We start from the raw sequence: 70,579 nt of genomic DNA on the forward strand, positions 1-70,579 counted from the left end.
GATGATACCGTAGCCCAAGAACACAGGACAAGCTTCAACGTTCCCCTTAGTACATTTACAACAGCATGCTGAGAGCACAGTGGTTGCTAAAGCATTTTATTCATTGAGACTCTTCCAGGCGAAAGGCGTCTTGATTCAGTAGAGATCAGTGGCACGTCTCAAAGAGCCGACTTTGCCACTCATAGAGCCCCACTCGCTGAATCGCCGGTACTGCCCTGGCCTCAGCAGGTATTGGCGGCCTCTGTAATTCGGCAATTCGTAAAGGATCCAGTACCCCTCCAGCACAGAACAAGAGAGCATCTCGGGGGAGCGTAGCTGGTCCATGACTTGCGGAGAGTCCTCGGTTAACTCTACCATGTTGCCTCTGTGATCCTCCTTCTCATAGATCTTTATCCTGTAGGTGCCCCTGTGCTGTGACAGAAAATGAGACAGGGTAATAGTGACTGCAGCAGGCTGGCTGCCTGTGATCCTGGGCCCTGAGTCAGCCCTGTGCACTGCTCCAGTGATGCAAAGGGCGCTTAAAGCTGCCTCTGGTCCCCAGAGGAGGGGAATCCTTGAATGCTGCAAAGGCAGCACATCCACCCATTTGAGTCGGACCTACACGAGCTGTGACTCCCACCCTTGGTGTAGGGAGCATGTCTGGGGTGGGGAGGAGGGAGCCCAACCAGACACAAGAGGGGACAGGGCTGATTTGTACAACGCTGGCCAATCCTCAGCCAGCACAGTGCTCTCATAGGCCAGGGGTTCTCAACCTTTTTCTTTCTGAGGCCCTGTGATGGAGCCTGCTTGCCCTGCACTGGTACTGCAAGGGTGAACTCTACTCTTTGGGCTGAGGAGGCCACGTACCCTCGGCCCTCCTGGGCATGCTCGAGCTGGAGACCAGGTATAAAAGGGAGCAGCCCAGCTCATTCAGGGCTGAATGCCAATGAGGGAGGACGCCCACTGCAGGCTCCAGCCCGGCAAGTGCTGAGGCCCCAGAAGGCAGAAGCCAGAGACGCCGAGACCCAGGACAACGCCCAAGCTCCTGCAGGCGCCCAAGGAGTGACAGAACTGCTGAGAGCCGCACAGGCTGAGGAGCCTATGGACTTTGGAGATGACAGGACCACTACACCAGGGACAGGATAGGAAGTTGCTCAGGGGGACTAGGCATTGTACTGAGTGGTGTCAGTGTGTTTTGGGTGGATTCCCCGCTGACCCAGTGGTCACTGTGAGGGCCCTGAGCTGGGATTTGGTGGAGCAGGGAGGGCACGGGTCAGGCCAATCTGCCCTACTGAAGAGGGCCATTATACTGACTCTGGGTATTGGGCCATGCAGCCCCTCTGGACAGGGCAGCCCTGCTGACTCAGGCCACAAGGAGACACAGCCCTGAGAGGGGGCAGCAATATTGACATTTATCTGTAGGTCAAGCTATCCCAAAACAAGGGGTGATTGTATAGATTCAGCCACAATGCCATAATGACCCTCACCCCATCCCAAGAGGGGACGGGGCGTGCTTGCCCCACAAAAGGCCCCCTAACATGCTGTAAAAACTCCACGGCCCCCTGTGCCACAATGACTGTTTTTCTGCATATAAAAACCAGGGCTGGCATTAGAGGGTAGCAAGCAGGGCAATTATCCGGGGCCCCGTGCCACAGGGGGCCCTGCAAAGCTAAGTTGCTCTGGCTTACGCTTCAGGCACGGGTAGGGTGACCAGACAGCAAATGTGAAAAATCGGGACAGGGGGTGAGGGGTAATAGGAGCTTATATAAGAAAAAGACCCCAAAATCGGTACTGTTCCTATAAAATCGGGACATCTGGTCACCCTAGGCACGGGTGGTGGGGCTCGGGGCGGTGGGGCTTTGGATTTCTGCCCTGGGCCCCAGTGAGTCTAATGCCGGCCCTGCTTGGAAGGCTCCTTGAAACCTGCTCGCGAACCCCTAGGGGCCTTGGATCCCTAGTTGAGAACTGCTGGCAGAGGCTACACTAAGTTCTGCTGGGGGGCGTTTCAGTTCTTCAGCAGCCCTAGAATCAAGTAAACAGAAAAGTGACTTTGTTCTAAAGAGTCACAGAAAATATTGGGCCCAATTCTCCCCTCACACTGGTGTAACTCTGTGGGCTTCAAGGAGTTACTCCTTATTTTACACCAGTGTGAGAGGATTGGGCCTAGTGTATCTCCAAATCCCCAGAAGTTACGGAAACATTTTCTCTTCTTAACTCAAAGTATGTCATCATTTACCATCCATAGACTTAAACACAGGACAGCTGTACCCACACCCTTAACAGGCAGTAGTAGTGGAAGGTTTCCTATCCTATCCCTGCAATGTCTCCCCAGCCATCCTGGAGGGACGACCACTAGGTGGAAGAAAGCAGTTCTTGTTTTCAGTCCTTGGTAGCTCAGCTGAAAATGATCAAGCAAGGGCCTTATGATGGTGGCTTGGGCAACGTCGCCATTTTTAAAAGCAAAATTGAACTCACAGGTGGGATCATCCGGCAGGACTTAATGGAGGTGCTGAAACCCTCAGACTGCATGTCAGGATAATCCCCCCGTTTCAGAAAGAACTGCTGTCCCTGGAAGTTGGGACGTTCATAGAGCATGAAGCAGCCACTTTCCACGCGGACGGAGTTACAGCGGCTGAGCTGACTTTGAAAATCCGGCCGGTCGCTGCTGCACTCAACGGAGCGGCCCTGGAAGTTTCTGTCCTCGAAAAGAGTGATCTAGTGCGACAAACAAATGGCAGAGTTTTCAGTAACATCCTATAGAGTGTGACTGCGTCCTGGTATTCCTATTTCTCTCCGTCCAGCACACTAAGCCTGAAGTGTCTGGGCCTTGCATTTTACTCACAGTGATGATAAATTGATATACTCCTGTGACTTCAGTGGGATTGATCCTCATTTACACAAGTGTAAGCGAAAGCAGAAACGGGCTCTGAGAGATTAATATACAGAGACTAATAGAGGCAGTAGGTCCCCTAGCTCTGCATTCTTGATTCTCCTCTCCTATTGGTATAGGCCAGGAGTAACTACTTTGAAATCAACAGACTAACTCTGATGTAAATGAGAGGAGAATCAGGTCCCTGGCTTCAGACTGACATACCAAACAATCCAGTCCAGACAGGTTTCTCTTACCTTTTCCATCGTAGCTGGATTCAGGCTGCAAGCCATAGTATTCCAGCCGGGCAACTGCCTTTTTATACCTCACAACCAGTGCTAAGTGTGCACACGTTAACAAAAGTCTTTTCTCTGTTCATAGAGCCAACTCATGACTCTGGAGGCTCATTCACGCTTTGTACTAGTGTCCATAGGTTTTGTGTAGTGGGGAACAGGTTTTATTCCTATTGTTACCAGTGAGTAGTTCTGGGCCCTGGATCTGTCAGCACAGCCATTTTTACATTGAAGACAACATAGTTCAGGAAAAGGGAGAAACTTCTGGCCGAGTGACAGAGCGGACTGGATGTGATGGCATCAACAATCCTTCTCTATAGAGTCTCTGCAGTTACATTGTTATTAGTGATGCAGAAGTGCACTGTACAATAAAGACGGAAGAGAGTTCAAACGACAAAATAGAAAGTAGGGAGATAAAAACTGAAATGTGTATGTCAAAAGAAAAAAAAAAAGTCAAAAGGGCTTAGGTAGACCTCACGCGTGTTTTTGCCATTTAGTAGCTTTGGGGTCAGCAGTATGGAGTCTGGAACAGCCTCCTGAGAGACCAGCATGAGATGAGCCGTAGGTGTGCAGCGTCCATCCCCATCCACAGAGGGCTTTTCTGAGTCCCCAGGTGTGATCATTACCCACACACCTCACCACCCCACATCTGAGTTGGTTGAACTTGTATATGGTGGCCAGACAGCAAGTGTGAAAAATCGGGACAGTGTGTGTGTGTGTGTGTGTTTGTGTGTGTGTGTGGGGGGGGGTAATAGGAGCCTATATAAGAAAAAGACCCAAAACTCAGGACGGTCCCTATAAAATCGGGATATCTGTTCACCCTAAGCTTGTACCACAGATAACGTAGGAGCCTGAAGGTCTCCCATCAGGCTGAGTGATGAGAGCGTAATTTAGATAGGAGCAGCTCGTTCCCATTCTGCTCGCCAAAGTGTCACAGCGTCCACCGTGGAGCAGTTGAGTAAGGGTATGTCTACATTGGAAACTTCAAAGCGCTCCCGCGGGAACGCTCCCGCGGGAGCACTTTGAAGTGTGAGTGTGGTCACACGCGAGCTCTCTCAGCGCTCCTGGTAATCCACCTCCACGAGGGGATGAGCTCCGGGCGCTGGGAGTGCGGCTCCCAGCACTCTGAGCCTGTCCACACAAGCGCTTTAAAGCGCTCAGAATTGCTGCGCTCAGGGGGGTGATTTTTCACTCCCCTGAGCCAGCAAGTTAGAGCGCTAAAAAATGTAAGTGTAGACAAGCCCTAACATAGTGCAGATAGGCGTTCTAATGATAAGTTAGTGGTTAGGCACTGCCTATGTATGTATCTTTGAAAAGTGGCCCTGGTGGTTATCTCTGGATTGTGTCAAGGAGGTTCTTTGCTGCAATATTATGCCTGATGTTAGAGGAAAGGATATTAGAGAGGACAGGGAGCCAATCAGTGTTTGTTGGTCCTGTAGTCCCTGTTATTCTCATCATTTGATTCAATAGCACAACAACTAGCATGGTGTGGCAAGAGTTTAACCACACAGGAGCACAGTATTGCCCAAGTGAGTAGCAGAAAGTTAGGGCTGAACTGCGCAGTGCTTGCACATTAGCTCCTCAACTTGAGCCCGCAAGCTTCTTTAAGAGGCCATTTCTGCTATTAATTTTCTGAGCTCTCCTGGTGGTTTGGTTGTTATGGGTAAGAGTGCAAGCTAGAGTGACTCCTAGATATGCTGGCTTTGGGTCATGAGCCAGTCATTCTCCATTCAAGAACATGTTGAGTTCTTGTGAAGCATTAGCTTGATTAAGATGAAACCATGACAACACTGTCTTTGACATACTGGGATTAAGTCTCCATTTCTTGCAGTCCTCAGGGTTGTCTGCCATAACTTGGTTCAGGTTGTCCCCAGTCTTTTTGAAGTTTTTCTCTTGACATTAGACAGATGTCATCTGCACACTTGAATGGCCTTGAGGTAGTTGCAGACAGATCATTTGAAAACATATTGGAAATAAGTAGGGGCAAGAACAGATCTCCGAGGGATCCTGTTCTTCTGGATCCTCCATGCACTCAGTTTATTTCCTAACATGGTTTGGAATTGTCTGTTTCGAAGCATCACTTCTATAGTCATAACAACCCATCAAGGTGACATCTTGACCAGCAAGCCAGTGTGCCAGGTGGCATCATATGCTGCTTTTGAGTCAAGAAGTACAGCCCTGGACATCATGGGGCACTGGGATCGAGGTGTCCAAAATGCCCTCCAGCTCTGCTGCTGCTTATCCAAATCTAAAAGTATGGAAAAAACAGAGGAGAGCTGCCTCCATACTTATCCAAACAAATGGTACCTGAGCCTCATGGGACAGGGTTGATAACTGTAACAGCAAAGGTTGTCTCTCAGACTGCTGAAATGAAATCAACAGTTTCCATCCGACAGATCACCATGACCGAGACTGTGTGCACTGCAAGCTCTAGCCAGACAGACTGGTGAAGCAGAACAGACTTTCTGAAGCGGAAGATGATTTTAAAGAGAACAAATAACAGGTTATCAAGAACTGTAATGATATCAAGACCAAACTAATTGAGGGAACAGATAAAGGCAAAACTTCTGAATTTGTCTCTAAATTGCTAAATTGTAGGATTTTCTAGTTGCTTTTTATTTTCATATAAAATGGGCATACCGGACCCTTGTCCCCCAGCCAGCTCTCGGCGGTTTCCTTAGAGCGTTTGATTATGAAGCTCCACCACTAAGAAGCTTATACTGCAAAAATCCAGAGAGAGACATGGTTTGGTTATGGGAAGAACCAGCAATTAAAATACTGCTCTCTCAAGATTATACCATGATGTAGTTGGAATGAGGGCAGCTTTTAACCAAGTGAAACAATTGGCTAGGAAGTTTATTAAATACCTGGTTAAGCTCTATATTAAGAATGGGGATAGTATCATGCAGTTCCCCTCAGGAGGCAGAAAAATACCTCCAAATTCTGCAAACTCCCCTTTGCAAGACAAGACATCTATGGAATGATCAGAGCGTATGGAATTTTTATATTGCTCTCTGAAATCTGACATGATTGCTGTAAACAAGTTGGGCGCTTATTGATATGTTAGTTTCTTTTCTCTTTTTTTTCTCTCTCATTAGGGCTGAAGGGTTAAAAAGTTATTAACAATTTACTTCCTATTGCCTTAAATCATGGGAAAGGAGCATCAATGTAAAATCTATCTATCATCATTGCTTTATTAGATGGTGCTTCCTGATGGACTAAGGTTTATGAAGGTTCTATTGGTAATAGATGACTACTATCATTGTAATGTTCAGAGCCCCAGGGGCTGTGAGGATCTCCAAGTTTCACCTGATCTGGCTGCCCCCTCTGGTTAAAAAACAGTACTGTAAGTAAACATACCATTACAATCATCTTCCTGACAGTCCCTATGATCCAAGTGCTACTGCATTAACCGCAGACTGACTCTATTGCAGTGGCATTCCTACAGGCGTATTGCTTCCTGAATAGATTGTGGTTAGGCAATCAGCATTACCAGCTTTGTTATAATCAGACTGCATCAATGTAGCAGTTATTCAAAATTTCAGAGGGCCTTGAGAGAGAGCTACTGTCCTTAGAAGTCAGGATAAGTCAATTGTTGCTAGCTACACTTAGTATTTTTGATTGCAGCGAGATCCTCCTATCAACAGTACCAGTCTTACCAGAATAATGGGACTTGCTTTCTTCTTGACACATAGAGAAAGAGGAGACTTTTGAAAAGGGACTCACCCAGAATGAGTTGCTTTGGGGGCTGACACGTCTGTGGTATGACTAAAAAACATATGGCCCCATCCACCATGTACCATGAGGGAAATCTCCATCTTATGCTCAAATTTTGTCACTTGTGTTTGGCCCTTCATGATTGTTTCTGAACCACTTCAGCTGATACTTGGTCATTCACACAATTGCGAGTGCGCTGGTGAACTCTTTGGTCATTCATGGTATTTAAGAAAACACAATACAATTCTCGGGACGATGAGGGTCATGGTGAATTGCTATGAATAAATCAAATAGAGAAAAGGGCATCCAAAAGTACAACCTGTACCTTTCTTATGACACTCATACTTCGGCTACTCATTCATACGGATTCTCAATAATCCAGGTGGCCATGATGTTCCCAGAGAAGTCCCAGGTGATGAGATATAGTACGGTGTTTAACCAGAGTTCATCAGAACAACAAACAAAAGGGAGTTCTAGCACTTTGCATGTGTCAGCAGCAACTGCTGGATTGTGTCTGTGTTTTATTCATTTTAATTGCAGCAAAGCAATTTCATAGACAGGGCAGGTGCTGCATGTAGATACTTGCCAGAAAACCCAAGGCCCAGCAGGAGGAGCGTGGATTGGAAGTTGTCTGCTCCAGGTCTGGCTCTATCAAAACAAAAAAACCAGAGGGGGCGCTCTAAGGGTCCCTTCTGACTGGAGATTCACAGCGACATTCCAGGTTAAGACCGAAGGGCCGAGTCTTAGGGTATGTCTACACTACAGGATTAATCCGAATTTATATAATTTGAATTTTGGAAACAGATTGGATAAAGTCGAATGTATGCGGCCACACTAAGCACATTAATTCAGCGGTGTACGTCCATGTACCGGGGCTAGCATCGATTTCCGGAGCGTTGCACTGTGGGTAGCTATCCCATAGCTATCCCATAGTTCCCGCAGTCTCCTCCGCCCATTGGAATTCTGGGTTGAGATCCCAATGCCTGATGGGGCCAAAAACATTGTCACGGGTCGTTCTGGGTACATCCTCCCCCCTGTCCAGGGAAGCAACGGCAGACAACCGTTTCGCGTCTTTTTCCTGGGTGAACAGTGCAGACGCCATACCACGGCAAGCATGGAGCCCGCTCAGCTCAAGACAGCAGTCATGAACATTGTAAACACCTCGCGCATTATCGTGCAGTTTATGCTGAACCAGAACCTGCAAAACCAGGCGGCGAGGAGTAGGCTACGGCAGCGCGGCGGCGAGATTGATGAGGAAATGGACATGGAATTCTATCAAACCGCGGGCCCCGGTGCTTTGGAGATCATGCTGTTAATGGGGCAGGTTATAGCCGTGGAACGCCGATTCTGGGCCCGGGAAACAAGCACAGACTGGTGGGACCGCATAGTGTTGCAGGTGTGGGACGATTCCCAGTGGCTGCAAAACTTTCGCTTGCGTAAGGGCACTTCCATGGAACTTTGTGACTTGCTTTCCCCTGCCCTGAAGCGCCAGAATACCAAGATGAGAGCAGCCCTCACAGTTGAGAAGCGAGTGGCGATAGCCCTGTGGAAGCTTGCAACGCCAGACAGCTACCGGTCAGTCGGGAATCAATTTGGAGTGGGCAAATCTACTGTGGGGGCAGCTGTGATGCAAGTAGCCAAAGCAATCACTGAGCTGCTGCTATGAAAGGTAGTGACTCTGGGAAATGTGCAGGTCATAGTGGATGGCTTTGCTGCAATGGGATTCCCTAGCTGTGGTGGGGCGATAGATGGAACCCATATCCCTATCTTGGCACCGGAGCACCAGGATACCCAGTACATAAACCGCAAGGGGTACTTTTCAATGGTGCTGCAAGCACTTGTGGATCACAAGGGACGTTTCACCAACATCAACGTGGGCTGGCCGGGAAGGGTTCATGACGCTCGCGTCTTCAGGAACACTACTCTGTTTAAACGGCTGCAGCAAGGGACTTACTTCCCGGACCAGAAAATAACCGTTGGGGATGTTGAAATGCCTATAGTTATCCTTGGGGACCCAGCCTACCCTTTAATGCCATGGCTCATGAAGCCATACACAGGCAGCCTGGACAGGAGTCAGGAGCTGTTCAACTACAGGCTGAGCAAGTACAGAATGGTGGTAGAATGTGCATTTGGCCGTTTAAAAGGTCGCTGGCACTCGTTACTGACTCGGTCAGACCTCAGCCAAACCAATATCCCCATTGTTATTGCTGCTTGCTGTGTGCTCCACAATCTCTGTGAGAGTAAGGGGGAGACCTTTATGGCGGGGTAGGAGGCTGAGGCAAATCGCCTAGCTGCTGATTATGCACAGCCAGACACCAGGGCGATTAGAAGATCACACCAGGAAGCGCTGCGCATCAGAGAAGCTTTGAAAACCAGTTTCATGACTGGCCAGGCTACGGTGTGAAAGTTCTGTTTGTTGAAAACCCGCCCCCTTGATTGACTCATTCCCTGTAAGCAAACCACCCTCCCCCCTTAAATCACAGCTTGCTTTTAAACTAAATAGTCACTATCGTTAAAAATCATGTATTCTTTATTAATTGATTATAAACATAGGGAGAGAACCGACAAGGTAACCCGGATGAGGTTTGGGAGGAGGATAGGAGGGAAGTAAAAGGCCACTGAAAAAATTCAATATGATGACAGCCTTTTGGTTGGGCTGTCCACTGGGGTGGAGTCGGAGGGTGCACGGAGCCTCCCCCCCCCGCGTTCTTACACATCTGGGTGAGGAGGATATGGAACATGGTGAGGGGGGAGGGAGGTTATACAGCGGCTGCAGCAGCACTCTGTTATCCTGCTGCCGTTCCTGAAGCTCCACCAGACGCCGGAGCATGTCTGTTTGATCACGCAGCAGCCCCAGCGTTGCAGCCTGCCACCTCTCATCTCGAGCGTCCCTCATGACCTCACGTTCACTGGCATCTTTCCTGTACTTAGATACCATGTCCTTCCACTCATTCAAATGAGCTCTTTCATTGCGGGTGCATTCCATTATTTCCGAGAACATCTCGTCTTGCGTCCTCTTTCTCCGCCGCCTTATCTGAGATAGCCTTCGGGATGGAGGAGGGAGGCTTGAAAAATTTGCAGCTGCTGGAAGGATGGAAAAAAGGAGAGAAGTTTTTAAAAAGATACATTTTACAGAACAATGCTTATACTCTTTCACAGTGAAAAACACTATTCACATTACATAGCACATGTGATTTCAGTACAAAGTCGCATTTTCCATCTTAATATTGAGTGCCTGTGGCTTTGGTGTTAGAGATCACAGACGCAGGTCCGGGCAACAGAATTCGGCTTGCATGCGGCCATGGTAAGCCATTGTCTTTCGGCTTCTGCGCCCTCCTTTCCCACATACCAAGCAAAGCCCGTTGACTGCTGCGGTTTTCCTGTTAACCTTCAGCAGCAGAAAACAAACTAACACCCCCCCCCATCCAGTTCTCTGGGATGATCGCTTTATCCCTCCCCCCACCGCGTGGCTGGTATCAGGGAAGATTCCTGCAGAAACCAAACTAACCCCCCGCCCCCCTCACCCGCCATGAATTATCTGGGATGATCGCTGTACCCCTCCCCCCACCACGTGGCTGGTATCAGGGAAGATCCCTGCTAGCCAAAGGCGAAAAGCTCAGCGCCAATTCCCCCCCCCCCCCCCCCCCCGCGCTTGGCTAACTGCAGGGAAGGATTTCTTTTCAGCCACAGGCAAACAGCCCAGTAGGAATGACCACCTCTGTCCCCTTAATTAAATTCCCGTATTTCAACCAGGTTACCATGAGCGATATCACTCTCCTGAGGATTACACAGCAAGATAAAGAACCGATGCTGCTGGAATGCCAGCAAACACCGGGACCATACGCTGCCAGGCTTTGTCATGCAATGATATCAGATTACTTGCTACTAGCATGGCGTGGTCAAGTGTCCTACCATGGAGGACGGAATAAGGCTGCACTGCCCAGAAACCTTCTGCAAAGGCTTTTGGAGTACCTCCAGGAGAGCTTCATGGAGATGTCCCTGGAGAATTTCCGCTCCATCCCCAGACACGTTAACAGACTTTTCCAGTAGCTGTACTGGCCGCGAATGCATCCCAAGTCCTCAGGGCAAATTAATCATTAAAAAACGCTTGCTTTTAAACCATGTTTTATATTTTAAAAGGTAAACTCACCTGAGGTCCCTTCCATGGGGTCATGGTCTTGGGTACAGGCTTGGGAGGCTTGGGAGGGTACTTCAGTCAGGCTGAGAAAAAGATCCTGGCTGTTGGGGAGAACGGAGTGCTGGGTGCTCTCTGCAAGCTCGTCCTCCTCCTCCTCCTCTTCCCCGTCCGCAGAATCCTCAGGTGTGGCTGATGAGATTACCCCCGCCTCGGAATCCATGGTCAGAGGTGGGGTAGTGGTGGCGGCCCCCCCTAGAATTGCATGCAGCTCAACGTAGAAGCAGCATGTCTGCGGCTCTGACCCGGAGCGACCGTTTGCCTCCTTTGTTTTCTGATAAGCTTGTCTGAGCTCCTTGACTTTCACGCGGCACTGCTCTGAGTCCCTATTGTGGCCTCTCTCCATCATGCCCTTGGAGATTTTTTCAAAAGTTTTGGCATTTCGTCTTTTCGAACGAAGTTCTGCTAGCACTGAATCCTCTCCCCATATAGCGATGAGATCCAGTACCTCCCGTACGGTCCATGCTGGTGCTCTTTTTCGATTATCGGCCTGCATGGTTATCTGTGCTGATGAGCTCTCTGTGGTCACCTGTGCTCTCCACGCTGGGCAAACAGGAAATGAAATTCAAATGTTCGCAGGGCTTTTCCTGTCTACCTGGCCAGTGCATCCGAGTTCAGATTGCTGTCCAGAGCGGTCACAATGGTGCACTGTGGGATAGCTCCCGGAGGCCAATACCATCGAATTGCGGCCACACTAACCCTAATTCGAAATGACAATATCGATTTTGGCGCTACTCCGCTCGTTGGGGAGGAGTACAGAAATCGATTTTAAGAGCCCTGTATTTCGAAATAAATGGCTTCGTTGTGTGGACGGGTGCAGGGTTAATTCGATTTAACGCTGCTAAATTCGAATTAAACTCATAGTGTAGACCAGGCCTAAGTGGCTTTATATTTTAACAATGATGGCTCTGAGAACTAAATGTGTGTCCTGAAATATAAAGGGTTACAGTAACCCTATTCAAAGAAAAAGTATATTCAATGCTTAGAGAATGCTGCCATTGCTATGCCCCCGGAGACACATCTGACAAACTTGAAGTTTGTAAACTGAATAGAGATGGGGTGGGCCTCTCAGTTTGTAGTTGCTTTAAATTCTTAAGTGAGGGGTATTGCTTTACTAATACCTCACAGGTCTATGAAGTTATATGGAGAGGTTAAGTGGAGCCAACCCTAAATATGGACTGGACCACTTTGCCTTTGGGAAAGGCTTGCAGGGAGCCTGAATCTGGATGATGACTTTAGATCCACTTGGTGGTCAGTCAGGTCACCTTTGGCATCAAACCATGCCTGGGTCTTTTACACTTTCCTGTCCTTTCTTCCACCACCACACTCCTCTGTAGCTGGAGACTCTCCATCTGCAAGTTCTGTATCCAGGCTTCTGTAGCCAGATAGACTGGAACCGACTTAATTATATCCTTCCACACATTCATCGGTCTTCCCGTCAGGCCTCATTGGGGGAAAAGGCTGTGGAGTTGCATCCCTAGCTCTGTTACGCGTTGGTACCAGCGGTAACGCTTCATCCCAATTGCTGCCTTTTTTTTTTTTTTTGGATGGTCCTATTTATTTGCTCAACCTGTCCTGCTACTGGCTGGCTGACAGGGAAGGGGAACCTTTTGTTCTATGTCCAGCTGGGTGCACACTTCTTTGACAACTGACCCCACAAATCCGCTCCCATTGTCTGAGTCAATAACCTTAGGCCCTCCCCACATCTGCAGAACACATTGCTCACCAATTGTTTCACTCTCATTAGGGCAGTCACATATTTAGTGTGGATGTCCATCTCCTCCCAATGTGGGAAAGCATTGACAACAACTAGCACATACTTGTTACCCCTTGGTGCTAAGGGCAACTCCCCAGTACAGTTGATTTGATCTCCTTTCCATGGACCTCTGGGGACCCATCTCAGAAGAGCATTTTTACTTTCTGTGATAGCTGGATTGTGTCTGGCACAGATAAGGAGCATCTACAGATCCCTTTCCCATTGTTTACAACCTGTCTTTGGCCTCTGCCTGTTTGGGGTGGGCCCATGCACCCATTATAGCAGATCTGTTTGCATATTTTGTGGTGCCACCCATAGTAAACCATTTTTTGATTTTACACAAAGGAGTTATTACTTTATTACTAAATTTTGACCTACATTTATGTTTTGGCTGGAGGCTTGTTCCCAAAGGGGTCCTAACTTCACATCCTGTTTTTGAATGTTTTGCAGCCACTCCGCTTTTTGCCTTATTGCGATTTGTTGCTGGCCTCAAGTGAAATCTGTTACAGAGATAGTTTTCCAAATGGTATCCCATGGCCAGGGTGGGCCTGTGTCTGCTGCATTATTGACTGCTAGGTCAACTGCCACATAGTACTGAATTTGATTTCCCTGTTATTGGTAACCCGATATTTGTTCTGAGCCCATTATGCCAGCATGAACACAGCTCCTCTGAATACATAATTCAAGTCCAGAACAACGGTAAAATTAGAGTGAGATTTTTTTTATCAGTACACTGATAACTTCGGCTAATTTTGTATATACAGCTGACTTACTTTTCTGATTGTACTGTAAAGTGTTTGACCATTTTGTTTTTTACTTTGATCGCTCCTAATCTTTTTTGGTTTGTGTATGTGGCTACTGTCACCTGTATTTCTAATACTTTTTAAAAAATTTGCTGGCATGATTTTTTTTAAAGATTGGATGCCAGGTGCTAGAGGGGCTGTTTTTACATTTAGGCAGAATGTCTGTGTGCCTGGGTTCCCCTACCAGCCAGTGACAAGTGGCACAGGATTGTGGGAGACACCAACCGGACAGCTGGTTTGGAGAGACTTTGATACCCCGGAAGTGGGGACTATACGGTGATCTAGCCAGAGGGCCAAGCAGGATGAGGGAGCACCCTGAGTCATAAAGAGAGAAAGAAGAGTCACAGCCTGAGTAACGGACGGAAGGGGGTGCCAGAGTGGGTGAGTGCTGATCCCCAGATGTACCCACAAAGAGGTATCCCCAGCGTTGAGTGAACCCCATGACAGGCTGTTTAATACAAGCTCCAATACAGCACAGCACTTAAGCACATACGTAACTTCGTCAACGGGACTATTCACGAGCTTCAATTAAGCACACGCTTAAGTGTTTTGCTGGATCAGGCCTCACGCTGTCCCCCAGAGGCCATGCCGATTGCTTCCAGAATGCCAACAGGTTTTGGGCAGTCTGTCTAGAGATTTCTATTGAAATAGGGCAGGTCTACACTAAAAATTCTGCACAGTTCAGCTGTGCCGCTGTAGGGTTGTAATACAGGTGCTCCTACACCAACAGTAAAGTGTTCTCCCGTCAGTGTAGTTAATCCATCTCCCTGAGAGCCAGTAGCTATGTCAATGGGGGAAGCTCTTCCGCTGACTTAGCGCTGTCTGCACGAGGGGTTAGGTGGGTATAACTGTCGCTCAGAGGTGTGGATTTTTCATACCCCTGAGTGATGTAGTTATACTGATGTAGGTCTGTCGTGTAGACCCGACCTTAGTCAACCATATGACTATGCAATGTACTGGCAACAGGCTATTGGTGATAATACTGTGTAGCTCTTATTACAAGCACCTTGCTACAATGCTGGGCTTCTCCCATAGAAAAAAGCTTGCATCGTTGATCTAAGTGCAAATCTCAACTTGGCCTGACCCATGGAGTCCCCATGAAGGGACTGTACTGTAGCCTGAGGGGTCAGGCTAAAACTGAATGTCTTGTTGCCTTTGCTCTTGTTTTCTGTATTTAATCTTGTCCCTGGTACACCGATAACTGTACGTACAGAAAACCTTGTAGTTTTATAGACCAGATTACAGTCTTTCTAAAACTGTGAACTCGCACCACTGTCCATGCAGAGAGTCAGGGATCAGGACTCATCTTACTGTATGTAACAGTCTTTTCGGATTCAAAGTACATCTGCTGCTGGTAAGGCTGGGGAGCGCTGCCTGGCTCCCCCTCCGTTAGCCCGGCGAAAGCTCTGTATGATTCTCCACCAAAAGAGACAGGAACAGAAGTATGGGGCCCTTCCCTCCCCAAGGAGTGGGAGCAAGGGCCCTCCAAACTCATGGAGAACAGGGTCCTTTGTCCCTCCGACCCTAAGATGAAGGGATAGGAGTAGGGTAGCTTCCAGGCCTCACCCTTGAGCCTGGGTGTATCTGCTTGGGTGGGTGGACTGGGCCAGCAGCATTCTTCTTCTCTTACCTCCCACAGTCCTCTGCTGGGCTGGTGTTGGTGGCTGCTACAGTTAACCTCACACTGAGGTGCATGGGGCTGTTCAGTCCTCTCAATTGTTTCAGGCTGGCTGCAGACTTGGGCAGACATCTCTGAATTAGTTCCAGCTGGGTCATATTTTCAAACTCAGATAGAAACCAGACCTTTCGTTACACACTGGAAGTGCCAGTGTATTCAGACGATTCCAGGAGCTGGGGCCCTGGACCCAGGCCTGTGGTGCCTATGGCTAGTTAATCCTGCCCTGCCCTGGATCAGTGCTCAGGTAACTCTGGCCCGAGGCACGGTCCCTGGCTGGGGGGAGAGCTGTGACTGGCACTGACTCTCGGTTGGGAGGGGGATGTGGCTGATTCCTGCCATCAGGTGGGTGCCCAGCTCTGCCTGCTCCATGCCTGGTGGCTGAGGGGGCTCTGGCTGCTGCTCCCTGGTGATGCTCCCAGTGCCATCTGGCGAAGAAGCGAGGGCGGGAGCTCAGCCCAGAGCCACTCTAGTGCTAGCTCCAAATCTCTGGCCAGCGGTGGGCTGGAGGATTATGATCTAAAGTACATCTCTGCAATTGTCATCCTCTCTATGGCCCGAGTCCTGTATGTTTCGGTTTCTTGGTCAGCCTCCTGCACTGCATTCTGGGTAAGGTGCCCCTGTACTTCCTTGTGTGGCTGCCTAGCCCGGAGCCCTGTGTTTGGCTTTGGGCACTTTGTGCTGGAAGTAGCTATGCAATGCTGGGGGAGGGCAGGGAAAGATGAGGGACAACTTTTGGTTCAGAAGATGATACCGTAGCCCAAGAACACAGGACAAGCCTCGACGTTCCCCTTAGTACACTTACAACAGCACGCTGAGAGCACAATGGTTGCTAAAGCATTTTATTCACTGAGGCTCTTCCAGACGAAAGGCGTCTTGATTCAGTAGAGATCAGTGGCACGTCTCAAGGAGCCGACTTTGCCACTCATAGAGCCCCACTCGCTGAATCTCCTGTACTCCCCTGGCCTCAGCAGGTACTGGCGGCCTCTGAAATTTGGCAATTCGTAAAAGATCCAGTGCCCGTCCAGCACAGAACAAGAGAGCATCTCGGGGGAGCGTAGCTGGTCCATGACTTGTGGAGAGTCCTCGGTTAACTCTACCATGTTGCCTCTGTGATCCTCCTTCTCATAGATCTTTATCCTGTAGGTGCCCCTGTGCTGTGACAGAAAATGAGACAGGGTAATAGTGACTGCAGCAGGCTGGCTGCCTGTGATCCTGGGCCCTGAGTCAGCCCTGTGCACTGCTCCAGTGATGCAAAGGGCACTTAAAGCTGCCTCTGGTCCCCAGAGGAGGGGAATCCTTGAATGCTGCAAAGGCAGCACATCCACCCATTTGAGTCGGACCTATGCCAGCCGTGACTCCCACCCTTGGTGCAGAGACTATGTCTGGGGTGGGGAGGGAGCCCAACCAGACACAAGAGGGGACAGGGCTGCAGTGTACAACGCTGGCCAATCCTCAGCCAGCACAGTGCTCCCATAGGCCAGGGATTCTCAATCTTTCTTTTTCCGAGGCCCTGTGATGGAGTATGCTTACCCTGTGCTGGTACCGCAAGGGTTAACTCTACTCTTTGGGCTGAGGAGGCCACGTACCCTCGGCCCTGCTGGGCATGCTCCAGCTGGAGACCAGGTATAAAAGGGAGCAGCCCAGCTCATTCAGGGCTGACTGCCGAGGAGGGAGGACGCCCGCTGCAGGCTCCAGCCCGGCAAGTGCTGAGGCCCCAGAAGGAAGAAGTCGGAGACACCGAGACCCAGGACAATGCCCAAGCACCTGCAGATGCCCAAGGAGTGACGGAGCTGCTGAGAGCCGCACAGACTGAGGAGCTACGGACATCGGAGATTCCAGGACGACTCCACCAGGAACAGGGTAGGAAGTAGCTCACAGGGACTAGGCATTGTACTGAGTGGTGTCCGTGCGTTTTGGGTGGATTCCCCGCTGACTCAGTGGCCAGCATACTTGCCACTGTTAAGGCCCTGAGTTGGGACCTGGTGGAGCAGGGAGGGCACGGGCTCAGTCTCCTGAGCGGTTGCCAGTCCAAACAGCTCTACTGAAGAGGGCCATTATATTGACTCTGGCTATTGGGCCATGCAGCCCCTCTGAACAGGGCAGCCCTGCTGACTCGGGCCACAAGGACACCCAGCCCTGAGAGAGGGAAACCATATTGACTTTTATCCATAGGCCAAGCTATCCCAAAACAAGGGATGATCGTATAGATTAAGCTGCAGGGCCATAATTACCCTCAACCCATCCCAAGAAGGGACGGGGCACGCTTGCCCCACAAGAGGCCCCCTAACATGCTGTGTAAACTCCACGGCCCCCTGTGCCACAATGACTGTTTTTCTGCATATAAAATCCAGGGTGGGCATTAGAGGGTAGCAAGCAGGGCAATTATCCGGGGCCCCGTGCCACAGAGGGCCCTGCGAAGCTAAGCTGCTCAGGCTTCAGCTTCAGGCACAGGTGGTGGGGCTCGGGGCAGTGGGGCTTTGGCTTCCTGCCCTGGGCCCCAGTGAGTCTAATGCCGGCCCTGCTTGGAGGACTCCCTGAAAGTTGCTCAGAGCTCTAGTTGAGAACTGCTGGCAGAGGCTACACTAAGTTCTGCTGGGGGGCGTTTCAGGCTTCAGAAGCCCCAGAATCAAGGAAGCAGAAAAGTGACTTTGTTCTAAGGAGTACGCAGCATCGACGGGGGAGCCTTCCTGCCGCGTCTGGACCGCGGTAACTTCGGACTAAGGTACTTCGAATTCAGCTACGTTATTAACGTAGCTGAATTTGCGTACCTTAGTCCGAAGTGGGGGGGTTAGTGTAGACCAGGCCAAAGGAAATATTGTGCCCAGTTCTCCCCTCACACTGGTATAACTCTCTGGGCTTCAGGGAGTTACTCCTTATTTTACACCAGTGTGAGGGGACTGGGCCCAGTGTATCTCCAAATCCCCAGAAGTTACGGAAACATTTTCTCTTCTTAACTCAAAGTATGTTCTCGGTCACTGTCCATATTCTTAACCACGGAACAGCTGCACCCACGCCCAGAACAGGCAGTAGCAGGGGAAACTTTCCTATCCTATCCCTATAATGTCCCTCCAGCCATCCTGGAGGGACGACGACAAGGAGGAAGAAAACAGTTCTTGTTTTCAGTCCTTGGTAGCTAAGCTGAAAATGATCAAGCAAGTGCCTTATGATGGTGGCTTGAGCAACGTTGCCATTTTTTAAAAGCAAAATTGAACTCACAGGTGGGATCATCCGGCAGGATTTAATGGAGGTGCTGAAACCCTCAGACTGCATGTCAGGATAATCCCCCCGTTTCAGAAAGAACTGCTGTCCCTGGAAGTTGGGACGTTCATAGAGCATGAAGCAGCCACTTTCCACGCGGACGGAGTTACAGCGGCTGAGCTGACTTTGAAAATCCGGCCGGTCGCTGCTGCACTCAACGGAGCGGCCCTGGAAGTTTCTGTCCTCGAAAAGGGTGATCTAGTGCCAGAAAGAAATGGCAGAGTTTTCAGTAACATCCTATACATCCGAAGAAGTGGGCTGTAGCCCACGAAAGCTTATGCTCTAATAAATTTGTTAGTCTCTAAGGTGCCACAAGTACTCCTATCCTATACAGTGTGACTGCGTCCTGGTATTTCTGTTTCTCTCCGTCCAGCACACTAGCCTGAAGTGTCTGGGCCTTGCATTTTACTGACTCTGGTGATAAATTGATTTACCCCTGTGACTTCAGTGGAATTGATCCTCATTTACACAGGAGTAAGCGAAAGCAGAATTGGGCTCTGAGAGATTAATATACAGGGACTAATAGAGGCAGTAGGTCCCCTAGCTCTGCATTCTTGATTCTCCTCTCCTATTGGTATAGGCCAGGAGTATAAGAGACTAACTCTGATGTAAATGAGAGGAGAATCAGGTCCCTGGCTTCAGACTGACCTAGCAAACAATCCAGTCCAGACAGGTTTCTCTTACCTTTCCCATCGTAGCTGGATTCAGGCTGCAAGCCTTAGTACTCCAGCTGGGTAACTGCCTTTTTATACCTCACAACCAGTGCTAAGTGTGCACACGTTAACAAAAGTCTTTTCTCTGTTCATAGAGCCAGCTCATGACTCTGGGGGATCATTCACTCTTTGTACTAGTGTCCATAGGTTTTGTGTAGTGGGGAACTGGTTTTATTCCTATTGTTACTAGTGACCAGTTCCGGGTCCTAGATCTGTCAGCACAGCCATTTTTACATTGAAGACAACACAGTTCAGGAAAAGGGAGAAACTTCTGGCCGAGTGACAGAGGGGACTGGATGTTGATGCCATCACAATCCTTTTCTATAGAGTCTCTGCAGTTGCATTTTTACTAGTGAATACAGAAGTGGTACAATAAAGACAGAAGAGGGTTCAGATGCCAAAATACAAAGTAGGGAGATAAAACTGAAATGTGTATGTCAAAAAAAATGTCAAAAGGGCTTAGGCAGTCATCACGCGTGTTTTACCCATTCAGTAGCTCTGGGTTCAAGCAGGAGTCTGGAATGTCCTCCTGAGAGACCAGCATGAGATGAGCAGCTGTTCAGTAGGTGTGCAGCGTCCATCTCCACCCGCAGCCACACAGGGCTGTTCTGAGTCCCCACATGTGGTCATTGTATGGTACTAATGTATATTTCTCTCTCCACTATCTTTTTCTGGTTTTTTCCCCACTCTATTTAATCCCTCTTTCTGTCTCCATGCTGGGAATTTCCTCCCCATGCCTGTAGAATATGTACTGGGCAGCTACTCTCTATCCCTGGATTATCATAACTTTGGCTGCTTAGATATTCAAAAGCTGTTTACTGCACAGGAAAATTTTCAGTGTCTCATTTATTCACTAAGCGACTTTATATTTTAACAGTGATGGCTCTGAGAACTAAATGTGTGTCCTGAAATATAAAGGGTTTCAGTAACCGTATTCAAAGCTAAAATATATTCAATGCTTAAAGAGAATGCTGCCATTGCCATGCTCCCGGAGACACATCCGACAAACTTGAAGTTTGTAAACTGAATAGAGATGGGGTGGGCCTCTCAGTTTCTAGTTGCTTTAAATTCTTAAGTGAGTGGTATTGCTTTACTAATACCTCACAGGACTAAGAAGTATACGGCGGGGTCAAGTGGAGCCAATCTTAAGCCCAGACTGTACCGCTTTACCTTTGGGAAAGGCTTGCAGGGAGCCTGATCCTGGATGATGACGTTAGATCCCACTTGGTGCTCAGTCAGGTCTCCTTTGGCATCAAACCATGCCTTGGTCTTTTACACTTTCCTGTCCTTTCTTCCACCACCACACTCCTCTGTAGCTGGAGAATCTCCATCTGCAAGTCTTGTATCCTGGCTTCTGACAGGGCCTCTGTAGCCAGATAGACTGGAACTGGGTTGATTATATCCTTCCACAGTCTCACTGGTCTTCCCATCAGGCCTCATTGGGGTAAAAGTAGGGTTGCCAGGAGTCTGGTTTTTGACAGGAACATCCGGTTGAAAAGGGACTCTGGCAGCTCCGGTGAGCACCACTGACTGACCCGGTAAAAGTCTGGTCGGCGGCGCAACGGGGCTAAGGGAGGCTCTCTGCCTGCCCTGGGTCCGCGCTGCTCCCAGAAGCGGCCGGCATATCCCTGTGGACTCTAGGCACAGGTGCGATTAGGGAAGCTCCACGCAGGAACCAAAGCCAATGGGAGCTCCGGGGATGGCACCTGCGGGCACAGGTAGCACGTACCGTGCAGAGCCACTTGGCTGCACCTCCGCCTAGGGGCTGGACATGCCGGCCACTTCCAGGAGCAGCGCAGAGCCAGGGAGGCAGGAAACCTGCCTTAGCCCCGCTGCACCGCCAACCAGGAGCCGTCTGATGTAAGCGCCACCTGGACAAAGCCCGTACCCTGAACCTCCTCCTGCACCCCAACCCCATGCCCCAAGTTGGAACCCCTTCCCGCACCCTAACTCCCTCCCAGACCCTGCACCCCTGTCCCAGGTCGGAACCCCCTCCCACATCCTAACTCTCTCCCAGCCCCCCCCACCCATACCCACACCCCAGCCCTGAGCCCCCTCCTGCACCCAAACTCCCTCCTGGAGCCTGCACCCTGAACTCCCTCCCGCACCCCAACCCCTTGCCCCAGCTCTGACCACCCTCCCAGAGACCGCACCCCCTCCCACACCCCAACCCAGCCCTGAGCCCATTCCCGCAATCCAACCCCCTTCACCCCAGCCCGGAGCCTCCTCCTTCACTCCAAACCCTTCATCCCCAGCCCCACCCCAGAGCCTGCACCCCTAGCCGGAGCCCTCACCCCCTCCAGCACCCCAACCCCCTGCCCCAGCCCAGAGCCCCCTCCCTCACCCTGAACCCCTCATTTCTGGCCCCACCCTGGAGCCCAAACCCACAGCTGGAGTCCTCACCCCCTCTGACACTCCAGCCCCCTGCCCCAGCCCAGTGAAAGTGAATGAGGGTAGGGGAGAGTGAGCAACTGAGGGAGGGGGGCTGGAATGAGTGGGGGTGGTGCCTCAGAGAAGCAGTGGAGCATGGGCGTGGCTTCAGGGTGGGAGATGGGGTAAGGGTGTTCGGTTTTGTGCAATTAGAAATTTGGCAACCCTAAGTAAAAGCCTGTGGATTTGCATCCCTAGCTCTCATGCGTTAGTGCCATCGGTAACACTTCATCCCAATTGCTGTCTGCTGCAGTGCCCCCCCCCCCCTTTTTTTTTTAAGCTTAGATTTGATGGTCCTGGTTATTCAGTCAACCTGTCCTGCTGCTGGCTGGGTGACAGGGAAGGGGAACCTTTTGATCTACGTCCAGCCAGGTGCACACTTCTTTGACAACTGACCCCACAAATCCGCTCCCATTGTCTGAGTCAATAACCTTAGCTGCCGCCCCGCCCCCCCCCCCCCCCCCGCAGAACACGTTGCCCACCAATTGTTCCGCTCTCATTAGGGCAGTCACATATTTAATGTGGAAGGCCCCCTCCTCCCAATGTGAGAAAGCATTGACAACAACTAGCACATACTTGTTACCCCTTGGTGCTAACGGCAGCTCCCCAGTACAGTAGATTTGATCTTTCCATGAACCTCTAGGGACCCATCTCAGAAGAGCTTTTTTACTTTCTGTGATAGCTGGATTGTGTCTGGCACAGATAAGGAGCATCTATAGATCCCTTTCCCATTGTTGACAACCTGTCTTTGTCCTCTGCCTGTTTGCGGTGGGCCCATGCACCCACAAGAGCAGATCTGTTTGCATATTTTGTAGTGCCACCCATAGTAAACCATTTTTTGATTTTACACGGAGGAGTTCTTGCTTTATTTCTAAGTTTTGACCTACATTCATGTTTTGGCTGGAGGCTTGTTCCCAAAGGGGTCCTAACTTCACATCCTGTTGTTGAATGCTTTGCAGCCGCTCCGCTTTTTGCCTTATTGCGATTTGTTGCTGGCCTCAAGTGAAATCTGTTACAGGGATAGTTTTCCAAATGGTATCCCATGGCTAGGGCGGGCCTGTGCCTGCTGCATTATTGATTGCTAGGATAAGTGTCTGGGTTTGTTTGTTTTTTTCTGTTAACTAGGGACACTTTTTGTGTGTGTGCCTTAATTTTAACCATGTCCACTTTGTTAAACTGTTTGGCAAGATTATTTAGCATTTTCCACATAGTACTGAATTTGATTTCCCTGTTATTGGTAACCTGATATTTGTTCTGTGCCCATTATGCCAGCATGTACACAGCTCCTCTGAATACATAATTCAAGTCCAGAACAACGGTAAGCTTAGAGTGAGATTCTTTTTCTCAGTACACTGATAACTTCTGCTAATTTTCCATACACAGCTGACTTACTTTTCTGGCTGTACTGTAAAGTGTTTGAGCATTTTGTTTTTTACTTTGATTGCTGCTAACCTTTTCTGGTTTGAGTATATGGTGGCTACTGTCATCTGTATACTTAATACTTTTTAGAAAGTATTTGCAGGCATGCATTTTTTAAAGATTGGATGCCAGGTGCTAGAGGGGCTGTTTTTACATTAGGCAGTATTTCTGTGTGCCTGGGTTCCCCCTACCAGCCAGTGGCAAGTGGCACAGGCCTGTGGGAGACCACCACCGGTCAGCTGGTCTGGAGAGACTTTGATACCCTGGAAGTGGGGACTATATGGTGACCTAGCCAAAGGGCCAAGCATGAAGGGGGAGCACCCTGAGTCATCAAGACAGAAAGAAGGGTAAATGATCTAAAAAATAAAAAGGAGTCATATAAAAAATGGAAACTAGGACGGATTACAAAGGATGAATATAGGCAAACAACACAGGAATGCAGGGGCAAGATTAGAAAGGCAAAGGCACAAAATGAGCTCAAACTAGCTACGGGAATAAAGGGAAACAAGAAGACTTTTTATCAATACATTAGAAGCAAGAGGAAGACCAAAGACAGGGTAGGCTCACTGCTCAGTGAAGAGGGAGAAACAGTAACAGGAAACTTGGAAATGGCAGAGATGCTTAATGACTTCTTTGTTTCGGTCTTCACCGAGAAGTCTGAAAGAATGCCTAACATAGTGAATGCTAATGGGAAGGGGGTAGGTTTAGCAGATAAAATAAAAAAAGGACAAGTTAAAAATCACTTAGAAAAGTTAGATGCCTGCAAGTCACCAGGGCCTGATGAAATGCATCCTAGAATACTCAAGGAGCTAATAGAGGAGGTATCTGAGCCTCTAGCTGTTATCTTTGGAAAATCATGGGAGACGGGAGAGATTCCAGAAGACTGGAAAAGGGCAAATATAGTGCCCATCTATAAAAAGGGAAATAAAAACAACCCAGGAAACTACAGACCAGTTAGTTTAACTTCTGTGCCAGGGAAGATAATGGAGCAAGTAATTAAGGAAATCATTTGCAAACACTTGGAAGGTGGTAAGGTGATAGGGAACAGCCAGCATGGATTTGTAAAGAACAAATTGTGTCAAACCAATCTGATAGCTTTTTTTGATAGGATAACAAGTCTTGTGGATAAGGGAGAAGCTGTGGATGTGGTATACCTAGACTTTAGTAAGGCATTTGACACGGTCTCGCATGATATTCTTATCGATAAACTAGGCAAATACAATTTAGATGGGGCTACTATAAGGTGGGTGCATAACTGGCTGGATAACCGTACTCAGAGAGTTGTTGTTAATGGTTCCCAATCCTGCTGGAAAGGCATAACAAGTGGGGTTCCGCAGGGGTCTGTTTTGGGACCGGCTCTGTTCAATATCTTCATTAACGACTTAGATATTGGCATAGAAAGTACGCTTATTAAGTTTGCGGATGATACCAAACTGGGAGGGATTGCAACTGCTTTGGAGGACAGGGTCATAATTCAAAATGATCTGGACAAATTGGAGAAATGGTCTGAGGTAAACAGGATGAAGTTTAACAAAGACAAATGCAAAGTGCTCCACTTAGGAAGGAAAAATCAGTTTCACACATACAGAATGGGAAGAGACTGTCTAGGAAGGAGTACAGCAGAAAGGGATCTAGGGGTTATAGTGGACCACAAGCTAAATATGAGTCAACAGTGTGATGCTTTTGCAAAAAAAGCAAACGTGATTCTGGGATGTATTAACAGGTGTGTTGTGAGCAAGACATGAGAAGTCATTCTTCCGCTCTACTCTGCGCTGGTTAGGCCTCATCTGGAGTATTGTGTCCAGTTCTGGGCACCACATTTCAAGAAAGATGTGGAGAAATTGGAGAGGGTCCAGAGAAGAGCAACAAGAATGATTAAAGGTCTTGAGAACATGACCTATGAAGGAAGGCTGAAAGAATTGGGTTTGTTTAGTTTGGAAAAGAGAAGACTGAGAGGGGACATGATAGCAGTTTTCAGGTATCTAAAAGGGTGTCATAAGGAGGAGGGAGAAAACTTGTTCACCTTAGCCTCTAAGGATAGAACAAGAAGCAATGGGCTTAAACTGCAGCAAGGGAGGTCTAGGTTGGACATTAGGAAAAAGTTCCTGTCAGGGTGGTTAAACACTGGAATAAATTGCCTAGGGAGGTTGTGGAATCTCCATCTCTGGAGATATTTAAGAGTAGGTTAGATAAATGTCTATCAGGGATGGTCTAGACAGTATTTGGTCCTGCCATGCGGGCAGGGGACTGGACTCGATGACCTCTCGAGGTCCCTTCTAGTCCTAGAATCTATGAATCTATGATGGAAGGGGGTGCCAGACCGGGTGAGTGCTGATCCCCAGATGTACCCACAAAGAGGTACCCCCAGTGCTGAGTGAACCCTATGACAGGCTGTTTAACACAAGCTCCAATACAGCACAGCACTTAAGCACATATGTAATTTTGTTAATGGGACTCTTCAGGCGCTTCAGTTAAGCACAGGCTTAAGTGTTTTGCTGGATCAGGGCCTCACGCTGTCCCCCAGAGGCAATGCCGATTGCTTCCAGAATGCCAACAGGTTTTGGGCAGTCTGTCTAGAGATTTCTATTGAAATAGGGTAAGTCTACAATAAAAATTCTGGTGCTCCTACACCAACAGTAAAGTGTTCTCCCGTCGGTGTAGTTAATCTACCTCCCTGAGAGACAGTAGCTATGTCAAGGGGAGAAGCTCTCCCGCCGACGTAGCGCTGTCTGCACGAGGGGTTAGGTGGATATAACGGTGTCGCTCAGCGGTGAGAATTTTTCACACTAGTGCATGGGGCTGTTCAATCTTCTCAGAGCTATTGTTTCAGGCTGGCTGCAGACTTGGGCAGACGTGTCTTCGCTGGTTTCACCTGGGTCATATTTTCAGCTTTGCTTTACACGCCCCGGGACAGAAACCTCAGGTTTCGTTATACCCTGGAAGTGCCAGTATAATCAGATAATTCCAGGAACGAGGGCCCTCGACCCAGGCCTGTAGTGCCTATGGCTAGTTAATTCAGCACTGCCCTGGATCGGTGCTCAGGTAACTGGCTGGAGACTCGGCCCCTGGCTGGTGAGAGATCTGTGGCAGGCACTGTCCCTCAGCTGAGAGAGGGATGTGGCTGATTCCTGCCATCACCTGGGTGCCCAGCTCTGTGGCTGAGGGGGCTCTGGCTTCTGCTCGCTGGTGATGCTCCCAGGGCCCTCTGGCCAGGGAGTGAAGGCTGGAGCTCAGCCCAGGGCCTCTCTAGTTCTAGCTCCAAATCTCTTGCCAGAGGTGGGCTGGAGGATTATGATCTAAATTACGTATCTGTGGTTGTCATCCTCTCTATGGATGTTTCAGTTTCTTGCTCGGCCCTCTGCACTGCATTCTGGGTGAGGCCTGCACAGCCCTGGAGGTGCCCCTGTACTCCCTTGTGTGGCTGCCTAGGCCGGAGCCCTGTGTTTGGCGTTGGGCACTTTGTGCTGGAAGTAGCTATGCAATGCTGGGGAGGGCAGGGAAAGATGAGGGGCAGCTTTTGGTTCAGAAGATGATACCGTAGCCCAAGAACACAGGACAAGCTTCAACGTTCCCCTCAGTACACTTACAACAGCACGCTGAGAGCACAATGGTTGCTAAAGCATTTTATTCATTGAGACCCTTCCAGGCGAAAGGCATCTTGATTCAGTAGAGATCAGTGGCACGTCTCAAAGAGCCGACTCTGCCACTCATAGAGCCCCACTCGCTGAATCGCCGGTACTGCCCTGGCCTCAGCAGGTATTGGCGGCCTCTGTAATTCGGCAATTCGTAAAGGATCCAGTACCCCTCCAGCACAGAACAAGAGAGCATCTCGGGGGAGCGTAGTTGGTCCATGACTTGCGGAGAGTCCTCAGTTAACTCTACCATGTTGCCTCTGTGATCCTCCTTCTCATAGATCTTTATCCTGTAGGTGCCCCTGTGCTGTGACAGAAAATGAGACAGGGTAATAGTGACTGCAGCAGGCTGGCTGCCTGTGATCCTGGGCCCTGAGTCAGCCCTGTGCACTGCTCCAGTGATGCAAAGCACATCCACCCATTTGACTCAGACCTACGCCAGCCATGACTCCCATCCTTGGTGCAGGGAGTATGTCTGGGGCGGGGAGGAGGGAGCCCATCCAGGTGCAAGAGGGTAGATGGGTACAACTCTGGCCAATCCTTAGCCAGCACAGTGCTCCCATAGCTACAGTAGGTTCAGACTGTTTCAGGCTTCAGCGGCCCGAGGATCAAGAAAACAGAAAAGCAACTTTGTTCTAAAGCGTTACAGAAAATATTGGGCCCAATTCTCCCCTCATACTGGTGTAACTGTGGGCATCAGTGAGTTACTCCTTATTTTACACCAGTGTGAGGGGAGTGGGCTCAGTGTATCTATAAACTGAGCTAAGGAAGGAAAATGTATCTTGCCATTTCCTGCCTATAGGCTTAACCACAGAATAGCAGCATGCCTTGAACAGGCAGTAGTAGTGGAAGCTTTCCTATCCTATCCCTGCAATGTCTCCCAGCCATCCTGGAGGGAGGACCACTAGGAGGAAGAAAGCAGGTCTTGTTTTTAGTCCTCAGTAGCTAAGTTGAAAATGATCAAGCAAGTGCCTTATGACAGTGGTTTGGGCAACGTTGCCATTTTTTAAAAGCAAAATTGAACTCACAGGTGGGATCATCCGGCAGGACTTAATGGAGGTGCTGAAACCCTCAGACTGCATGTCAGGATAATCCCCCCGTTTCAGAAAGAATTGCTGTCCCTGGAAGTTGGGACGTTCATAGAGCATGAAGCAGCCACTTTCCACGCGGACGGAGTTACAGCGGCTGAGCTGACTTTGAAAATCCGGCCGGTCGCTGCTGCAGTCAATGGAGCGGCCCTGGAAGTTTCTGTCCTCGAAAAGGATGATCTAGTGCGAGAAACAAACGGCAGAGTTTTCAGTAACATCCTATACAGTGTGACTGCGTCCTGGTATTCCTATTTCTCTCCATCCAGCACACTAAGCCTGAAGTGTCTGGGCCTTGCATTTTACTCACAGTGATGATAAATTGATATACCCCTGTGACTTCAGTGGGATTGATCCTCATTTACATGACTGTAAGTGAGAGCACAGTCAGGTTCTGAGTGTTTAATATACAGGGATTAATACAGATGCTAATTCCCCTACCTCTGCATTCTTGAATTTCCTCTCCTACAGGTATAGCTCAGGAGTAACTCCTTTGATATTAACAGACTAAAGGTTGGTCTACATTACTGCGATAAATGCACAAGTTCAGTTAGGTGAACAACATAACTGATTTCGACAAAGTTAGATCCACTTACCACAGTGGTTACACTGCGCTGTGTCTTCCCTTACACTTCTCTGGGAAGTGGAGTACACAAATCGATGGGAGAGTGCTCTCCCATCGATTTAGCATGTCTTCAACAGACCTGCTAAATCGACAGTCACTGCATCGATTGCAGCAGTGCCGATCTATCGGTAAGTGTAGACATGCCCTAAGGTTATGTCTACAGTATAGCTCATGTCAGTTGTGAATATTCCACCCCCCCGAGTGACATAACTTACAAAGACATAAGTGTTTGTGTGCACAGCACTGTCTCACCAAGAGAGCTTATGCCGCTCACGGAGGTGGTTCGCTCCCCCGTCGGCATGCAGCGTCTGTACCAGATGCACTGCAGTGGCGCAGCCATATTGGTACAGCTGCACCGCTGTTACCGTTAGACATACCCTAACTCTGGTGTAACTGAGAGAATCAGGTCCCTGGCATCAGACTTGCATACTGAACAATCCAATCCAGACAAGTTTCTCTTACCTTTCCCATCGTAGCTGGATTCAGGCTGCAAGCCACAGTATTCCAGCTGGGTAACTGCCTTTTTATACCTCACAACCAGTGCTAAGTGTGCACACGTTAACAAAAGTCTTTTCTCTGTTCATAGAGCCAACTCATGACACTGGGGGCTCATTCACTCTTTGTACTAGTGTCCATAGGTTTTGTGTAGTGGGGAACAGGTTATATTCCAGTTGTTACCAGTGACCAGTTCCGGACCCTGGATCTGTCAGCACAGCCATTTTTACATTGAAGACAACATAGTTCAGGAAAAGGGAGAAACTTCTGGCCGAGTGACAGAGGGGACTGGATGTCGATGCCATCACGATCCTTTTCTATAGAGTCTCTGCAGTTGCATTGTTATTAGTGAATGCAGAAGTGGTACAATAAAGATGGAAGAGGGTTCAAACGACAACATAGGGAGATAAAAACAGAAATGTGTATGGCAATAAAAACATGTCAAAAGGGCTTAGGTAGACATCACGCATGTTTTAGCCATTCAGTAGCTTTGGGGTCAGCAGTATGGAGTCTGGAACATCCTCCTGAGAGACCAGCATGAGATGAGCAGCTGTTCAGTAGGTGTGCAGCATCCACCCCCACCCGCAGCCACATAGGGCTGTTCTGAGTCCCCAGGGGTGGTCATTTCCAGCACCTCATCACTCCACATTTGAAATGGTTGAGCTTGTATTACAGATAGCATAGTAGGCTGAAGCCTGGCAGTCTCCCATCAGGCTGTGATGAGTAAAAAGTTTCTTAGAGAGTGAGTAGCTCATTCCCATTTTGCTCACTGGTGTGACAACGTCCACCATGGAGCTGGTCAGTAATCTCGTCCAAATTGATCATCTGCTGATGAGTCAGTGTCGAGGCACCTCCCATTTATCTTTGAAAAGTGGCACTAGTGGTTATCTTCTGGATTGTGTCAAGGGTTTTTTTTACTGAAATATAATGCCTGGGTGTTACGAAGCAGGATATTAGAGAGGACTCACAGACACTTGGAGTTTATTGGTCTCATAGTCCCTGTTATTCTCATCATTCGATTCAATTGCACATCAGCTAGTTTTGTCTGGGGAGAGTTTAACCACACAGGAGCACAGTATTCTCCAACTGAATAGCAGAGAGTTAGTGCCAAGCTGTGCCTGTTTGTGCGTTAGCTCCTCAACTTGAGCTCGGCCTCTTAAAGATGTTTGTATTTCTGCTGTTAATTTTCTGAGCTATCTTGGTGATGTGGTCCTTATAGGTAAGTGTGCAAGCTAAAGTGACTCCTAGATATACTGGTTTTTGGTCATGTGCCAGCCATTCTCCATTCAAGAAGATGTCGTGTTCTTGTGAAGTGCAAACATGACAACATTGTCTTTGATGTAATGGGCTTAAGTCTCCACTTCTTACAGTCACCACTGATGGCTGCCATATCTTGGATCAGGTTGTCCTTAATCTTTTTGAAATCTTTGTCTCTTGAGGCTAGGCAGATGTTGTCTGCATACTTGAATGGCCTGGAGATTGTTGGAGACAGGTCATTTGAAAACATGTTAGAAAATAGTTAGGGCAAGAACAGATCCCTGAGGGAGCTAGTTCTTCTGGATCCTCCAGGTGCTCAGTTTATTTCCTAGCAGTGCTTGGAACTGTCTGTTTTGAAGCCTCATTTCTGTAGCCATAACAATCCACCAAAGTAACATCTTTGACATCTTGACCAGCAAGCCAATGTGCCAGACTGTATCATATGCTGTCATCAAGTCAGGAGAAACAGCCACTGTCTTTTCATTCTTTAGGAAACCATTTTCTACATAGGTGGCAAGAGCAAGAACTTTGTTCACAAGTATTCCTATTAAGTCGGAAAATGTCTTGGTCAGACAGTAGCTAGGTGGAAGGCAATAGTTCTTTCCTGATTTTGGTGTAGCTAGCACCCAAGCTTTCCGCCATATCTTAGGCATCTTGTTCTCTTGGATGACATTAAATACGAAAATTGACAGTCATTGCATGATCATCTTACCAAGATGGAATAGCATTTCTGGTTTTTCCTGCTTTCATATAGCTCAGTGCCTGTATGAATATAGATATTCAGGCCTGCCTGTAAAGGCCTATACTTTAAGAACTTAGGTGTATTTTTATCACTTAGCTAGCTACACGGGTATAAAAACAAAGAATCAAAATCACAGTCTGCCTGTGTTTCGGCCTCCTCTCACTAGGATAGTCTGAGGCCTTGTTCTTAGGCTAAGGCCTTTGGCTAAGCAGCAGGGGCAGCCATAAGCTGGAAAGCGAACAGTCACATCCTCACATCCCAAACCAGTCACACTGAAATAAGGTGGTATTGGGCTGTTAGGAAGACGATCCTGTCCTGATAGTGTCCATCACCACCCGATAAAGAAACAGATCTTAAGATGGTTAAAAAAAAATTCGTTTGATAGCATCCTGTCTGGCAAGAAATCACTTATCAATGGTTGTGGCTGTGAAACCTTCATTTCTGTATTGTTTTATCTATATGGCCCTGTGATGGTATTGACATGAACTGGGACCGTATAGATCACTGTTGCAACCAAGGTCCTGTAGTGGCACCAAATCTTGTATAATGGGGTCAAATTAGGTGTATAAAACAAGGTTATGGTTATAATTATGCTATCTGTATGCATGTATCATTTTTGTATTTAAAGTTATAAGTATTGGCTCTATACTGTCTGTATTTCAAACTTGTGCTATGCTTCTAGGTGACACCCCAGACAATTTGGCGTCAGCACTGCCTAGCCTGCTCGATGGCCCATTAAGGACCATCAGCTATACAACTGACCCATTGAGAGAAGGCAGTTACACCTTGTGATTCAGCAAGGCATGCAGGGACATGCCTATGGACAGAACTATACGGTTTTTTCATGCCATGTGCTGGATAGCTTATCTTTGGAAGAAAGAAAGAGCGGCCACATGGCAAGAGTCTATAAAAGGTTGCTGCTGCTCCTCCATCTTGACTTCAATCCTGCTTCTTACCTCTGGAGGAACCTTGCTACAAACTGAAGCTCTGAACAAAGGACTGAGTGACCCATCCCAGCCGTGGATGTTCCAGAGACTTGATTTGAACCTGCAGTTTATTCCATCACGGCTACAAGCCTGAACCAAGAACTTTGCCATTACTGTATGTAATTGAGTCCATTTAACCAATTCTAGCTCTCACCTATATCTTTTTCCTTTTATGAATAAACCTTTAGATTTTAAATTCTAAAGGACTGGCAACAGCGTGCTTTGTGGGTAAGATCTGATTTGTATATTGACCTGGGTCTGGGGCTTGGTCCTTTGGGATTGGGAGAACCTTTTTTCTTTTACTGGGGTATTGGTTTCCATAACCATTTGTCCCCATAATGAGTGGCAATGGTGGTGATACTGGGAAACTGGAGTGTCTAAGGGAATTGCTTGTATGACTTCTGGATAGCCAGTGGGGTAAAACCGAAGTCTAATCTGTTTGGCTGGTTTGGTTTGCCTTGGTGTGCAAAGGAACCCCAGCCTTGGGCTGTAACTGCCCTGCTCTCAGCAATTTGTCCTGAATTGGTACTCTCAGTTGTGTCCCGCCAGAGGCAGCATCGTTACAGGCCCGCACTTTTCTATTGTTAATCTGTCTGGTTCTCTAATTGTTTCTGTCTGCTGTATAATTATTTTTGCTAGGTGTAAGTTAATTAGGGTACAGGGATATAATTGGTTAGAAAATTATGTTACAATATGTTAGGATTGGTTAGTTAAATTTCAGTAAAATGATTGGTTAAGGTATAGCTGAGAATATTACTATATAAACTCGGGTCAAACAGGAAGTGGAGGAAGGGAAATTGGAATCATGTTTGCTAAGAGGGGGGAATGGGAAACAGGGACACAGGCAAGGCTCTGTGGCATCAGAGCTGGGAAGGGGGACACGGGGTAAATGCTCTGCAGCATCAGAGCTGGAAAGGGGGAAATGGGGTAAATGCTCTGTGGTGTCAGAACTGGAAAAGGGGAAATGGGGTAAACACTCTGCGGCATCAGAGCTGGGAAGGGGTAAATGGGGTAAATGTTCTGCGGCATGAGAGCTGGGAAGGGGGACGCGGGGTAAAGGCTCTGCGGCATCAGAGCTGGGAAGGGGGAAATGGAGTAAATGCTCTGTGGTGTCAGCTGGGAAGGGGGACACGGGGTAAACGCTCTGCAGCGTGAGAGCTGGAAGGGGGACACGGGGTAAACGCTCTGCAGCGTGAGAGCTGGGAAGGGGGACACGGGGTAAACGCTCTGCGGCGTCAGAGCTGGGAAGGGGGACGCGGGGTAAACGCTCTGCGGCGTGAGAGCTGGGAAGAGGGACGCAGGGTAAACACTCTGCGGCGTGAGAGCTGGAAGGGGGACGCAGGGTAAACGCTCTACGGAGTCAGAGCTGGGAAGGGGGATGCGGGGTAAACGCTCTACGGCGTGAGAGCTGGAAGGGGAACACGGGGTAAACGCTCTGTGGCATCAGAGCTGGAAAGGGGACACGGGGTAAACACTCTGCCGTGTCAGAGCTGGAAAGGGGACACTGGGGAACAGACTCGATCAGCCTACAGAGATAAGCCCGACTGGTGTGAAGGGCTTCGGAATATGCTTGCTTGAAAACTAACCCCAATAAACATCGCTTTGTTTGCACTTCAGACTTCTGGTCTTCTGCTTTCTGTCTACGTGAGAAGAACCAGGGGAGAGGGTGAAGGGAAAGCCCTCTAACAGTGCTCTCTCTACCTCCTCAATGGAGAAAGGCTGGAAGATGTCTTCCTCACATCGAGTGGGCCAGGCTGTATCAGTATCATTCACATTTTACTCATTCCTCAAAGGGCTCATCCCTGTCAACTTTTGCCATGTTCATTGAGTAGGTGGTGATGCTATTCGGGCACACTTTATGCTGCTGTATGCTTGGTGATTTCAGTGTTACATTATTTGTGCTGTATGAAAGTTGGTTTCATTTGCCATTGGATATGTTAATGTCAAGCATGTCAGAAGCCCTGCAAAGGTTCTGCTTACCCTGTTCAGTTTGGTTTTGTGAGACATTGTGGCAACATGTTGTTCCTTGGGAAAATCAGAATATAAAATATTACTCTAGATACAGAAATAATTTTACAGCTATTGTGGCATAATATTTGTTTTATTATGCTGGCTCGTGGGCCCAGTTTGATTTCATGGACTTAGGTGTTGCCTACATTGTGGTTGTTTCTGCACTGCTGCAATGTGTTGACCTTTGTGTTGGAACAATTACATTGATATAGTTACACTGGTGCAAACTTTCCTAATCTAGATAAGCCCATAATGTCAAGGTCTGAATTGTCTTGAAATTGGTAACTAGTTAATACTAATAATGCCAATTTCTTACATAGCGCTTTTCATCAATAGATCTCAAAGTGCTTCAGTCTTTAATGTAGTTAGCCTCACAACACCCTTCAGAGGTAGGGGAGTGCTATTATTCCCATTTTACAGATGGGTACAGAGAAGCTAAGTGACTTGCCTTGATCACACAGGAAGTCCATGGCCATGTAGGGAATTGAACACGGGTCTCCTATAGTCTAAGGCAGTGCCCTAATTGCTGGACCATCCTCCTTCTAACACACTAAGGCTTGGTCCACACTGGGGCGGGGGATCGATCTAGGAAACGCAACTTCAGCTACGAGAATAGCGTAGCTGAAGTCGACGTTTCCTAGATCGAACTAAATTTACTTACTGCGGGTCCACGCGGCGCAGGCAAGCTCCCCCGTCGACAGCGCTTCCTCCTCTCGGCGAGCAGGAGTTCCGCAGTCGACGGGGGAGCGCTTCTGGGATCGATTTATCGCGTCCAGATGAATCAGGCGGGTAGTGTGGACCTAGCCTTAGATACACCTGTATCTTCTCTGTCTCTCACTTCTGCGCTGCTAAATCCTACTCTCCTCTCTGCTGCCAGATTCACGCCCTCAGTGGCCTCTTCTGTGTACTCTCAGCTTTGACACAGCAGTGAGGCATCCACTCACAAGAGACTTTCTTCCAATCAGCAAGTGAGAGGATAAGGTCAAGATTTTCAACCGTGGGTGCCTAAAGTTAGGCACCTGAAAAATTAGCCAAATTTTTCCAAGATGCTGAGCACCCCCAGTTCTGATTGACTTGTTAGGGGCCTGATTGAAAATGTTTGCTGAAAAGCCTTGCACACCTATGATAATTAAATAAGTTAATAAATGGGTACATTTCTCAACAAGGGTAAGAGATATCAACTGTGTTTGCTCCTAGAATCAGGGCTGAGGCCTACTGCATGTCATCTGCCATACCTTGGGATCAGAAGACAATGTAACAAACAGTGAACACTTCTGGGGTATATTTCCTCTGATAACCTCAGCAACCCCACTAGAATATGAAATGGGAGCCTGAAGATGCTAACTGAGGCCCTGATCCTGTAGTATGTTCCTCACTGGCAGACCACTGTGGTTGTGCAGAGCCCTATTGACTTCAGCATGGAGAGCATTTCAGGATGGAGACTTTAGATGTAAAGAGGTTCAACACAGATGGAAAAGGGGTGGGGAGGAAAGCAGGAAAATGAACTGCAACACATCTGGAACACGGATATCAAAGAGGAAAAGAATCAGTGGGTGAAGGTCTGTGACGTTTGTTCAGCAGGAGATCAGACGAGATGATCAATTGTCCCTTCTGGCCTCAAAGACAATGAATTAAAACTATTTGTAAAAAATGTGCATGTTAGCACAGTAGGGCAAAACTTTTCCTCTTCAGCACGTGCCATTTGATTTGCTCAGGGGCTGCATACAGCACAGTTTTATTTATCATCAGCAGCAAGTTTTAGCCAATGAAAACTAAAGACATGGCAATAATTTGATAAAGAGAGTGCTAGAATAATGCAGATAAATCACCCATTTGTTTAAGTTTCACCATAGTGCACTGTTCCTTTTTATCTCAGGTCAGTTCACAGAAAGCAGTCATCGTATACTAATCTGTCCCAAGTAAAGCCCTTGAATATATTCCTCTCTGCATTGTTCTAGCTTTCACGTGACTAGGGACAGGCGATTGTGTGTGGTGTTGGTGTTTTTTTTAATTGTAATGAATTCATTCAAAGGGAATCTTTCTCTTTGCTTTGGCTTTCAAGGGGTTAGCTCAAAGCATTTCAATTTTTGGTTAATTATAGAAAAGTCCTTACATTGTTACTTTTGGGTAAAATCAGTCTTAAGTATTGGAATAACAACATAGGCCTCCGTTCAGCACAACCCCTAAGCCTGTGCTTAACTTTAAGTAAGTGCTTAAGTCCATCTCTTTTCAGCAGAGCACTTATGCACATCAGATGTTTTGCTGAATCCAGGCCATCAAGTTCAATACCTTGCTTCCACCAGTGGTAAATACATGGGGTGAAATCCTGGCTCCTTTCAAGTTAATGGTAAAACTTCCGCTGACTTCAATTGGGACAAGATTTTACGTCTGGTTCAAGAGAGAGCAAGGAAAAGCAAACAAAACACCAGTAAGTCACTTCGTCCGTTGCGTCAGTTTTTTTCTACCTCCGGTTCAAAATATAGTGTAGTTTTTGCAGTTCTACACTCGTCTTCAGCTTGTCTCAGATTGGAGAGAGATGTGGTGTCACTTTTTAAAATGTAGCATGAACAGGCAAAGATGATCACATAGCATGTGTAGTGCAGGGATGAAGGATGATTTTGTGGTTAAGGCATTGGACTGGGATTCAGGAGATCTGGATCCAGTTCCCAGGTCTACCACCAACTTCCTGGGTGATCATGGGCAAGTCATTTCATCCCTGTGGGAATGGAGACTGCAGGAGTGAGCGTCCCAGCCTGAGTCCACAGACTTGGGCTGGCAGGGCTTGCACTAGGGCTCTAAAAACAGCTGTGCTGACAGCACTTTAAAGCCCCCACCCCTAGGCTTGAGAGCCTGAGTTGCAGCTATTTCAAGTGCAAGCCCCACTAGTAGGAGTCTGTGGATTCTGCCTGGAAGGGTCACTCCTGATGCAGTGTAGACATAGCCTACGTGCTTAAAACAAAGATGCGAGTTGTACCTGGTTTCATTCTGGAACTCTTGCAAAACTGCCCTTGCAATCCATACACAAAACACAATGCATTTGAACCAATGGGCAATACAAAAAAAACCCATGTTGTTTTAAAGGTTTTATTTTCTTTTGCATACATAAAGTTAGTATACAATACCATGCCTGGGGCATGTATTAATGCAACTGTACGACACACCAGCATAGCTAGGCACTTCTGAGACAATTGTCTGTACTGACGGATATCCTCTGGCTATGCTTAGTTGTTTGTTTTTAACCCTATAGCCTTTTAATGTGCAAGATAAAACATAAAGAATAACTATATCACTCTGTCCATAGCATCAGAAACGTCCCTTATCAATGAGAATTTCTACTCAGATTGGGCCTAATACAACTCATATTAAAGTTAATTGAAAACCTCTCCTTGCCTTCAATAGGAACTGGGTCAGACCCTGTGGCCCTGATTGAGCAAGGCATCCTGATTCTGCAAAGCACGGAGGCCCCATTGACTTAATGGGACTTAAGCACTTGCTTTGCTGAACAGAGATGGTCTTGTTAGCATGCTAAAGGTCTTTGCTGAATCAGGGCCTACATCAGCATGGGAGTGAGCTATTAAAGATACAGAAAAGGGATGGAGAAATGCTAAGCGACAATGTGAAAGCTGTGTTGAAAACTAGGGGTACAACTGCTAGCTTTAGCTCACCCCTTCAAGAAATCAAGTGGCAACTAATATGGAAAGGAACAGTAACACTTAAAGATGAACATGAGGATAATGTGCTCCACCTTGAGGTAGGCAGCCTGTTTCCATAACCGAGCCAAGGGGGCGAAAACAGCCATTCAAATACAAAAGTAGCACACCCGCCTCACCAAAATCTAGGGCCTAACCCTCCCCCACTCTCAAAAATGAATTGCACACCACTGTCTTGGGTAAGAGTCATGAGACTAGGGTGACCAGATGTCCCGATTTTATAGGGACAGTCCCGATATTTGAGACTTTTTCTTATATAGAAGCCTATTAGCCCCCCCACCCCCATCCCGATTTTTCACACTTGCTGTCTGATCACCCTACATGAGACTTGGCTTCTTGTTACATCTCTGCTTCCTTTCCATTCTTCGGTGCAAGGTCCTCTGGAAAGATTCCTTGCTTAAGCTGTTTTCTAGGCCCCTGCAGGACACAAACAAACATTGAGCTGTTAAGCACACGTACAGTGTGGCACTGGGCCACTGGCAACAAGTTCATCAGCTTGTCTACCCAGCAGATACAAGGGAAGCAACAGAGCTGGGCAAATAGTGTAAAAATAATAGAGGGCCTGATTCACCCCTGCATTTGTCCAGTTTTCCATGAGTGGGAACCCACGGATTTCTTAAGGGAGGTAAGTGTTCAGATTTTTAAACAAACTATCTTTGACCAGTTTTGTGCCCTGCAGCTAATTCCAGCGAATGACTTTTGCTGGCAGGAATATTTGCCGAAACAATGAATTTCAAGTGAATATTACAGAATTTTACTGGAAAGCAAATTTCAAATTCATAATCAGGGAAGTATCGGCTTTTCATTGACCTAAAGAAATCAAATACAATTAATGCTATATAGATCATTAATTCCAGTGCTCCTGGAAATTGATTGAAATAGACTGCAAAATCTTCCATTCTGCAGCACTCCAGGAAAGGCTCTGTGAACTATGGATGGTCCAACAGGCACAATTTGATGTATGATGGTATATCCTATTGCTGCTGAAATGGTTTGACCTGGTTTGTATTTTTAGACTTACTTTGTTGTCTGGCTGTTTTGCTGTTGATGGAGATTCTGATCGCTTGCCGTCCTTATTTGTTCTAGTTGAATTGGTGGTGGCATGTTGATTTGCTGCTGCCTTTTGAAACTTGACACCTTGGCAAAGAGAATATCAACTCATAGTCATCAAGGATTCCCAGATGGCTTACCGATTTCCTACCTTGCATCAATACATGCTCAGAAGGAAGGTTGCCATTGTCAGGTTCTTTCCATCCCTAATGTCTTGGGGGTGGTTCTCATTTTGGTACATTGTGAGTAGTCAGTTTTGTTTTGTGACTAATATTGGCCTGCACTATAACTACTGCAGAAGTCCAGAATCTAGTCCAAGGTCAAGACTGCTCACGTGTCTCTTCAAATGTGTTAAAGACAAACACTATCTGACCGTGCCGACGAAGCCATTATTACATCACTATCAAACCAGCAAGGAATGATCCATTTGGAATAATACTTTGCACTTACACTACCTGATCCAAAGACCCTTGACTTCAGTGGGAAGGCCCCTATGGATTTCAATGGGCTCTGGGTCAGATTCATATAGCACTTTTCACCTGTACATCTCAAAACACTTTACAAAGGTGGGTAAGCATTATTATCCCCATGTCACGGGTGGGGAGACAGAAAGGTTAAATGGTTTGCCGTAAACCAGTGGCAAGCTTGGAATTAGAATTCAGGATTCCAAACTCCCAGCCCTCTGCTTAAATCCCTGGGTGAGATGAGGCAAAACATGCTTACTCTGTTTCCAGGCATGTTCTGCAGCTTTCGGGGCTGTCAGCATGGCAAAAGGATGCAAAGAGAGGTTGAAAGGGTGAATCCAGTGACCCTGGAAGGACAATAACACTTAGAGGTTAATGAGAAATTGTACAATTGCTTGTCTATTTTATAGTCTTTACAGCCCTGAGTATATTATTACAAATTCCTGGTATTTTCCCTTGGATCTCGTCCATTTTTCCGAAATGTTTACTTCTGACTTTTCCCATCCTCTTTTGCCCTCTCCCAGTGGCTTGGCAGTGCTGATATCCTTTGTTAGATAACTCCTGTATCTCTTGGTTTAGGTGCTCTGTTCAGGGTCTGATTTTGTACCCATCACCGTGATATTTGGGAACCTTCCAGCAAAGAAGCGTGGAAAGACTTGCATATAAACAAAAAAATAGGCAGACAGAGGCTCTGACTATATTATTATCAAAGCAACTTTGCTACCGCATCACCAGCAAGAATCTATCCCTGAACTACAGGCTACTCACTATTCAGAGACAGGTGTTGCTCCAAGCATCACAGCTAAATTCAGAGTGACAGCAGATGAGAGGAAAAACAGCATAACCGCTTCATCTGAAATCTCTCCTTGTCTCCATCGGAAGCAGATCAGGAGCTCCAGCCATGGGAATACCAACCAAAGGGGCAGCACTATGGCAAATGGCATGAGCAGGCAAGTCGGGAAATCTGGCAAGAAAACCTGCTTTGACTGCTGCACGCTGCAGAGCCCCCACTTCGAAGGGAGGTACAGAGCTTCCCAGGCCGTAAAACAAACAGAACATCCCTGGGTCAAGTGGAACCCCTATCATACAACTCCCAGGAAACTCCACAAAACAAACCAGATGGAATTTCCATCCCCCTATGTTGGAACAACAAGAATGAGGGAATTTGGTCCATGTCACCTTTTTTCTACAGATTACGTGGCTGTGCCCGAACATAGCAGTAACCCTATCCAGACACAAGATGGCAGTCCATATTAATAAGGCCAGGCACGAATGATTTGTTTTATAAGTGCACCAGAGACATTGCTAATTATATGGTTTATTATAATCTGATTATAATTCCACAGTAACTTTGGCAGTTGCTTTGGTAACACTTACTTTAAGCCACACCAAGTATGTTAGACTACCGCAGTGTGCTATTGGAACAGGCGGGAGCTTTCCTAATACTTTCAAAGTCATGAATTCAAGTCTGCAAAGACTGATTTTGAAGTACGGGAGCAATTACTAATGTAGGCCCAGATTTTCTCCTATGCTGAGGTCTGCTTAGCAGGGCCAACAGGGAGAAAGTTTTACCTCTGTGATCCTCCTGGTGCATCTGTGCTGGCCCTGGCATACCAGCATAAACGAGAGCATCTCCGGGGCTGCTCTAATTTAGGCCAGCTGGCTGGGGACCCTATGGGACCTTGTTCCAGCGGTGAATTTTTATAGCCCAGGCACACGCTGCCCTTCCCCCTCTGTCCTGGCACACCCCATCATGTCCCTTCCCCCCTGTCAGGGAGTAGAGGGAGCAGTTGGGGTAGGAGTCAGCTACCACTTGCTGCAAGCAGAGAGCTCTGCTGTGCCGAGGGAACTCTACTTGGGCTACAGCTCTGCTGCTACTCGAGTCAATGTTAACATTCCCATTGACTTCCCTTCAGTGGTGCAGGATGCTCCTGGTGCTGGGATTCTATCAGACACAAGCTATACAGGGTTGGTTGACACATGGCTGGAAGATCTATAATCAGAACTGATAAACTCTAGATTAGATAGCCCTTTTCACAGATAGATCTCAGAGTGCTTCACGGATAGGGAAACTGAGGCACCAACTTGCCCAGTGTCACCCAGTAGGCCTGTGCTGGCAATGCTGTTGGCAAGTGGCATACTTTCCTTTTGAGTTAACAATAAATCCATATCAGCATGGTCCACTGTGCTCTCAGAAGTGCCATCTCAGAAAACCAAGGTCCTGGCCACTTGTGGCTATTAAAAATCACATACGGTGACCTTTGTGGCACTGGTCTAGCAAAGCACTTAAGTACACGCTTATGGTTAAGCACATGACTAGTCGCATTGAAGTCAGTGGGGAAACTCACATGTCTAATCTTGAGCATGTGCTGAAGTGCTTTGCTTTACTAAACCGCTAAGATTGGAGTATTACCTTAATATTCTAGCTTGGAAGCCAGGGCCTAAAACCAGTGATGTCCACTGAATGCTTGTTATCTGTGCTGTACATACAGTAGCTCAGTTACTGAGTTACTCAGTTACTAAGAGAACACATTCAGATCAATTTGGTGTCTTTTGGTATCAAGTCCTGCGCAGACAAAATAGATCAATTTTCTTTTTCTGTCCTTTAGCCTGGGGATTATCTTCAGCTGATGCGCAGAGAAAAAGTACAGGAGAAAGAGACAATTGGCTCCCTCTCGGGAACAAGACCAGCGTCTTACACTGGCGCTTTGTTGTTCACTTTAGCTGGTGAGGTCCCCTCTCAGGGAAACTGGTGAACACTGAGTTCTCTTTCTCTCAGAGTCCTTTATGCCAGATAAGAAAGGGAAGTTTATAAGATTGGTTTCTTAGACAGGAGATGGTCCAGTGGTTATGGTACTAGGCTGGGACTCGGGAGACCTAAATGTAAGTTTCTAGTATGCCACAGTCTCTCTGTTCCTCATCTGTAAAATGGGCATAATGGCACTTCGCTATCTTATATGGGTATTAAGTGAGCTGCTCAGGTACTATGGTCACAAGCGCCAGCTTCTAATTTTCCCCAGGGGTGCTCAACTCCCGCTCAGCCCCAGGACCCGCCCCGACTCCAACCCTTTCCCCAAGCCTCCACCCCTGCCCCGCCGCTTCCCTCCCTCGCTCCACTTCTACCACACCTCTTCCCAAAATGTTGACGATCTCTAGGCTCAGATGCGTGAGTGCATCTGAGGAGAGTTCCACCAGGTAACGTGAGGACTTAATTGGCTTCATTATTTTTATCTTCCATGGAGAAAGGCTGAATAACTTAGGCCTGGTCTACACTAGGAAATTAGAGAGGTATAACTATATTGCTCAGGGGCGTGAAAAAGCCACAGCCCTCAGCGACGCAGTCAAACCGATCTGACCCCCAGTATAGATGGCGGAAGGTCAGTGGGAGGTCGATGGGCGACTTAGCTACCACCTCTCGGGGAGGTGAGACTTCATCTGGAATACTGTGTGCAATTCTAGTCTCCTATGTTTAAGAAAGACGAATTCAAACTGGAACAAGTACGGAGAAGGCCTACTAGGATGATCAGAGGAATGGAAAACCTACCTTGTGAGACGAGACTCAAAGAGCTTGGCTTGTTTAGCCTCACCAAACGAAGGCTGAGGGGAGATATGATTTCTCTCTATAAATATATCAGAGGGATAAATACCAAGGAGGGAGAGAAGTTATTTAAATTAAGTGCCAATGTGGACACAAGAACAAATGGATGTAAACTGGTCATCAACAAGTTTAGGCTTGGAATTAGATGAAGGTTTCTAACCATCAGAGGAGTGAAGTTTTGGAACAGACATTCCAGTGGGGGCAAAAAACCTAACTGGCTTCAAGTCTGAGCTTGATAAGTTTATGGAAGGGATGGTATGATGAGATTGCCAACAATGGCATTAGCTGATCTGCGACTGCTAGCAGCAAATATCTCCAACAGCGAGTGACGGGACACTAGATGGGGTTACGACAGCAAATTCTTGCCCAGATGTTTGGCTGGTGGATCTTGCCCACATGCTCAGGGTCTAACTGATCAAAACATTTGGAGGTCAGGAAGGAATTTCCCCCGGATCAGATTGGCTTGGGGGTCATTTGCAGATTTAAATGAGTGTAAATGGTGGTTTCTCTGTATCTTGAAGTCTTTAAATCATGATTTGAGGACTTCAGTAACTCAGCCCGAGGTTAGGGGTCTACTAGGAGTGGGTGGCTTAGGTGCTGTGGCCTGCAATGTGCAGGAGATCAAACTAGATGATCATGATGCTCCCTTCTGGCCTTAAGGTCTATGAAATGGATTATCTCCTGTGACAGGAGAAGCCCTCCTATTGGCCTAGTAGGGAATATCTTCCTGGAAGCGCAGTGGCGCAGCTGCCGTATTTTCAGTGTGGACAAACTTAGGGCAGGTCCACGCTGGGGCGGGGGATCGATCTAGGAAACGTAACTTCAGCTACGAGAATAGCGTAGCTGAAGTCGACGTTTCCTAGATCGAACTAAATTTACTTACTGCGGGTCCACGCGGCGCAGGCAGGCTCCCCCGTCGACAGCGCTTCCTCCTCTCGGCGAGCAGGAGTTCCGCAGTCGACGGGGGAGCGCTTCTGGGATCGATCTATCGCGTCCAGATGAGACGCGATAAATCGATCCCAGAAGATCGATCTCTACCCGCCGAATTGGGCGGGTAGTATGGACCAGCCCTTAGTGGAAATGCATTTACTTCCCCCTCCCCTTTTGTGAACAGCTTTAATTCCAAAGTGAAATTAAATGAAATGAGTTGGGCAGACTCAGCTAAACTCCTGCCGCACGTGAGTCCATGCTACAAAAGCACGACACGCAATGGCTCAAATTCTTCCCCGACTTATGCCCCATGCAACTGCATGCAAGTCCAAGGAGTGGAATCTCTGGCACCAGAAGTCAACAGAGGATGTCAGTCGAGGCAGAATTTGATCTACTATGCTGTGCTGCTGAGGAGACTCAGGACACTGATGGTAATAGAAGTGAACTATCTCTCACCTGTGGAGAGGGTGGTCCTCCCAAAGCTTGTGTACAACTTCCCAGGGCTACGTGGCCTTTGTGTATCAAGAAGCCTCCATCTGCCTTACTACCAGCCCTTAAATTGAGTTCAGACTCTCCTGACTAGCTACCCACTTGTAGCCTTCAAGGCCCCTTTAGAATCAAATCCAACTGTGGTGTTAGTTTGGCTCTTTCATATGTTAGTTCCCATCTGTATTCCGTTTCTCCAGTAACTTGCTTCCTCTTTGTGTGAAAGGAAGAGTGGTCATGGGCTCGTCCTACAGCTGATGACATGGCCAGAACCGGTTGTATTGTCAGATAGGCATTGAGGAGCCATTTACATTTCAGGTATGTCTACATAGCAAAGAAAAACCCACGGCTGGCCCATGCCAGCCAACTCAGGCTAAGGGGCTGTTTCATTGCTATGTAGACTTCCAGGCTTGGGCTGCAGCCTGAGCTCTGGGACCCTCCCACTTCGCAGGATCTTAGAGCCCGGGCAGCCTGAGTCCCACAAGCCTGAGTCAGCTGGCATGGGCCAGCCGCAGGTGTCTAGTTGCTGTGCAGACATACCCTACAAGTCCCACACTGCCAGCGCGTGGCTGCTGCACGGTTTCAGATTCCACGTTCTAGAAACCGAGCGCTTCTGTAGCGTGGCTGGGACAACACGGTTAATGTTGGGGCGTCGTGTTGTAGCCCAGGTTGCCCCAAGCATATGATCACCTAGAACTAGAGCTGATCGAAAACAGTCAGAGGTTTTGAAATGTTGACAAATTTTTAACCAACAATTTCACTAAAATGTTTGTGGTTTTTTTAACCAACTGTGCACATAACTGTGCAAGACAACAGTGCGCTGCCCTGGTACGAGTCATAGTGTCGCCTCGCCCTTAAAGACAGGGAGCCAGATTCTCAGCTGCTGTAAATGGGTGTGGCTAGCTTGAAGTCAAGGCAGCTCTGTCAATTTACATCAGCTGGGAGTGTGGCCCAGTGTTCAGCTGTGTGCCTCCCCAACACTTCAGTGACACAGAGGATAGTCCGTATCCGTTATTTCAAACCATTACAAAAGGCCTCTGTTTGCACCCAGAAGTTGGCATGTGCAATCTTGAGAGGCTCCGCATCTGGACTTGCATGTGGAATCAGTGGTTCCATGTCGAACCACGACTGACCTGCAGTAATCGGAGTTGAGGGGTCAAAAACTTTGTCTGACTGCAATTAGAGGCAAACTGAGAATCTGGACTGAGCCCACTTTGGACACGTGTCCTTCCTCGTTCCAGACGCTGCTCTTGTGGCCGTGCTGTCTCGTGTTCTTAGGTGGATTCGGAGTGTTTTACTATGAAACAAAATTAGTGGGTGTAGAATTAATTTAACAATTAATGAGCTTCTGGAATGAGTCCATTTTACTACTGATGTTTGCTGACCGCAGCTGATTCATGAGCCTCTGGTGGAAATGTAAAAAGCCGTTCATCAGTTGCTGAGTTTACGAAATGCATCGTCATGAGTGGCAGGAGCCAGAAGAGACTGGTTCTCCTTAATGAATCCATGTCACTACCTGGCTGGATATTCTGTGGACCGTAATGAAAATGCCTTATGTTCCTGACAAAGTCACAGTCTAGCTCCTGATTCTGGCCCTGATTAATTTCAGCAGAACTTCTCACATACTTAACGTTAGGCACATGCTTAAGCCCCTTGCTATCTCAGGACCTCTGTCTCCAAATGCAGATCATTTTTGTCTGGGAGGCATGGGACATACCAGGCCCCCTCCTATGAGCTCAGCAGTGCCAAGATGCGTCTTCACTCTCACCTTAGCAACTGCAACGCCCTCCAGGTAACTTGGCTTTATGATGACATTTGAATCCCCAGTTATAGGCTGGAATTTTCTCCTGTTCAAGTCAATAGAAAAATAGATTTTAATGGAGCAGGATCAAGCCCTATGTGTGGCCACGATACTTGATCAGGGGAAGGGGGAGCTCTCAATGGCTCCATCAGGTCCTTACATGTGATCCCACAAGGAAGTTCTGCTAGGTTTCATTTCAAGGGGGACATTCACAGCTATGGGTATGATGCTGAGAGGTGCAAAGATGTAGATATTGGATTCCTAAATTTGGCTAAGATTTCTAGGACTGAGGAAGGATGGTTTTTTTGGTTAAAGCACAGGACTGAGCCTCAGAAGTTCTGGGTTCAACTGCTGGCTGTGCCACAGATTTCCTATCCTGCCTTGGGATAGTCACTTAATCTCTCTTTGTGGCTGGTCAACCGTCTGCAAAACAAGGATGATGATGCTTCCATTCTCCTACTCTCTCTGTTTGGATTGTAAGGACTTAAGGGAAGGCACACACTCTCGTTGTATGCACAGTGTCTGGCACAATGAAGGCTCCAGTTCAGCTCCATTCCCAGGTGGACCTCCTAGGCACTACAAACAACAAAATCACAGTCCCAGTCCTATCAGTTTGTTCAGTGTAACAGCTCATGCACAACTTGTATAGGACTTGTAAGTAACTGCACCCTCCAATGTGGTTCACTGCATTTCCTTGTCCTCTTTTTGGCATCACCGTAAAGAGAGAATCTACTGGATCGTTGATGGGGAAAGACCTTGGGAGGTCAGAGGATGGCACTCACACCTGCTTGTCCATCTCTTTGTGACCCCCTCCAGTAGGAGCGTGTCTAGTCCTGCATTCGATGGAGTAGACACTGAACCTTCTCTGAACAAATGTCAGAGGAAGAGAACGCCTACACAAGAATGAGACTCATTGACTGAGGTGCAAAGTGAGGCCTACCTTTCCCAGAGTTGGCTTCTTCAACCAGACCATTGATCTTATTCAGCTGGCTAAAAACAAAATACTGTCCATAAAGTCTTCAGTGACCAAGCATTCACTGCAGACCACATATGGTGCAGGAAGTCTGTGCGTGCACTCCAAGTTTTAATTCAATACGTGGCTTGAGTGGCAAGGCAGGGAATCTGAGTCCACAACTCAGGCATCCCTGTAACAGGATAAGGGTTAGATAAGTGATAAAACTTTCTAAATAGGCACACTCCCAGCGGCCTTGCGTCTATTATTTGTCTTGGTGTGGTTGTGTATTTCAGTGTGGAGCAAAGAAAATAATAGCATTTTGAAAATGTTTGATTGTTTTAAAACACAGGTCCCCATACAGCCAAGCAGCCAAGCATAGAAATGCCAATGTCTTCAGTTGATCCTGCAAGTTGTTAAGCAATCTGCGTCCAGCACTTATCAAGTGTAACTTTAAGCATGTAGATGGCCTCATTGAAGCCAATGCGACTACACATGTGCTTAAAGTCAAGCACGTGCTTCAGCGCTTTGCTGTATCACAGCCGGGGAGCTCAGCATCTTGCAGAGCATTTTGGGCTTAGGTTTTTTAAATAGGTTTGGGTCTAGGACTTTTAGTGCCATTGGATCATACAATTGTAGGACTGGAAGGGACCTTGAGAAGTCATCTAGTCCAGTCCCCTGCACTCGTGGCAGGACTAAGTATTATCTTCACCAGACCTGACAGGTGTTTGTCTAACTTGCTCTTAAAAATTTCCAATGATGGAGATTCCACAACCTCCCTAGGCAATTTGTTCCTGTGCTTAACCACCCTAACAGTTAGGACGTTTTTCCTAATGTCCAACCTAAACCCCCCTTGCTGCAAGTTAAGCCCATTGCTTCTTGTCCTATCCTCAGAGGTTAAGAAGAACAATTTTTCTCCCTCCTCCTTGTAACAACCTTTTACATACTTGAAAACTGTTATCATGTCCCCTCTCAGTCTTCTCTTCTCCAGACTAAACAAACCCAGTTTTTTCAATCTTCCCTCATAGGTCATGTTTTCTAGACCTTTAATCATTTTTGTTGCTCTTCTCTGGACTTTCTTCAATTTCTCCACATCTTTCCTGAAATGTGGCACCCAGAACTGGACACAATATTCTAGTTGAGGCCTAATCAGTGTGGAGTAGAGCGGAAGAATTACTTCTCGTGTCTTGCTTACAACACTCCTGCTAATACATCCCACAATGATGTTTGCTTTTTTTGCAACAGTGTTGCACTGTTGACTCAAATTTAGCTTGTGATCCTCTGAGATCCCTTTCTGCAGTACTCCTTCCATGTGCAAACAGAAACTATAACTCATCTCAAAATTTGCATTTAACCTCCACATGCCAGCTAAATTCATCTACTTGACATGCTGCCTTACTAGTGTATAAGGCAAAAACGATTCACGCAGAAGGTCTGCAAAATCTGTAAGAGAGGGAAGTGGCCTGAAGATTGGTAGGAAGAGACAGGCCAAGGGGGAAGTTCGGTTTGCCTGGGGAGATAATATTACTGCAGAAAGCTGCCAGAATGCAGTTTTCAACAGAATTAACTTGCTATTGGCAAAAATCCACCCATCAGCATAGGCAGATGTAAGCATTTCCATGGCTATTGTACATTCTGTACTAGAGCCATCTGGAAAGGGGGGAGGAGGGCGCTGTGGGATCCCTCTCAAGCCTTGTTTACACCAGGAATTTGCTCCAATTCCCGCTATCAGAGTAACACACACCTAGACAGGGCAAACTGATCTAATGGTGGTGACCCCCGTTTAGCTTACTTCTAACGGGAAACACCCTATAGATGTTGCCCTCATGGCTAGCAACTAATGGCTGAAATCAGAGGAAATAAAATAGCCACATTTGGGGATGTGGGGGAGACATAAACTTCCTGCTTCAGGGCTTACCAAACTCGAATTATTGGAGATTAGGGTTAGACCTTCATGGGAGACAAATTGTCCCACATCTGCATATTGTGGGGCTCCTGCACCTTCCTCTGAAGCATTTGGCAGTGGTCACTGTCAAAGACAGTCTTCCGAACTAGCTGCACCACGAATCTGATTTAGTGTTTCAATTCCTATGGAAATCCTCAGTGCAGATAAGTGCTTCAAAGTTTGCTGCACATGTCCAGCCAGCTGTAGTACAGAGTCTCATGTTTGGATCAGGGCAGCGTCCTGATTCCCCCCCGTACAGTAAATGCATTTAAAAAAAATTCTCTTCAGCGGGTGGGCGGGGAACTAGGATAGTGGGGCTGCTGAGAGCCATTGAACCAAACTGTAAACCCTGGATATAATAGAAACCACTTCAAGCCAGGGGATGCGGGAGCACCCCCAGCACCCCTAGTTCCAGCACCTATGCTAGGAAGCGTGTATTGTTATTATCATAGGCCTCTCAGGGTATCTGTGTGATATTACCCTGCCCAAATACGGAGATCAAAAGGGGTTGTTAAAGAAACCAGGCGGGAAAGGTACAACAAAGGCCTAGGTAAGGAGCATCCCCTCAAACACAAGCCAGTTTTCTAGCCCTGGAAAGGAGACTCCTCAGATCCCACCCTGGCAACAGCTGAGAATCTGCAGCTTGCCAACTGCTGTCGGCTGACACAGAGACTGACTGGGAGTCAGGGGCCTGCCGTAAGTTGGTGCCCAAGAGAGCAGAGGAGCGCCAGGGCTAAGTCATCTCTGCCCGTGGGCTGAGGGGAAAGCCAAGCGGAGGTAAGACACTATGCGTGGAGCTCGGTTTTAAATCCATTGCCCTGAGTGCTGTGAATGGTTTGGCAAAATAAATCAGACTTTTTATTTTGAAGAAGCTGCTTCTGTGTCACTGCAAACGGTCACTGTCCACAGATTCCCAGCGGGAAATTCTTGCTGGTGCCAAGCCCGCTGGGCCTGCTAGGTATCACGGTTGGCAACCAGAGGGCTGTAACCCAGAGAGCCAGTCAGAGTGGTTGGATGCCGGAGTCCCACCTCAAAGGGAAGTGGAGGCACGGGCCTGTCCCTTGGAGGGGCTGTGCTCAGGGGACTGGAAGAGGATCTCGGAAAAGGCAGGCTGCCCAGGGACCGAGACAAGGTGTTTGGAATGGCGCATGCTCAGAGTTTGGATGGCAGGAGTTTGGCCCAGATTAATTAAGGATGGGATGAAACTATCCAGAGAATCCATCCCTAATATAGCTCCAGCAGACAAAGTGGAAACCAGCGAGGGGCAATTTAAAATAAAAGCCAGGCAGACTACTCCACTCCATGGCCCTGGCCGGTATTTAACTGCTTGTAATGGACTGCAGAAAGCTTATCAGTGTGGTGCTGGGTCAGCTCTCCTCCGCTCATTTGTGTCAGAATCCCCACTGGCCAGATAACCGTAATTGCCTGCTGAGCAACTAAATCCGCTCTGTTTATTCACACAGGAGAGCGGGTATATACAACAGCTGCTGCAGCACAGACCCAGCTGATGCCAGCTTCAAACAATTCGAAAAAGGCCTCTACAATCTTGCCACTCACTTTGGCAGAGCGGTGCCAGCGTGTTGCCGAAGGCCCCGTGCTGTAAATCCCAAAGACGTCTTCAATGGGGATGCTGTTCTGTGAAAGCAGGTCAGGAAAGGGGTTTAGTCCTTGGGGTGGGTATTTTTGGTTTTGAATTAATAAATATTTAGAATCCAGATGACACCCCATCCTGTAGAATCCTTACCAACTAGAAGGATTTTAACTTCCAGTGTTACCCTATGGGCTAGGTCCCTGACATGCATGTCTAGCGTTGCCTCACGTAGCTCATAGGGCCCCACTGACATTTGCTCTTGTGACCTTCTGCCACAGAGAAGACATAGTGGAACACAGCAGGAATCTGACTGAAGCAGATCTAACGTGGTGCCTAAAACACGTCATTGCATAAAGATCAGCAAAACTTGGGGCAAGAGCATTCTGCTACCAGGACTGATTCCATTGCTCCTTCATTAGATCTGTGGATCGCTGTGCATGTCACGGGATATACTGAAACCTGGGCTTTGGTAGACCACTGTGTAGCTTTGACTTGATCATTGTGCTATAATTGTTCAGACTATTGTTTTATCATAATTTTCTTTGATATTCCTGATGTTAAAAGCTGTTTGCGAGACAAGATACTCACCTCCCTATTCACCTCCATCAGATTGCTACATGCTAACGGTGCCTAATCTTTACTGTGTTTAACCAAAGGTTACAACTCCCATCCCTTGATGAAAATTAGACAGTTTTGTAATATTTAAAAACATATGTTCATTGCATTGCATGGACTCTCGCACAATACACGGCACGTCTAGTATTTTGTTCATCTGGGAAGCTTGCTGGAGAACAAAAGATCTTGCTACCATTATTTCTTCCTTACCATTAAGGTCCCAGCGTAAAATGATAAAATCATGGCTTCTCTCTCAATTCGGTTGGGATAGATGTATCTGCTGTGAAGCGGCAAATTCCTATCCAGGATAATCGGAGGGAATATAAGTAAAGAGGGTTAGCCTGAAAGATATTGGACCTGATTCATGCCTGAGTTACTCCAGTTTTACACTGGTGTAAGTCCATTGCAGGACTGGGGCCTCCATCTGTTCATACTCACCTTTTCCCTTCTGCCAAAGGACTTTGGGCTTCTGAATCATTCAGCCACAGTAAAGCAACACTGATGGCCAAGTCGTAATGAGCCTGAAAGCAGAACAGAAAGGCAGGATGGTGCAGGAGTGAGGGCACTAGCCTCGGACTCCTACTCTGCTACAGACTTCCTATGTGACCGTGGGCAAGTCACTTAGGGCCAGATTGTTAACGCTATTTAGGAACCTAGTGGGCTTTTCAAAACCACCAAGGTGCCTAAAACTCATTGATTTCAATGGGTGTTGGGCACGTCGGTGCTTTAGAAATCCCACTAGGCACCTAACTGCCTTTTAAAACTCTGGCCTGTAGTCTCTGTGCCGCAGTTCCCCATCTGTACAATAGCACTGCCCTACCTCACCTGGGGTGTGGTGAGGATAAATACCCTAAAGGCTGAGAAGTGATCGCCTACTACCGTGATGGGGACCACATCCACCTAGATAAATAGAATCATAAATGCTATTTTGTAAAATGCGAAACATTGTGATCAGCTGCTGCAGGGGCCGCCTGAATAGGCCACCCAGCTTAGCCTGTTCTAGCACCTTATCATTTGCAGATCATGAATACAGCAAAAATTGCCTCCAGGCAGGCTGAGGCCTGTGCCCTACAGCTGAAGGCTACATTCCGCGACTTACATTTTGATGGTCTCTGAACAGAGACATAAAACTAAACGTTGGCACTCATTCTGGGTCTTTCTGACAGACATAAGGACAGCCATAAAGCTCCATCGCAGAATGGGGCACCCCCAGAGCTGATCCTGGGGGAATACAATATGCTATGATAATTTAAAGGGATGCCATCCGCTTGAAAATCTAAAAAGTGTGCACCTGCCATCAGTACAACACCCAGGGATTATAACTGAAAGGAAGGGGGGGAAAAACTTCTCTCTTTGTTACCTTTGTGCATTTGACAGCACTCTGGGCTAGATCGTGGATTTGCCATGAGCCCCAAGTAAGGTGCAGACCTGGGACTAGAGGAGCACCACTTGAGTCTTGATTCTCCCTTGCTCCAAGGGAAAGAAAGCTGCACCAGCCCTTTGCCAGGCACAGCTTACTTCTGCCTCGATGCTGGTTCATCTTTATTGGCTGGCGCCTTTGGGGAGGGTGGAGTCAAGGCTTCATCTACTAGCCTCTCAAAAGCCCTTCCTTATCAACAACTTCATATATTCTTCCCTAGCTGTACAATAGATGCTGAACTTTGTCACAGTTGACTGGTCACAGTATCCTGAGACCATCTCATAGAACGTTTATAGGGCTATAAGGTGAATAATATTGGGCTTTGCCCACCTCTGACTTCTAGATTTTTTTCCTTTACGGATAATGTTAGCAAGTGATCGCATAAAGATTAACTTGATTTATAAGTGAAAAGACGCTCCAGGCCTGCAACTGACTTCACGTGAGTGGATCCCTGCAACCATGTAAAGTCATCATATCGCTAAAAACAAGTTTTCAGCGAAGTTTGTAAAATAATGGATATCTTCCACCTACAAGTGTAATAACAGGAAGAAATCCTGGCTCCAATGAAGTCAATGGGAATCTTGTATTTCATAAACATTACCTACCTAGTCCTCACACGACAATCACCATGTGGTAGGTTTCATAACTTATTTTTTTTATCCCAGAAGGAATAATTATGAGCATCTAGTTTGATCTCCTGAGCAGCACAGGGCCATGGAATGTTATCCAGGAATTTCTGCATCAAGACCAAGTAGCAGATAAATACTACTTCCATGTTAGAGATGGGGAAACTGAGGTTAAATGGCTTGGCCTTGGCCAAAGAAGGCCTCATTAAGCCTGTTTATGCTACTAAACTGACTGCTCTAAGCATGATTAATACAGTTGGTCCCCAAGGAATTACATCACATAGTTTGCTTCTGTCCGTTTGAATTAATCCAAATGAGTTAATACCAGGTAAAATCAGTTAATTTTAGCTCTCATACGGCAAAAGAGCTGGAGTAACGTTTTCAAAAACTAAGTGACTTAGGAACATAAGAGTCTAGGGTCATTGAAAGTCAGTGGGATTTATGAACCTGTCTCTTTTGAAAAGGGGATTTAGGTACTTTTGAAAATGTTATATGCAACTGATCTCTAGATAGTTTCCCTCTCTTCTAGATAAAACACATTTGTTTACGGATACTAATAGCAAGTTATTTAACTGCATCAAACCAGGCACCCTTCACTTCTTTCATTCAAGAATTAAGAATGCAAGATTAGAATAAGAAGTCGTCTGGTTACCATATCATCGAGAAAGGTGGGCTGCTGTCTTCCTTTCGGGTCGAATTCATTTTCCCGAAGTCTGATGCCAACATAATCTCCCCTAAAAGCAAGAGAGCCGCTTTGAGTTACAGCCTGTGCTAGGCAAGCCACTGCATTAGAAGATGGAGTAAGGCAACTCTCAAAAGCCGACATACAATCAGGGCTGTGTTTACTGTAGTTCAAAGCTTCACAATCTGCTGCAAGGTTCAGCAGGTATCCCAGCCGCCAATGGCAGCCTCCTTCTGACATGGAAAACCGTTTATTTTTGCAATCTCAGCTTCCATCTCTATACTCTGAGCTATGGACCTGGCTGTCTGCATCCCCCAAAGGCTTGGAAATAAAGGGAGAGGGCAATGGTAAGCAAAGTATTCAGCCTGAAGTCCTGCTTGGGACAGGCTTCCCTGGCTCTTTGCTGGTGGTGCTGTTGCAATAAAAGCAATGAGCATACAGTAGGGATGTCACTGCACAACCACCAGCCTGAAAGGGCTGCTTCGTTGGGGTTTGGGTTTCTGAAGCTGCAACCTGTACTTAGACTTGTCCGTACTCACTCAAACAAGGAGCCTCAGTGAAGTCAGGTGTGAGCCTCCTATTGAATATAATGGAAGTTGAATTACATCCCTGGAGAAGCTGTACGTGGAGAGGAACCCAGACTCTCTGGATCTAAGAGCATGACCTTCTACTACGTGAGGTAAAGGATGTAGCCTGTTAGCTTAAAGGCAGTAACTCTAGTGCCCAGACCCTACCTGTTTGTGTGGTCCAGGCACTAGACAGGAACCATAACCCACACTGCCAGCATGAGTTCTCTATGTGCATAGCTCAGGGCAGTGGTAGGCTCTGAATCATGGCGGTTTACCTATCTAGTGCATATCAAAGGAGGACAGTGGGAGCTGGCCAGCATGCCCAGGGAAGGCTTCCCAGACTTTCCACAAGGGAAAGCCGGAGGACACATGTAAGGTATGTCAGACAACCTTTAGAACACAGTCATTGCTAGCTACAGTGCAGTATGGGAACTACCTGGCAGTTGGTACTTACAAGAGTTTTTCGATCTCTTTTTTTAGGCGTTTCCTTTCCATGGATGGGGGTGGAGGTGGGTTTCTAGTTGGTGGGGAGGCTGCCACAACCCAGACTGTGTACTAAGATCCAGCCTAAAGAGTGAAAGGAACAGAAAGACAGATCACTATGTGTCAATATCACAAGGACTGAACCAAAGCCATCGAGGAATTAGCACAAAGTATTTCAATACCCCGGCAAAAACATGGGCGCCGCAGAAGTGGCAGAGTAGTAGTACACCAGTGGGGATGTAACAGGAAAGGAAAGCAGACAAGACGTTCTGGTAATACAAGTAAACAGCAGCAGTAACAGTTCAGGGTATCCTTGTGCCAAGCCTTGAACGTGAGGGTGAGGAGTTTGACCGTGATGTGAAATGTGGCAGGAAGCCAGTGCAGGGATTCGAGCAGGGAGGGACGACATCTCTTTTAGGTAGGACGCCTATACACTTACGTGTTTCTAGAGCACCCATCACAGCAGCATCTGCATGGTTAAGTAACTTAGATGTGTCTAGTATTGTCCATACAGGGCATCAGAACAGATCCTGCTCATCAACTCTTCTAGCTCCTAAGGCTTTTCCTGTTTCTCCATCCACTTAATGTGGGAGTATTAGTAGTCCCTGAGGGACAGGACTGGAAAGGGGGCCAAGGAGATGATTTTGGTTGAATGGGTTGGAAAGAGGACAGGCTGGACAGGAGAAGGCTACAGCAGGCCAGGGTGGAGATAACAAGGGTATGAGCGAAAGTTATGGCAATGTTTTGTACACAGTTCACAAGTCAAATTACATGCATTACTTCCCCTCGACCAGGGGTTTACAGAGTTCATGAAACCACAAACATTTAGGTTCAAACACGCAGTGAGAATGCTGTTTATACGTGTGTCTAATGTGCCCATCACCACTGTATTTAGGTGCCCTCTTTAATAAACGACAGCACTTATGTACAGCATTAACGTGCCAAAATGCCAACACAATTGCTTGCCACGAACCTATTAAAAGTAGCACAACGATTCCTTGATTCTTTTTGCAGATACAGACTAACACGGCTGCTACTCTGAAACAACGATTCCTGTAAATATTCTGGGCCAGATCCTCATCTGCTGTAAATCAGTGTCGTTTCATTTACTTCAATGAAGCCAAGAGGATTGAGATGATTTTTTCCAGCTGAAGCGTGGCCCCAATGTTTATTAATGCAGCATTTAAGAACACTGTGGCTTGGCCAGATTGCATACACCAAATAAATAAATGCACCCTTTCATTTAATTAAGGAGGGAGTTTCAAAGCAGTTCAGAGCATGTCAGCTTAAGGAATCCAAGGCCTCCCCTTAATCTTATTTTGAAAGCTGCTCAAAAAATCACACCATATCTTTCTGTCATTTGAGAGTCCCTCAGAAAAAGAAAGTCCACTGATAACTGTAAAGATGCTAAGAAAAATAATTATCTAGTTAATAATCCTACCGACAGGACTGTATACCGTCTTTTTATGCACATACACACGCACTGTATATGAGAAATAGTCGATTACCTGCGTCAGACTCTCTGGCTGGTACAATGGTTATTAAAAGGCTCGGGGCTTTGGAATCTCTCTATTTCCTGGAAGCTTTAGGATGGAATTCACTCTTGATGCTGGTGTTCCTCCTTTACCTCTGCTGCAGCTGAAGGAAACTAGGCTCCTGATTCGCACAAGGCTGAAGCTTTCTTCTGTTGCTTAGAAACAATGCTCTGAATAGGGAGAAATAAAAAAATAAGTGTGTGCCCTAAGGTGGGGCTCTGGGCCTGGCATCTAAGTGATCCTTTTACATGTCCAGGCATTGGGTTTCACAGGGGAATGGCTGGCCTGAAACATTGACGACTGGCTGACAAGGGAGATCGAGTCCCTCACTCTGAGCTGTGATGAATCTAATTGTTGGTAAAAGTAGCTACCTGTATGAAGCAGATGTGGGGGATGGGGAGTGATAACTTACAAGGGGGAAATCCTGGCCCTTGGGAAGAAATGGCAACTGTCCCACTGACTTCAATGGAGCCAGGATTTCCCCTCCAGAGATTAAGGTTAATGTGACTAACCAAATTACCCACAATTTTAACCCAGTTTATACTTATACTCATGGGATTAGGAAAAATTCAAAAAAGCAAACACACCCCGAACAACCAAGAAAATCCCATCATTGCCACCCACTAAAATCTGGCCATGATATAGCTCATAAAAGACCATGATCAACAGCAAATCATCAAACCAATTAGCTGAAGGAAAGAAAGCTCAATCAGTTTATATTACAGTAGGTTTGCAGTTTTTAATGTAAGACTAGAATTAGCAATACCTGTCCTTGTACTATAGCCTTTAATAGCAATTTCCCTCCCTGTGGACCACACCTTGCCGTGGGGGAAAGGCTTGTTGTGCTCCAAGGACCCTGAGAACTATGCCAGTGTGAGTTTTAACTCCTGATAGGGCCGCGCAAATTGGACAGGTCAAAGGGTAGGGAGCAGATGAAAAGAAGGCCGCTGGTCCTTCGGGCTGGGGGTGGAGCAATAGGCCAACAACCTATCCTTATAAAAGAGTTAAATTATAGAAACACAAGGTAGCCATTCGGGCCAAAAGCATGCTAGAGAGGGATGGAGGAGCCTTGTTTGTGCCCTAGATTGGATTATAATGTTGCCTCCGATAGAAAGCTGGTTGGGATGGCCCAAAGAAATCCAATGTAAAAATCTCCATAATATCATCTGATGTACTGTTATTAGCGGCTGTCTAGCAAACACCCCATATATTATGTACAGAATTAGTACTGTATTTTCTCTTCTTCATTTTCTTTCACCTCTCCACTATCATGCAATCTCTTGTTCCAAGTCCTATAGCTTCATGACCATTGTTTTCCGAAAAAGGACCTTTTCCAAAACAGGTTCCCATCAGGTCCTCCATTAACCTGATACTATAGGCTGTGTCTATGCTAGGAACGGAGCAGGGTTCAACATCAGGGGCCTCAATCTGTTTGACACCAGTTTAACTCCATTGACTTCAGTGGAGTTGCTTTAAGGAAATCAAGCTCCCAAAGTCACAGCCTGCCCACTGCATCTCCTTCATTTAAATATGGTTGGCAGCTTGTGGAAATGGGACCAGCTGTGATGCAAAAAGCAGACTATCGTTCGAAGTGAGGCTGAGCTGCATTGGGTGTGGGCCATAGTTTTGCCGGGTTTACATCAGCATTCGAAGATTCTCCTGTGATGGGTTTCTGTATGAACTACTACTGATTGCATTAGGGCGTTGTGTTTGTCTAACTCTGCAGTTACTGCACCTCCTTGGTACAAGCCCATTGTCAGTGAAGTCCCGGGAATCTGATTACATTTGCAATTCTTTGAGCACAGAAGGTGCAATAGAAAAGTACATTCAATTCTGTTTTCTACATCTGAGCCCTGGTCTACACTGGGGAGGGGAGGAGTGGGAAAAATCGATCTAAGTTACACAACTTCAACTACGTGAATAACGTAGCTGAAGTCAATGTACTTAGATTGACTTACCGTGGTGTCTTCACCACAGTGAGTCGACTGCTGCTGCTCCCCCGTCGACTCTGCCTGCGCCTCTCGTGGTGCTGGAGTACAGGAGTCGACGGGAGGGGGTTCGGGGGTCGATTTATCGCGTCTATACTAGACTTGATAAATCGATCCCCGCTGGATCGATCGCTGCCCGCCCCCGGCGGGTTGTGTAGACATACCCGTAGTGACCTATATTGCCAGTGATTCAGCAGGGCGAGCAATGAGGCAATTGGGCACCCGTGACCCATCATTTGTTCACCGTGTAGCTACGAAATTGTTACCAAATCACAGAATTTCAGCCCTCACATGGAGCTTTATCAATCCATCCCTGAATGGAGTTGCAGAGGAGTTAACTCATTAAGCTTATTCACAATCCAACAATTCATGAGCCATAGTGATCACAAGTTAATACATTCCTCAAAACCACTTTGCAAAAGTAACAACGTGTATTATTTAGGGCTCAGGCAGAGAGCTGTCATTCAAATTCTCCACAGTAGTGTGAGGAAGATTCAGTCTATCTGTGTCACTACCACCTACATTTCCCATTCTGATTCTGTCTGCATTGCAGTTTTAAATTGCTATTCCTTAAGGAAACGTGCATAACTTTAATTGATTTTCTTTACTTCATTTTATGTTGAGCATTGGTTTCATATAATATTTGCTTGACAGTTGTACTTAAAACACCAATTGTTAGATGAGAGAATTTTGACTTGTTTAGAAAGTATTGATGTATTTGCCACCTGGGTCAAAATTTTATATAAACTATTTCTAAAAAATGTTCTCTTAACATGTGGTTACATGTCATCCTTTCACCAGAAAGAGGGGAAACACACCGTACTTGGATAGGTGCTGGATCCTGCAGTTTGGTCTATAGAAGTACAAAACCTAAATTTGGGGTCAAATTTGAGCTGAAAGAATTCCTTTAAAACAAGCCTCCGATTTTAGGAGGTTTTGTTATACTTCTATTGTTCATTTTAATACTTTTTTTAAAAATGCATTGTTTTTTCTACACTTCATACAAAAATGTTCTACAGTATTGCCAACTTCAAGCAGGGTGGATTAAAAATTGATGATTTTAAAATTAATCATTAACATTAATAAATTAATATTTTTATTTAAATCAGATTTTTGATGTTATGTAAATTATTATTTATTTTTAAAAATAAAGCTGTTTAAAATGAAATCTGAATTTAATACAAAATATGTTAAGGCCTACACTTATTATAATCTCTTAAAACATTTAAATAAAAAATTAATATGATGAACCCATGAGCCTCTATCAAAGCTTTGAGTTAAAGCCTGCTTTTCTATACACAGAAATAATCAGGGGGAAAACATCTAACTTTTGAGGTCAAGCGTTCTAAATACGGCAAAATGGGTTGTGTACTGTATTAAGGGCTTGTTTTGCTTATTAAAAATAAATGTTATATGCTTTTTTGTGTGTTTAATTAAATTCCAGTTACCGTTCTAATGCAGCTTGACACAAATCGTGAGCCAAAAGTAAATTATCTAGTAAATAAGCAATATATCATTCACCATTTTTAACATACTAAAATTGTACCATTAATTAATAAGGATCTGAAAATATTAAGCTACACAACTGTATAAATGAACATATATAATTATTGTGTACCCTTTTAGACAGTAGAAAGATGTACCAAACCTAATGCAAAGGCTCTATTAGTTGTAAATCAACATGTTTTAATGGTTATACAAACCACTGAGAATGCACCTTTCTTTAGAAAATAACTGAGGTACAAACGGAAAAGGTGATTAAAATCAATGATTTAAATCAAAGGTTTTCACTTGGTGACTTAAATCATGATTTAAATTGTCTTGATTTAAATCTATCCACCCTGACCTCAAGCATTTAGAAATCATGAACGAGGCCTTGAAAATCATGAGACTTTTAGAATGATATAAATTTGGGGCATATGCCTTCTGGTGTTTGCGCCTTTAGATTCATATTTTGTAGCTTTTCTTCACACTGATGAGGACTAGAAACCTACTTAAAAATAAACAAATAAAGCTGAGAGATCTCATATGATCAAATGACTCCAGGAGCTGAAGCTTTAAGAAAAAACAACCACCACCACACGACACTAAAGAAAATCTCATGAATTGACAACACTGGTTCAGACTCTTCCTGACATACAGTTACAGTCTTTGTTACCAAATATAGGCCCCAATTCTTCAACTGGCTCTATGCAGGTAGAATGCCCCACATATGGTCTATACAATTTTGTTTTTAAATTCTCATCTGATGCTTTATTATTTGGTTCCACTTTTTTATCTTTTGAAAGAACATCTACACGTGCACTATTGTATGATAAAATAACAGGAGTACTTGTGGCACCTTAGAGACTAACAAATTTATTAGAGCATAAGCTTTCGTGGGCTACAACCCACTTCTTCGGATGCATCCGAAGAAGTGGGTTGTAGCCCACGAAAGCTTATGCTCTAATAAATTTGTTAGTCTCTAAGGTGCCACAAGTACTCCTGTTATTTTTGAGGATACAGACTAACACGGCTGCTACTCTGAAACCTATTGTATGATAAAACTTGATACAAAAATAAACGGAAACCGCTCTTTTTAACCCAAACCACTCGCTGTTACTTTTGCAACACAGACACCGCAGTATTGTACTCCTGCATGAGAGCAAATCGGATCAGGGACAAAAAAGTGAAGCTGTCAGGCCTATAAGCCAGGAGCAATCCGGCAGGGAAGCTGACCGTGCAGAGAGTGAAACAGAAAATGTATTTTACAAAAGCCCTCCCGCGTTAATGATGGAAAGGTGGGAGCTGAAACAAAGGCAGCAGTTCTCTTTCACGTGGGATTTTTAAGCTGATGCCATCTCTCTAAAGCCTTGGTTTGTTTTCCTGGGCTGGAGCTGCAGCCCTGGGGAGCCGGGAATCAGCAGCGTTGGGGGGGCCAGCCCCAGCCCCAGCCCTGAAGGGGGCTGGCCGGGGCTTGTGCAGCTGTGGAACGATTGAAACAGCGCGGTCACGTGAGTCAGTTCAAATCGCAACACGCCGGGCAGCGCCTATCCGAGCCGAGCCTGGGCCCGCCGGCGGCCGCTCATGCCGCACCGCAAAGGGACAGGCGCCTTTTAAGGGGCGGGGGGGGGAGAATCTGTTTTCCAGTTACAAACAGAAACCCATCCCGCTGCATTCCCCAGGTTCCCTTGGGCAGGACGTCCCGAGCCTCCCGTGGGTGAAAGCCCCGCGCAGGGCCCCCCGCCGCTCCGCGGGGCTGGGCTGAAGATGTAGGCGCGGCGCTGCCCGCGAGCGGGTAAGTGAGGGGTGTTAATTGGGGAGCCCCCTGAGTGCCCGGGGCCGGCAGGGCTGCAGCCGGCGGAGATCTGGCGACACAGGCAAAGAAACCCCTTCGCAGCTCCCCCCGCTCCCTACTCGCGCGGGCTCGGAGAGCGACTGAAACCCTGAGAGCAGTGGCTCTCAAACGTTTGTCCTGGTGACCCCTTCCACACAGCAAGCCTCTGAGTGTGACCCCCCCCCCTTATAAACTAAAAATATTTTTTTATATATTTAACACCATTATAAATGTTGGATGCAAAGCGGGGTTTGGGGTGGAGGCTGACAGCTCGCGACCCCCCCCCATGTCATAACCTCATGACCCCCAGTTTGAAAACCCCTGCCTTGTACAATCTCCGCTCAGGCTAGTTCCCCTTTGTCCGGGGGTCTGCAGGGTTGCAACGTAAAGATGTTTCAGAGTAGCAGCCGTGTTAGTCTGTAGCCGCAAAAAGGAGGAGGAGTACACCTCTACCCCAATATAACGCTGTCCTCGGGAGCCAAAAAATCTTACTGCGTTATAGGTGAAACCGTGTTATAGCGAACTTGTTTTGATCCGCCGGAGCGCGCAGCCCTGCCCCCCCCCCCCCCCCCGAGCACTGCTTTACCGCATTATATCCGAATTTGTGTTATATCGGGTTGCGTTATATCGGGGTAGAAGTGTACTTGTGGCACCTTGGAGACTAACACATTTATTTAAGCATAAGCGTTCGTGGGCATCCGATGAAGTGGGTTTTAGCCCACGAAAGCTTATGCTCAAATAAATGTGTTAGTTTCTAAGGTGCCACAAGTACTCCTGTTCTTTTATCATAAAGCGAAACACAGTGTGAAGCAAAGCATTTGAAAGTCAGCAGCGCCTGCTGTGCTGGATTGCTGGGGGGGAAAGGGGGTGTCTGTGAAACTCTCTGGTGTTGTCATCCCCCCCATGCCCCCTTTGTAAATTGCAAACATCCAAAGCTGGGGGAGGGGTTAATGCTGTGATTGGGGAGGGATCCAGAGTCCTCCTGAGGGCAGCTCCCGGCAGGTTAAAGGTTGGAGAGATCTTGATAGGACTGGAAGGGACCTCGAGAGGTCAGCTAGGCCAGTCCGCTGCACTCGTGGCAGGACTGAATATTATCTAAGTCAGGGGAGGGCAAACTATGGCCCACGGGCCGGATGTGGCCCGTCAGGACGGGATTGCCAGCCCCGTGGCGCAGTGGGGCTAAGGCAGGCTCCCTGCCTGCCCTGGCCCCGCGCTGCTCCCAGCAGCAGACAGCACCATGTCCCTGCAGCCTCTGGGAGAGGAGGAGGGGCCAGAGGGCTCCACACGCTGCCCTCGTCTGCAGGCACTGCCCCGTGCAGCTCCCATTGGCCGGGAACGAGGAACCGCAGCCAATGGGAGCTTCGGGTTTGGTACCCGCAGGTGAGGGCAGCGTGTGACAGAGCCGCCTGTCCCACCCCCAGGAGCCACTGCCAGACATGCTGGCCACTTCCGGGAGCGGCATGGGGCCAGGGCAGGCAGGGAGCCTGCCTTAGCCCCTCTGCGTGCCACTGCTACCCCGGAGCCGCTCAAGCTAAGCGGTGCTGGGCTGGAGCCTGCACCCCAACCCCTCCTGCACCCCTGACCCTTACCCCCTGCCCTGAGTCCCCTTGCCCTGAGCCCCCTCCTGCACCCAACCTCCTGCCCTGAGCCCCCTCCACACTCTGCACCCTTCCTGCACCCCAATCCCTTGCCCTGAGCCCCTCCTGCACTCCCTCCCACACCCCAACCTCCTGTCCAAGCCCTACATACAATTTCCCCACCCGGATGTGGCCCTCGGGCCAAAAAGTTTGCCCACCCCTGATCTAGACCATCCCTGACCAGGTGTTTGTCTAACCTGCTCTTAAAAATCTCCAATGATGTCCCCTCTCAGTCTTCTCTTTTCCAGACTAAACAAACTCAGTTTTTTCAATCTTCCCTCATAGGTCATGTTTTCTACACCTTTAATCATTGCTCTTCTCTGGACTTTCTCCAATTTCTCCACATCTTTCTTGAAATGTGGCGCCCAGAACTGGACACAATACTCCAGTTGAGGCCTAATCAGCGGGGAGTAGAGCGGAAGAATTACTTCTTGTGTCTTGCTTACAACGCTCCTGCTAATACATCCCAGAATGATGTTCGCTCTTTTTGCAACAGCGTTACACTGTTGACTCCTAGTGGAGCACAAGCTAAATATGACCCCCAGATCCTTTTCCGCAGTATGCTTTCCTAGGCAGTCATTTCCTGTTTTGTATAGATTCAGAGGTCTTGATTCTAGATAATCATCTAGCACTTACATAGATCAAGATCTCTCCAAAATATGTATATTTTGGGGCTTCTAACTCCATTTTTGTGCCTCTGTCTTGGGCTCCCATTATGCTCCAGAATTAACTGCGGCAGGGTTAGCACAATTCAAGGACCCAGTTTAAACACAGCCGCCAACTCTGGAAACCTCTCCGTGTGACCAGTCCCCAGCCCAGTCCCACTGACATCACAGCTGGTTGTAGGATCAGACCTGTAGTTTGCGCCCCTGCAGACTGTAAAGTGGAACTCAGTCTTAACCGAGTTTCCTGATGCAGCTGATTCTGACAGCAGAGATGGGTGGCTAGGCACCGATCCTGTGAGTAGATGTAAACGTGGGGACCCTGGTACCAGAACAGAGCCCCACTGGCTTGTGTGACCTGGGGAAATGAGTGGTCACTTTACCTTGAATGGTTCCTTACAATATGTGCTATCTACTTATGCTAAACAATCTGTCCACCTTGCATTTAGCGGTGACACTCGGAGTACGGGCTTGTCTACACTTACATTTTATAGCGCTCTAACTTGCTGGCTCGGGGGTTTGAAAAATCACCCCCCTGAGCTCAGCAAGTTTGAGCGCTTTAAAGCGCTAGTGTGGACAGGCTCAGAGTGCTGGGAGCCGCCTCCCAGCGCCCGGAGCTCATCCCCTCGTGGAGGTGGATTACCAGGAGCGCTGGGAGAGCTCGCGCATGACCACACTCACACTTCAAAGCGCTGCCACGGGAGCGTTCCCACGGCAGCACTTTGAAGTTTCTAGTGTAGACGTAGCCTACACCGTTCCCAGACCTGAAGAAGAGCTCTGTAGCTGGAAAGCTTGTCTCTTTCACTAACAGAAATTGATCCAATAAAAGATATTACCTCACCCACCTTGTCTCTCTGGCATGAAATGTGTTAATTAACATGTTTGAAAGCATCTCTCATTTTTCTAGCCCATTGGTTTAAATGAGTCTCTGAGAAGGTCCTGAGGGGGGTTGCCTCTGGGATGGTTTGTTTGTTTTTATATATATAAAGTTTAGTGATAGCCAGTTGTTTCTTCCATACAGTTCTGCCCTGGTGTTGGGGCTGCTACTGGCTGGGAGGCTGGAACGGCTCTGCTAGAAACCTCTGCAAGTTCCACTGGGAAAACTGAGTCCATGCAGGTTAGTGCACTTTGTGGTGGTTTTTTGGGGAGAGGGATCCCCTGATCTCACATGGTGAATGGAAATAAGCATGATCCCTTTCAGTGCAATGGGAGGTACCAGGTGGCTCATTTACTGTGGGGCAGGCAGGGCAGGTTGGGGGCCCTGGCCCACCATCACCCCAACAAACTAGGTTTTGTAAATATTCCAGATCATCAAGATGAATGGGTGGAGGGAAACCTGGACTTTGCTGTTTGATGCTGGAGAAAGTGATTTGCAAGGCTGGGTTGATGGAGCCGGAGTGCATATTGAGGCTCTCTGCAATTGACTCCCCTGGAAACCTGTCTTTATAGGACAGGAAAACTCCATCAAGATCCACACACGAAGACTGGATTTTGTATTACACCTGCAGCGATTTTGGTGTCCATTCTCACTGTCTGGGAAAGGCAACATTAATGATAGGATATGGGGATGTGTAGGCTGTAGAGAAAAAGAGCTGATCTGGTGTTTTTGGCTCAGAACTGTTTGCGTGGGAGGGGATAAAGATGGAGAAGCATTTCCCCTTTGGGGCGAGTTTCCCTAAAACTGCAGCCTTTATTTTCTGAAAATATACAAGCAGTAACTCACTTCGCTCTCTTGCTCTCTCTCTCTCTCTCTCTCTCTCTTAGGGCTCTTCAACCATGGCGTCTCAGGAGGCGGTGGATACATCTTTTTTCTCCCTAAGTGGTGTTAGAGAACGGATGAGGGAGAAGAAAAATGGTGCTTTAAAGACTGCAAAGCTGAATGCTTCCCTTGTATCAAAAATCAAAACAAAAATAATAAGTGAGTGTCTGTTGTTGTATTATGAAAGCACTTCAGGGCTCATATCAAGATCAGGGTCCCACTGTGCTAGGTGCTGTACATGCAAGTAGTAAGAGAGAGTCCTTGTCCCAAGAACTTAGTCTAAATCTGGAAGAAAGTATTACCCCCATTTTATAGTTGGGGAAACTGAGGCACATAGAGGCTAAGTGACTTGCTCAAGATCACTGAGGAAGTTTGTGGCGGAGCTGGGAATTGAACTCAGATGCCCCAGCTCCTAGTCCAGTGGGTTAACCACAAGCCCACAATTGAAGAAGGCTAGGTTGGATTAAAAAAACCTCCCAGGTTTAGAGGGGAAGTGAAGGCAGCTGTAAAAAATAAAATTAACAAATGGAATGAAGGGGAAGTTGATAGTAATGAGTATAAATCAGAAATTAGGAATTGTAGAAAAATAAGGGACTCCAAGGGGGACACAAAGAGAACTCGATAGCCCTCAGAGTTAAGGACAATAAGGAGGAGGTTTTTTTTTTTTTTTTTTAATATATGAGGAACAAAAAGAATCTTAACCATGATATTAGTCCATTACAAGATGGAAATGGTAGAATTATCAGTAATAATGCAGACCCATGCTGTGATTCATGCAGGCAGCGGGGCCTTGGCTGGTGTAGATTTATTCTGGTAGCAGGAATAGGAGAGATTTAATGTAAGATCTTACTTTTATTTTGCCTGTAGACAACTCTTCCATAGTTAAGGTCTCCTTAAAACGCAATAATAAAGCTCTGGCACTGGCCCTCAGCGCCGAGAAGGCGACTAGCCAGAGGCTCGTCTTCGAGAAGATGTTACTGCAGAAAGAAGTGGAGCAATGTCACTTCCAGAATGCGACGCTTCGGCAGAGACTATATTTTCTGGTACCGTGCTAACGCTTGAACTTTGTGGTTGTGGGGCAGTCCCAATCCGTGCCACCACCTCTGTAGAGCCTAGCCAGGGAGAAAAAGAATGTAGCTTAATTTTTGCTATTTTTTTTTTTTTTTAATCTTTTTAAAAAAACAATCCAAACATAGTATTGAACCTGGGTCCCATTCTCCCTAGCAACTGTGCAGGGAGACAGTTACAACTTTGTCCTCTTGTGACGTACACTAAGCCTACCTATGTGTCTGAACTGAGATACAACCCTGAACAGAGCAGAGTGATGACCCGGTACAGGCACAGTGAGATGGGGTTAGGTCATGTCTATACTGCAAGTGCAAACTGTGTGTTGATGGTGTTGTAACTGCGTCCTGGATATGGTGGTTTAATAGTTCAGGTGGGCCCTTCGTTGTCTTCAGTAGTCCCCAGTCGAGATGCTATCTCAAGGGAAGATACTAGGTTCCTGGGGGCTTGTCTATACAGGGAAATTGCCAGGGGATAATAATTCTGGTATAGCTGTGCTGGTCAATTTCCCCATGTAGTCACGACATGCAAACTGTCCAGGCTTTCCAGGCGGCTAAGCTCTACTCAGTGCTTGCACCATGCCATCACCTTGGCATCCGCGCCCCTTCCAGCAGTGCAGCATTTCCCAAATCTTCAGGGCAACCAAACCTATTCCCTCCCCCCACCTCTTCTATCCCACCATACATTATCAAAGGCCTACCCATAATATGAGCATTTTAATTAAACGATGATACTCCTCCCTCTCTTTTTCTCATATGCTCTGAGCAGTGAAATGGCGAAGTGTTGCTATTTAAACTATAATCTGTTGGCACCCTCTGAAATTAATGGGGCTGTTTACCCCTCTCAGAGCTGTTGTTCCGGGCAGCCCAGGCTCCCTGCAAACTCAGGCATGCTTTGCTGCGTCGGTTTGCAATTGGATCGCATTTTATAGCTTTTCATTGTAACCAAAGTAGCCTGAGACTTATTACTGGCGTGTAATTGCTGGGAGCTTTAGTGTCTCATAGCATGCCCTTGTTCCCCCGTCGGGCTGAGCGGCACTGCTCTCTGCTCCCAATATTAGCTCCTCTTCAGCTGTGTCTAGAGAAATTTTAAATTCCAGTCTTGTAAAACATGATTTTTCTGATACAGAATAAAACCCTCAAACAACTGGAAGCATTTCTGAATGGTAACCTGCTGGCGGCCATTAAGATGAGCAGACCTTCCGAGGTAGGCGGTGGGGCTCCGAGTACTTGTGTGTGTTTGGGAAGGAGTGAAATATCTGTGGCTCCTGTCCAAGGACTGCTCCTCATGTCGTCGTTTGGAAACGTTACCTGCTTACTCCACACAGTACCTTGGTTTTAGCTATATGTTAATGTCAGTGACCAAATTAAAGGGCCAGGTTGCAGGCAGTAGCTCCTGTTGGCCTTGAGGTAGATTTTTTTTTTTTTCCTTCGGATGAATTAGCTCAGCTGAACTCGTTTAACTCTATTTGAAATTGCCAATTAACACCAATGTGGGCACAGCCCAATACCTCTCCCGAAGGTCTCTGAGGCCTGGTCTACACCTAAAAATTAGATTGACCTAGCTACATTACTCAGGGCTGTGAAACATGTCATGCCCTGTGTGATGTAGTTAAGTCAACCTAACCCCCCCCATTGTAGACCCAACTAGGTTGATGGATTAACTCCTTTCGCTGATGTAGGAGGTGTCTAGGCTACAACTGCAGCACCATAGTTATGCTGCTGTTGTGTAGACGTACCCTGAGCTAAGACCTTGTCTAAACGTACAAATCGGATCTCTACCGGCATAGTTAAAGTGGTCCAAGCTCCTCTAGCGTGGATGCAGTTATACCTGCATAGCCTATTCCCATGCAGAAAGGGGAGTAAGCTACATTAGTATAAGGTGCCTTTATACTGGTATAACTGTGTCCACACTAGCTTGTTGTAGTTTCACTATGTCGGCAAAATATCACACACACACCCTAAACGACGTAGTTACACTGGTGCAAAATCTGTATGTAGACCAAGCCCATGTATATATCTAACACCTTTCCAGGTTTGGCACCCTGGGGGAAGGCTGGCCATACTCTACCCAGGCTTCAAGCTCTGCCAAGAATCCCAGAGGGTTGTTTGCTAAAGAAATCTACCTCTTTACAGAAGGGACCATCTTTTGGTCTGTGTTTGTAGAGTGCCTAGCACAGTGGGGTCCTGGTTCATGACTGGGGCTCCAAGGTGCTATGGTAATACAAATAGTTATGGCACTATTTCCCAGGTGGAAATTTGAAATGCCATCATTAGGTTTCAGAGTCGACACCCCACTGAGCTGAACAGGAATGATTCACAGACCCCTTGGAGCTGCTACAGACTCAGTGAGATCATATTGCGTCTCTTCATACTGGGAAGATAAACTTCCCAGTTATAAGGGCTAGAGACTTTCTCACCTGAGAGAGGCTAGTGCAGCCTCCCAGCACTGTCTCATTCCTGGCTTGTTCTGTTTTACTTTTGGAGGGGACAATTTTGTATGAGGGTCTTTAAAACAATTTTTATATATAATATATATATAAAATATAATAAAAATCCCAGTATTACCATTTTCAATGGCCAAATGCTCAAAAGGATCTATGTACTATATAAAGTGCCAGTGTGTAATTTCCAATGGGTTGGCATCCAAAAAAATCCCTTCCATAAAACCAAGATCAGAACTTGTGCCGTTCCTACACAGTACAGTGTGTTTGTTTATTACAGAAACCTTAACAGACCATGCCATTTTCCCACACTCTAGTACCGTTCAGGTTCTCTGCTGTTATCTGAGGGACAGAACAACACCATCGTTGAGGGCAGCTGGACTGATGATCTCACAGATGCACATCTTGGGGTCTCTCCACTTGCTAGGTAAGCCTGAAAATGTTCAAACGAGGCTAAGATCATGTGTGTAACTTTAAACATGTCAGTTCAATAGGGCTGTCCATGGGCTTCACGTTATATACGTTTCAGTGCTTTGCTTGATTGGGACCTAGGTTTGTAAAGCCCCATGTATCTCTGCAGTGCTATATTATTAATCATAATAATGCCTATTTCTTGTGTGGTGCTTTTCATCAGTAGGTCTCCAAAGCACTCTTACAACGGTCAGTATCATTATCCCCATTTTACAGATGGGGAAACTGAGGCACAGAGTGAGTAAGTGACTTGCCCAAGGTCACCCTGCAGGCCAGTGGCAGAGCTGAGACTAGAGTCCAGGTCTCCTGAGTCCCAGTTTAGTGCTGTCTCCACTAACCCCCTCTGCCTCTCTATGCTTAAGAGTAAATGCTTAGCCGTAACCCATGCATGGCTACAATTTAGGTGCCTGTTTTGGGAAATGCCGTTGCAAATGTGATCTGTTCTTAAAGCAGTATATCTGAAAATCTGTTTCTTCCTTGTCATGTCCCAAGTTCAGGTCCTGGTATAGCCCCAGCACACTATCTTTCAAACCTGTGTCCTGGACGGCCCTGCTTCCATCTCCCTTCAGATTTTGTTTCCTCCCACAGAGGCTGTGCCCCAAGAGACGCATGCTTTCCCACCTATGTGAAATGACTGCTCAGCAGGGATCAAATCTGGCCACGCTGGCACACGTTCCTCTTTGTTTCGGCACTGTAACCATTCAGGAAAGCGCTTCGGCACATCCTTACCATGACGGACATGCTGAAGTGCTGTCCCAAGTCGGGGTGGATTTTGGTGCTGTCCTGAAGCAAGGCCTGGAGACGTGTGATCTGCTCCGTTACCGCTTTTCCTTTGATCA

The 70,579-nt window shown here is 47.1% G+C and overlaps 4 protein-coding genes across 6 annotated transcripts; all 4 read right to left on the bottom strand.

The window, feature by feature from the left end:
* Positions 1–135: 135 nt before the first annotated feature.
* LOC135885323 (gamma-crystallin B-like) lies at positions 136–3,114 on the bottom strand. Its single transcript, XM_065412997.1, has 3 exons — positions 3,106–3,114; positions 2,455–2,694; positions 136–411 (listed from the first exon to the last, which is right to left on the bottom strand). Exons 1-3 carry the CDS (start codon positions 3,112–3,114, stop codon positions 136–138), a joined length of 525 nt encoding a protein of 174 aa, XP_065269069.1.
* A 13,054-nt stretch (positions 3,115–16,168) lies between these two features.
* Positions 16,169–19,241, bottom strand: LOC135885441 (gamma-crystallin B-like). Its single transcript, XM_065413147.1, has 3 exons — positions 19,233–19,241; positions 18,507–18,746; positions 16,169–16,444 (listed from the first exon to the last, which is right to left on the bottom strand). The coding sequence occupies exons 1-3, from the start codon at positions 19,239–19,241 to the stop codon at positions 16,169–16,171; spliced, it is 525 nt and encodes a 174-aa protein (XP_065269219.1).
* Positions 19,242–26,773: 7,532 nt separating this feature from the next.
* Positions 26,774–33,751, bottom strand: LOC135885478 (gamma-crystallin B-like). 3 transcript variants are annotated; one of them, XM_065413199.1, is made up of 3 exons: positions 33,743–33,751; positions 27,771–28,010; positions 26,774–27,049 (listed from the first exon to the last, which is right to left on the bottom strand). In XM_065413199.1, exons 1-3 carry the CDS (start codon positions 33,749–33,751, stop codon positions 26,774–26,776), a joined length of 525 nt encoding a protein of 174 aa, XP_065269271.1. The 3 variants fall into 3 exon arrangements, with proteins under 3 accessions (XP_065269271.1, XP_065269270.1, XP_065269269.1); XM_065413198.1 differs by lacking the exon at positions 33,743–33,751 and adding an exon at positions 28,915–28,923; XM_065413197.1 differs by lacking the exon at positions 33,743–33,751 and adding an exon at positions 28,646–28,660.
* Positions 33,752–37,991: 4,240 nt separating this feature from the next.
* C11H2orf80 (chromosome 11 C2orf80 homolog) lies at positions 37,992–54,876 on the bottom strand. Its single transcript, XM_065412880.1, has 8 exons — positions 54,836–54,876; positions 53,783–53,864; positions 51,523–51,605; positions 51,295–51,382; positions 50,436–50,513; positions 39,426–39,513; positions 38,674–38,789; positions 37,992–38,069 (listed from the first exon to the last, which is right to left on the bottom strand). Exons 1-8 carry the CDS (start codon positions 54,874–54,876, stop codon positions 37,992–37,994), a joined length of 654 nt encoding a protein of 217 aa, XP_065268952.1.
* Positions 54,877–70,579: the final 15,703 nt, after the last annotated feature.

Source organism: Emys orbicularis, chromosome 11 (assembly GCF_028017835.1).
Source record: "Emys orbicularis isolate rEmyOrb1 chromosome 11, rEmyOrb1.hap1, whole genome shotgun sequence".
NCBI classification, from domain to species: domain Eukaryota; kingdom Metazoa; phylum Chordata; order Testudines; family Emydidae; genus Emys; species Emys orbicularis.

What these genes read in the sequence shown, in the direction of transcription:
- LOC135885323 (XM_065412997.1), bottom strand. An exon ending in CCTGCCGGATGATCCCACCT is followed by an intron (nt 412 to 2,454) that starts GTGAGTTCAATT and finishes TTTCTGTCACAG; the next exon opens with CACAGGGGCACCTACAGGAT.
- LOC135885441 (XM_065413147.1), bottom strand. An exon ending in CCTGCCGGATGATCCCACCT is followed by an intron (nt 16,445 to 18,506) that starts GTGAGTTCAATT and finishes TTTCTGTCACAG; the next exon opens with CACAGGGGCACCTACAGGAT.
- LOC135885478 (XM_065413197.1), bottom strand. An exon ending in CCTGCCGGATGATCCCACCT is followed by an intron (nt 27,050 to 27,770) that starts GTGAGTTCAATT and finishes TTTCTGTCACAG; the next exon opens with CACAGGGGCACCTACAGGAT.
- C11H2orf80 (XM_065412880.1), bottom strand. Translation starts at nt 54,876, where the DNA reads ATGGAAAGGAAACGCCTAAAAAAAGAGATCGAAAAACTCTT. An exon ending in CCTTTGGCAGAAGGGAAAAG is followed by an intron (nt 51,383 to 51,522) that starts GTGAGTATGAAC and finishes TATCCTGGATAG; the next exon opens with GAATTTGCCGCTTCACAGCA. An exon ending in TTTACGCTGGGACCTTAATG is followed by an intron (nt 50,514 to 51,294) that starts GTAAGGAAGAAA and finishes CTGCTTTCACAG; the next exon opens with AACAGCATCCCCATTGAAGA.